The 72,089-nt window shown below is 46.9% G+C and overlaps 3 protein-coding genes across 6 annotated transcripts in view; all 3 read right to left on the bottom strand.

Moving 5' to 3' along the window:
* Nucleotides 1-6,342: 6,342 nt before the first annotated feature.
* On the bottom strand, nucleotides 6,343-13,305 carry STMN1 (stathmin 1). Of its 4 annotated transcripts, none has more exons than XM_075603980.1 (5): nucleotides 13,284-13,305; nucleotides 10,273-10,337; nucleotides 9,200-9,372; nucleotides 8,323-8,514; nucleotides 6,343-6,724 (listed from the first exon to the last, which is right to left on the bottom strand). In XM_075603980.1, exons 2-5 carry the CDS (start codon nucleotides 10,286-10,288, stop codon nucleotides 6,662-6,664), a joined length of 444 nt encoding a protein of 147 aa, XP_075460095.1. In that variant the 5' UTR covers nucleotides 10,289-10,337; nucleotides 13,284-13,305; the 3' UTR covers nucleotides 6,343-6,661. The 4 variants fall into 4 exon arrangements, with proteins under 4 accessions (XP_075460095.1, XP_075460094.1, XP_075460093.1 ...); XM_075603979.1 differs by lacking the exon at nucleotides 13,284-13,305 and adding an exon at nucleotides 13,238-13,259; XM_075603978.1 differs by lacking the exon at nucleotides 13,284-13,305 and adding an exon at nucleotides 13,163-13,207.
* Nucleotides 13,306-19,654: 6,349 nt separating this feature from the next.
* On the bottom strand, nucleotides 19,655-48,285 carry PAFAH2 (platelet activating factor acetylhydrolase 2). Its single transcript, XM_075603976.1, has 10 exons — nucleotides 48,010-48,285; nucleotides 45,331-45,481; nucleotides 45,102-45,198; nucleotides 44,396-44,464; nucleotides 25,474-25,609; nucleotides 23,935-24,048; nucleotides 23,312-23,403; nucleotides 22,139-22,309; nucleotides 21,300-21,448; nucleotides 19,655-19,952 (listed from the first exon to the last, which is right to left on the bottom strand). The coding sequence occupies exons 1-10, from the start codon at nucleotides 48,097-48,099 to the stop codon at nucleotides 19,855-19,857; spliced, it is 1,167 nt and encodes a 388-aa protein (XP_075460091.1). The 5' UTR covers nucleotides 48,100-48,285; the 3' UTR covers nucleotides 19,655-19,854.
* A 19,063-nt stretch (nucleotides 48,286-67,348) lies between these two features.
* Nucleotides 67,349-72,089, bottom strand: part of LOC142498033 (uncharacterized) — a 448,291-nt gene continuing 443,550 nt past the window's right edge. The window contains exon 17 of the mRNA XM_075606542.1: nucleotides 67,349-72,089. This exon is cut by the window's right edge and continues 495 nt beyond it. The gene's annotated coding sequence lies outside the window, so the exon portion shown is untranslated.

Here is a 72,089-nt window from a genome sequence, read left to right as displayed (position 1 = left end):
AAGAGCAAGAAAATACAATGCGTTCAAGGAGTTTAGAGGCAAAAGGCAGGAGGGAGACATGGCGATAATTAGACAGGTAGGGTCAATCTTGCTGTTTTTTTAAGTAAGGGTATAACTGTTGCGTGCTTGAAGGAGACGGGAAAGGTACCAGAGTAGAGGGAGGAGTTGAAAATGTGTGAGCTCAGGGATTAGAGTAGGCGCAAGAGGTTTGAGTTGAGAGGGAATGGGGGCAAGAGGGCAGGTGGTAGAGGAAGAAGAGAAGGTCAGTAGCGTCACATCCTCTGACACAGGAAAAGGAGCCAAGGAAGGCAGAAGGACAGTTAGGAAGAGGTGTAGAATGTGAGGAGGAAATAAAGGGGATGTCTTGCCAAATAGAATCCACCTTTGTCTTGAAATTGTCTGCATAGTCCTGAGGTGAAATGGAGAAAGAAAAACAGGTAACATACGGTGATTTGAGTAGAGAGTCAAAGACAGAGACGTGTCTGTTAGACTTCTGAGTCTCTGGTCTCTGCAGAAATGAAGGGTAGATGGAGGGGGAGAAGTGAGTGCGAGAGAAAATGAGATAAGATGATGGTCAGAGAAAGGAAAGGGGGAAATGGAGACTTCAGAAAGTGAAAAGTTTGTTGTGAAAACCAGGTCCAGGTAGTGGCTGTCCTCATGGGGCCTGACTGAAGTCCACCGTTGAAGGACAAAACAAGAGGTTAGAGAATGCAGGAAGCCCAAGGGAGAGAGGGGGTCACCAATATGACAGTCCCCAATGAGAAGAACAGGGGAGAAAGAAAGAGAGCCAGGATTCAAAGAAAGAAAGGCAGAAGGGGGATGAGTAGAGGTAGGTGGGCAATAGATGACCACCATGTGGTCAAAAAAGGAGAGTAAATCTGGACAGTGTGAGCTAAGCCAAGTTATAGCAAAGAGGAGCGGAGAGTGAGGAAAAAGTCATGCAGAGAGAGGAACTTGTTAGAGAGGGAGCGAGCATTCCAAAGGGCACAGGAGAAAGGGAGAGAGGAGGGAGAGGGGATGTATTTACCTGGTTTTGTTGACCCCTGCAACTAATTCCCCAAGTAAAATGAGGTTGTGGTGGATCTGTTCAAGAGCCAATAGTTTTGTTGTTTTTTTTTAATCTTTTAGTTTAATAATTCAACATGGTTATTAAATCTTCTATGTCAGGTTTCTTCAACCGGTTCTCCAAAGGCGACCGATCAGAAAACATTTAGGCGTAGAAGGGCCACAGTCTTATAAGCTCATTTTAGAAACATTAAGCTTGAAAATTATGTCATACTGCCATGATAGCATGACGTCATTTGTTGCCATGGTAATGAGACGCTGTGTCGCCTCACATTTGTGACGTCCATGGCGTCATTTGACGCTGCGATTAGGAAGGAGGGCGGCAGCAAGGAGACGGCCGTCAAATGTAAGTGTCTGCCGATAAGGCCCAAGAGTGGCAAATGTTTATGGTGGCGGACATTTTTGCCGCCCCAAAATGTTGCCGCACTAGGCCTGGGCCTAACGGGAAATCCAACAATGCTCCAACTAACAAGTAAGTTTTAGTGTGAAAAATCCCACTTTGCTCCTGCTAATTTCATACGAGTTGCTTAAGAGAAGCTGAGAGTTGGAGGGTTGCATTTGGCGAGCTCTGTTGTGTATCATTGTAATACGTTAGTTCTTAGTTTATTGAAAATACATTGTCATGATATCATGAGACATTATGCATTTTAATCAATCTGGTGCTTCAGGGGTTAATGTGGTTACTGTTTGTTTTATTTATTTTTTACAAATAAATGTTTTATGGTCGGTTAACCCTGGGCCGGGCCTAGTTTTAGGACTGGTAGAAGCTGGTGATAAGGGCATCTGTGGTGCCAGAGAGGGGATTCATTTACGGTCCCTCTGATATGCACAGAAAGAGGACACTTTTAGAGGTACTTTTAAAAGCGTTCAGGGGGCCACACATTTATTACAACTGTGGATATCCGGTGATAACCTCTACCCTAAAGTATAACGTCCAGATATATGCAATCGTTGCAAGGAGACGCATGCAATAAGACCACACGCTACATGGGTAAGAGGTGCCAAGGACCGATATCCATCCTCAAATTTAGGAGCAAGTCGGTCTAAGTGTCGATATATTGAGGCAAGAGATTTAAACGTCTTTTTTAGGAGTTTTCTTTTCCTGTCGTAAAACCGTCAACCTTGGAGGGGTGGGCTTATGTTGTTTCAATGAGGAACATTAGTACATAAGTCTGAGCAAGGTATCATGAAATCAGAATTCAATAGAGGTGTGTTTGGGATCAAATACGTGAATTTTAATATTTCCACGCCAGTGACCTCTCTGGGGGGAAAACTTGACATATGCTAATTTACTGTATAATGTATTAGGTAATGTACTATACTATGTTAACATTTATCATATTATTTTAAGAAACTGTTCTGCATTTATTGTAACTGTATATTCTTGTAATCTTTTTTTCTCCAGCCTTCCCCACTTTATTTTGATATATATTAAACTTCTTTAATTAAGAGGACAAAGGACTTTGAATTCACAGCTGCATTCAATCTCAACCCCTTCAATGTCATTCTGCGTCGCCTGATGTGATTCCCTAAGGCTAAGGCCCCGCTCCCTCAGTCAGCGCGCCCGCACTGCAGACAGGCGGGGCGCTGACAGACACAGACCGCGATATGCGGTCTGTAGGGAGCCGGGGCTGGAGTGGGAGGGAGGGGGGCGGGAGTGGGAGGCGGGAGTGGGACGGGATCTGATCGTGGTGCCGTCCACCCCCCCACACACATACATACACACACACACAAACTCACACACTTTAACCCGCAGCTCCTTCCCTGGTCCCCGCCCAAGGCACCTCCCATCTGGCTCCTTCCCTCCTCCCCATTGGCTGACTCGCGTACCACGTGACGCGTCAGCGCCGAAAATCACTAGGATCTTGCAGCATCGGCCGGCTGACGCGTCACAGTACGTAGTCAGCCCTGCCGGAAGGAGGCAGCGGGGGCAGGGACCATTCGGTCAAGGGTCTGGTGGTCCGCGGCCGCGCGCCCCGCCGGCCGCAGCTGGTTCACAGCCTAAGAGCTGCTCCCCTCTGCACCAGCATGCTAAGGCTTATAATTTGCTTGTACTATGTGGAATGGAACCCCACCCACTGGAATGTTAATGAGCCAATAGGAAAAAGGACTTTGTATTCACAGCTGCATTCAATCTAAACCCCTTCAGTTTTCATTTGCATCGCCCCAAAAGCGGACAGCCTTTGGGCAGATAAAGGGTGTGAGTCGTTTGCTGCCGTTCGCTGATGTCTGGTGATTAAGCTTGTTTCAATCTGAAACTCACCAGCCCTTTTATCCCGTGCCCAATTTTCCAGCTCTCTTCTGTCCATGAAATGTCGGTGAATTGACTGTATAACCCCTGTTCATTTACTATAACCATGTATCGTTAGAACTGTGCCCAGGACATACTTAACAATGAGAGGTAACTCTCAATGTATTACTTCCTGCTAAAACATTTTTATAAATAAATAAGTAATGCTTTGGGACTCTGGAGAGTATTTACATTTTCGGACACACTATGCTGCAACAGATTTTTGTGTGTTATGTGCAATTTTTTCTGTAATAAACCGGGACTGGAGACCCTGGCATATATATATATATCATATTTTTTGGGTTGTGGCAGTGAAATGAAATGATTAAGGGGGTTAACATAAACTAATTGAAAGTACCTTGTGCAGGAGAAAGGTGAATTGGCTAGAATAGCCGTGCATATTAAACCCGGCTGCATATTTAAGGCTGCGGCCAGGGTGACGCCGAGTGGGCGCTCGCACTCAGCACAATCAAACACATTGGTACAATGTGTTTGTGCAGCGTGAGCGCACGTGCACGGCCCTCAGCTGCTTGCAGAGACAAGTCAATTTGTTGCTGGCGCGTCACGTGAATGGTTCACCCAATGAGGGCAAACCAGCTCCATGACATCATGGCCGCAACCCCGAGCGCGCAACTGGCTGGCCACAAATCCCCCAAGCAAACACCCCAGCTTATTTCACGTGCTCACCTGTGTCCTGTTCGTCACAGATGGTATATGGGGACAGATTTGAGTGGAGATGTTAATTTGAGGGATCTTTACAAAGGTGAAAAGTGGGCCAGCTTGCGTACTGTGTATTAACCCGTCCTGTATGCAGGTCACGTGCTGCCAGATCTGCCGACCGAGGCACACATCCTAAAAGCCTTCGTATTGATGATCATTTTATGTTCATGTTTGGCCACGTTCCCAAGTTAATAAGACTCTGGAAACATCCAACTTCCTTTCTGAGCTGACAGTGTGCGTTGAGGCAGTCATAACCTCTACTTTCCCAGCTTACGCCAATTACATTAAAAAAAAAAAAAAAAAAAGAAGGATATCAAACCAAGTATAACTACTTCTTTATGGATGAACCATGAAAGTGTTAAATGTTTGGCAATTCATGCCATAACCCCACCCCTGTGCTCTATCATTACAAACCAAACACCAATTTCACATTATCCAATCACAAAGTCATGTCAGATAAGAGTGACAATTGCCCCATATTTCTAATCCAGCAAAAATAATGGTTTCCAGAGCAAACATTTGCTGAATATGATTTCATGCAAAAGGAAAAGTATTGTTGACCCGATTTATAATCAGTACAGAACTACTGTACAGACTGCCACTGAGCCCTATTTTGAGACAGATAATGCACACATCTAAATGTAGGAAATCTTTTGTGCGTGCCGCTTATTCAGTGTTCAAGCCAGCATCCTGATGGAAACACTACTAGAATGGAACAGGCCTAATGCACCATTTACCAACAAAAAAACCAAACAAAAAAAAACCTGATCCTTTAACAAATTGGTTCAGACTCCTAGGAACGGTGTCCAAGAAAAACACCTTTCGTGTGCAAAATTCTCTGCTGGCTGAATACCTCACCTAGTTGGTGCAAAGGCAAGTGACAAGCACCCCCTTATTTATGTAGCGTCTTAGCACATCAAAGGTATTTGGTCACAGCGAGCAGATGACCGCCAGCGCTTTGCTGTGCCAGGACCTGTCACTTCACTGCTAAGAAATGCCTAAATCCCCCACCCTAAAAACCTCTCAAATGATTCCCTCATACAAGTAATACTTACCTTAGAATCCGTGCCACCGGCTGCTTCTAGCAGCAGAGGTCCTTCTGCAGCTGGATGTCGGCAGTGATTTGGCCGTGGCAAACTGGCCATGCCCAAAAGTCCTATTCTACCTGGTTCAAAACTACATCTGCTCTGATCTTGGGCAAGTTATTCAAGCTCAGTGAGACACCAAAACAGATCGTAAATTCTACAGTGCAGTCTCATTGCGCCTGCAAACTGCTGCTATGTACATTACTAAAAGATGTATTTAGAGCAGGCCTGCACAACTCCAGTCCATGGGCCGCAAACAGGCTAGGTTATTAAGATATCCATACTTCAGCACAGCTCGCTCAATTAGTGGCTCAGTATGACTGAGCCACTTGTGCTGAATTAAGGATATCCTGAAAACCTGGCCTGTTTGCAGCCCTCGATGACTGGAGTTGTGCAGGCAGGATTGAGATATATAGTATTTTAATACAACAGCAAGATTTTATCCTCATCGGGTCACTGGTGTCAGCCTGCACCTGTGCCACTTTTACCAGACAAGCTTGTATACCTGGTCTGTACTGGTGCAAAGTGTATGTGTGTATGTGTGTATGTGTGTATGTGTGTATGTGTGTATGTGTGTATGTGTGTATGTGTGTATGTGTGTATGTGTGTATGTGTGTATGTGTGTATGTGTGTATGTGTGTATGTGTGTATGTGTGTATGTGTGTATGTGTGTATGTGTGTATGTGTGTATGTGTGTATGTGTGTATAAAATTCTCATGTAATCTGAAGAAAAATTATCCATTAAATAAAATTATACATAACACCGATTTGCATAGAAATACTATTGTTTCAAAGTATTGGTGCTTACATATTTCAAGATTGCAGCCCGAGCCAAATATAATGCAATTATTCTGCTGACCTCTACCTTTTGTCTGTTTTACATTTTACAGGGGCAGAAAAAAAAAAAAAAAAAGTTTAACAAAAAAATTTAAAATAAAATTATATTTAAATATTTATCTAGTGTAAAATAAGCACATCACACGAGTGCTTGAGATGTAGGTGGTGGCATTATGAATGAGGTGCGTTATTAGTTGCACTCTACATCTGTCCAGTGATGACTTGTCAAATGACAAAGCTTACAAAAAAAAAAAAAAAAAAAAAACAAAAAAAAAAAAACCCGTCCTGATAATTAGAGGGATGTGATTTAAAGTCGCTTCTCAAACAGGAAGGAGGCATGAAAACTTCTGGCAAATAAGTTTTATTAGGACAAACTATCACAGTAATGGATAAGCAACTGCAAACCATTGCGATTTAAGTGCAATATGTAACAGTCTGAACACTGGTATAACAGTACTAGAAAACCCAACACAAGATTGCAGTACGATCCAACAACCAACATATTAAGAGAACTAGAGAAGTGAAACACTGGAATTCTTCCCAAACAAGCACATTGTGTACAGTTTAAGCATCTACATCGTTACAGCTGCAAGACAACTAGAGGAGTGGGACACCGACAATATTAGCTTTGGGATTAAGGGGGCGTCTTCTCAGACCGCAGGATTCAGTCCTCAGAAGCCTCTTCTTTGGACTCTTTGGCCTTTCTGATCTCTTCCAATTTCCTGTCCTGGAGAAGGAAGGGGATTTAATGCACAGTCACCCACATTTCTCCACCATCAGCACCATTTTCCTGAGTCTATGGAATATAGTTTAAGACAACTAGATATATTGTAAAAGAGTGCAATATTATCCAAGTCGCAATGCACTAGTGTTAATAAAACAAGCACTAGACATTTAAAAAGTAGAGTCCTCGTTTTGATTGCCAGAACTACTGGTGCAGCCCATCACCTGCATCCAGGTGCACACAGAAAGGCCTGCAAATAATCAAATCGCTGTCCATTGTCACATGCCCAGCTGTCCAACCTTGCAGAGGCTCACCTGGATATTGCTACAATATCCAGAATAGAGGCAACAACAGGGCTGAAAATGATTACACCAACACTTTGTGGACCTGTCACTTCATCAGGGGAGAAGTGGAACAGAGCCACATAACTTATTGGTGCCTCCCCGGCCGGGAGATGCGGTCAGACCGCTGCAGCATGGATGCCATTTGGATGCTGGGAGTAGTGACCGTCTCTGCAGACGCCAGCCCCATGGTATGTACCTAGACGCTGGCATCAGGCAGTATGCTGGATTATGGCAACTGAATGGAAGATTAGCCCTAAAGTCGAGCAATTAGTGCAAATTTTATTGTATACAAGGCTACGCTTAGTGCCGGCGATGTCAGGCTGCAGTCGCTGGAAAAATCAAATTGAGATGACTTCCAGCAATTGCAACCAAGCCGTCGCGTCCACAACACTAAGCGCAGCCCAAGAAATTGTGACGGCATTACCTCATTAGTACTTACGTATACATCTGTACAATATTGTACTGGGAGGGTTTGCACATCAGTATATCCATATATCCATCTAAACCTGTGCTTCCCAGAGTGGGCAGTAACACCCCCAGGGGGCTGCGGGATTACCTAGGGGGTGCTAAAAGGCATGAGGCGCTGGAGGTGGGCCCCTCGGAGCATGTTCTTAGCTTATTTACAGTTTACCAGGCTAGAGCAAAACACCTCACTCACTTACAGTTTCTGCCTCTGCATGGTGCTGAAATCCGGTGGAAACCATCAGAATTTTTACTAAACCCTCCAGAGCTCAAGTCAGACCAGTATACCATAATTTGAGAAACGGTCACCAGGTGTTCTTTTGTCATTAAGTTTTTGCTGGTAAGCCTTGAAAATTGTTAGTTTTCAATTGTATTATATTCCTTAGTGGCTCATGCAAACCACTAATCTGAATAATGCTTTTTCGAGTTTAGGGGCACTGGGGATGAGTTTATGGAACCGAATGGAGCGGTGACCCGAAAAGGTTTGGGAACCGATGAAACCATGAAGCATTCACCAGGCTGGGACCATCACTGCACTCCATAAAAGGATTTGCAATAAAACCTTATCATTGTCTCCTCTGGGGTTTATTGAATGTTGTACTATAGTTTAAAAGGTGCGTTATGTATACATTATATGGTATATTTAGTTTCAGATTTCATTTAGTGTTTCATATGCTTTGGTTTGTGCACATTAAACATTAACATACTTTTTTGCAATACTTCAGCGTAATATTTAATTACATTTATTTTATGTAAAAGATCATGGTCAATAATGTACAGCTAGATATCACGTACCTTCTCTCGCAATCGCTCTAACTTGGCAGCCATTTGAGCCTCTCTGTTTTCTTTGTTGGCTTCCATTTTGTGAGATAATTTCTCTTCTGCCATTTTGCTGAAGTTATTGTTATCTGCAATCACTTTCTGCAGAACCACTTTCTCATGCTCTCGTTTCTCAGCAAGCTGCTTCAATACTTCAGCCTCGTGCAACTGTGGGGGAGGAATCGTGAAAAGTGTAACACCTCAAACAAAACATCCTGTCAGATTATATGTGCAGCCTCCAGTCAAGTAGGAAATGCCAGTTTAATACCATGACCAGTTCTGGGCGACCGTGGACATTACAGTTGTTGCTTACAGTGGGAGCCCACAGATAGTTAGCATAACATTAATGTGACTATATACCAGAGCTTGGCAGCCCCAATTCATTACCGTTTAATGCCCACGGGTCACTGAGCCCTCATCTGCTTTTTCCATCAATTACACACTAAATAGTATGCAAAATTAAAAAGCTCTAGGAGACAAAAATGATGTTTCTCTAGGACCGAGTCATGGGTTGCTGCAACCTTACTATATCAGATTTGTGGCCCATAAGTAAAGTCAGTTGACACTTAACACGTCACTTGCTAGTGGATTTAATGCCAATCTGACAGTTATGCATATATTCCTTGTGTAAATTATGTCCTGGGCCATTTTCTGCTTGCAACATGTTCTACTCGCTGTACCAGAACACCATGATTCTTTCATCTGGAATGTGCCCTAAAGGGGAAGGAGCGCCCCTCAATCACAGCATGGCAGTTATAATTCCCTAGTATAATTGATAGGCTTAAAATCTCCCCCCCCCCCCCCCCCCGGCTGCAGATTCCCATAGACGTGCTCGGAGGGGCCGGGGTCTCACCTTACGCCTTTCTTCTGCCGCTTCCAACTTCTTCTGAATTTCTTCAAGTGACAGCTCTTTCTTCTTGGGGGAGGAGATGGAAAGCTCTGGAACCGCATCAGAGGACGGAGGGCTCAGAATAAGTTCAAATGCCTGGCCAGAGGCCCGTTTTTCCAGTTCCTTTATCTTAATATCTGAAAGCGCAATTTTAAAGCTCAAAAATTTGAATCCATGCACCCTGTGCATTACGTGCTGCAAGTCCACAGAAAGTATTTCACAACCCACATGTTTACTGCTCCTCTAACTCAAACGGAGGCTGAAAACAGTCAGGTAACAACGTTGTCTGAACATGTAAACTTAGTCACCAGCATTGGCCCCTGATGTACCACCAAATCGATTGTTAATATTTTAGATTAGAGATTAATACTTTGTGGTGTACATGGCAGGTCTAGTGCTGCAATAGGAAGCAACATTGGCTGCCACTTCCTATTGGACAGGACAGCCATTTAAATACTGAAATATATTGGGAACAAAGAGATCGTCAAAGCTGAAAATAAAGCAATGCCCCTGCTACCAATGCTGTTAAAATATAAACAGAAAGGATTGCTGCTTTAAGCTATAAAACCACAAGTGGAAGGAAAGTGTTGAATAGGTTGAGAATTGTCAGGACTCAGGGTTATCCCCCTCCCCATATTTTGGATGGGATGCTCCATTAAATGACCCTGGACTAAATTTGTAGTGCAGTTACTCAGTGAGAAGACCAACCACGCTGCCTGAATCTTTAAAAAAAAAAAAAAAAAAAGCCCCAGATGAACTAATGGAAATCTAATATCCGATCACTGCACTCAACACCATTAAAGGCTACCAGTAATCAATATTTCCTATACCCCGAGATGCTGGAGCGACATCAGTAAATAGTAAAACGTAATAAGCTGAGTAGTTGGCAGCATTTTATGTTATTTTGTGGGAACAGTTACAAAGCACAATAACGGCCCTGCCTAATGTCATGCTATACTATATCAGGGAGCATGCAACACAAATCCTCAGTGATTTACCCACTGCCCACACACCGCAAAAAATGGGAAAACTCCTACCAGAGGCAGCAGCCATGACTGACACCGTAAACCTGCAGACTGGATCGTGAGATGCAAAAAACAAGCTGCAGGAACAAAAGGGTCAAATGTGAGCAGGGGACAGACAGTGCACGTCCCTGACCCATACAGTGCCGCATCTCCCACTTCAAAAGGGCAGAAACCCATTTCTTTGTCTACATACTACATGTGTGTTCTTTTGCACCATTTCCATGTTCAACGTTTAGATGCTTTTAATAAAACAACTTTGCCAAAGACCAGTGTTAAAACAGCAGAATTGATCATGGTACGATAGAAGGGATGCCATTAATGGAACCCCGTGGTTGAAAAGAGTGCAAGCTTCCAGGACCACAAAAGGTCTCCAGAAAGCATGCACCCTTTAACCACAGGGGAGCCATTAAAACGCCATCACTTGAGGTATGAAAAGTCCTTTTACAAGATGTATTGTCTTCATTGTGATCTTCCCTTTGTCAAGAAAAAAAAAAAAAAAAAAACCTGCATCACTTGGACCCTACTTTCATTTGCCTATGTATGTTTGTCATGCGCCTGGCTGACCCGATACACAGCACACGGTCAAAGAAAAACACTGTGTACACATACCACAAATAAAAATGCCACGTGAGCACATTCACGTGTCAGACAGGTCTGCCTCCCCCCTCCCCGTATCTCTTAGGCTGGGGCCATGGTACCGAAGAACGTGCGGAGGCGTACGCACGCTGAGTGATCAGACTGCTTTGTCAGTGTTCGCATCTATACGGCGTGCAGGCTGTGGCGCAAGAAATCAATTCAAACTAATTTCCTGGTGCAACAGGCCGGTCACGTGAGCAGTTCGCCGAATGAGGGCGAACCAGCTCTTATGCCCCCATGCACGCCCCCCACAATGGCCAGGTAAGCGCACGTTCACTGACCAGCTACAGACAAAGGCACCATGGCCCCAGCCTTAGACAGGTCTGCAACCCGGCCTTTCACCATTATCACCTAGCATACAGTGCTTCCACTGCAGCAAGGAATTCTGGGAAATGACATGCAAATGAGCACACAATGTGTCACCTTGCTGCATGGAAGCACTGTATGCTAGGTGATAATGGTTGAAAGGCAGGGTTGCTGACCTGTCAAAGGCTGGGGCCATGGTTCTGCAGACCGTGCAAAGGCTTCCGCACGCTGAGCGATCAGAATGCCTTAAGGCGGTGATCGTGTCCATGTGGGCGTGTCTGCACATGTTGCGTGAGAAATTGTATGTCTTTATTTATATAGCGCCATTAATGTACATAGCGCTTCACAGTAGTAATGCATGTGGTAATAAAATAAATAACAGATCATGGGAATAAGTGCTTTAGACATAAACATAACATTAAGGAAGAGGAGTCCCTGCCCCGAGGAGCTTACAATCTAATTGGTAGGTAGGGAGAACGTACAGAGACAGTAGGAGGGAGTTCTGGTAAGTGCGTCTGCAGGGGGCCAAGCTTATGTATCATGTGTCCAGTATTATCCACAGTGCTATTCATATGCTTCTTTAAGCAAGTGTGTCTTAAGGTGTGTCTTAAAGGTGGATAGAGAGGGTGCTAGTCGGGTACTGAGGGGAAGGGCATTCCAGAGGTGTGGGGCAGTCAGTGAGAAAGGTTTAAGGCGGGAGAGGGCTTTAGATACAAAGGGGGTTGAAACTGATTTCTCAACAAGACAGACAGGTCAAGTGAGCGGTTTGCTTAGCTCCGTGACGTCACGCCCCTAGACAGCACGCGTACCATGGCCAAAAACCACCGGCTCTAAGCGGGTGATGTCACAGCCATGCACGCCTCCGCACAGCCAAATGCACCATGGACCTGGCCTATACCATGAGCACACAGTGCTACGCAACCTGCGCACTTTCATCACTGTCCCCTGGCAGCCAATGGTAGTGTTCATTGTTAACTACCATTGGCTGCGAAGCTAGGCGTTGTTGCTGCTGTAGGCTACCGTCAGTTTCAGCAGCCAATCAATGCATTGGCTGCTGAAAGTGAACAGACTCGGCAGCTCCCTGCACACAATGATGCTTGTTTTATACCGCTCTCAAGGTAGGAGGCTGAGCGCGCCACGTGGGGGCATGGCGTGTCAGATCATTCCATCTACTGGGGATGTTCACACAATCGCCCAGCAGACAGAGGCGAACGCACACGCATGCAGCCACGCGACGCAGCACTGTGTGTGCTCCTGGCCTTAGCATACAATGCTTCCACTGCAGCATGTGACTCTGGGAGTTCTGTGTGCTCACATACACAGTGTGACCGTGCATACCCCCAGCACGCCGCACCCACAACAGGAATCACGTGACGCGGGCGCGGTCATCTGTCAGTCCCACGAGAGAACCACAACAAAGGAGCGCGTGTCACTGTCGCGAGGCCGCAGCAACAGCGCTAGCCACGCCCTGGGCCTCCCCGATTGGCTAACGGGGGTTTCACCTAGTGAAGGGAAAGCTGGCGGTTAGTAGCGCATTCAAACCAAGAGGGGCGGGGCCTGCCAGCCGCGGGAACCAACAGGAAGCGAAGGGGGGCGGGGCCAGACACGCACCTGGACAAAGCGGGGAGCCTGGGGCGCGCGCCTATTATATGCAACGGCGGTGTACCGGGGACCCCGTTATATGCACGCGCACCTGCAGGGAGCGGGGCACCCGGTCATGCACGCGCACAGTGGGCGGTGTATAGAGGGGACCGCACCCGAGAACCACCACCTACAGTGAGGGCTGTATAACGGGGGACCCCTTCCGCCAATATAAATATATAAATGAGCGCGCTATAACGGGGAGCCCATAAATACGCCATGTTTCTGTGTGGGGAGGGGGTATATACACAACGAGCGGTGTATAACGGGGATTATACATATTCCGAGACACACGGCGGTATAAAGGGCTGGGCATTACCAGCGCTACACCGGGGGGGCCTCGCGGGTCTCGGTCCCTCGGTATTAGCCCACCCTCCCTCCTTCCCCGTGTCACCTCGCGCTCTGTCTCTCCGCGCGGGGAGCACGCACCCTCCTCTCACCTGCTCGTCTCGCGCTGACTGTATCAAGCTCGCGCAGCACCAGCGAACAAAAGCGCTAGCGGTGGGCACGTGACCCGCTATGCACGCATCCTATTGGCAGGTACCAGCGGCACGCGACAGGCTATTCTCCCCCTCCCCCCAAGCCCCGCAGCATCATGGGACATGTAGTTCTCCAGCACAGGTGCGAGATATTCAGGAGACACGTGACCCTCTATGGAGGAGAGTACCTCTTGTACTGCAGGAGTTAGACGACCATGTAACGGGGCAGCTGTCATCCAATATAGCGTAACAGTACCACAGCATCTGTAGTCACTGTGGGATTGCACCCCAATAACAGAGACGCCCCCCCTACATATTACACTGTTCCCAGTGAGATTGCCCCCCAGTGAGTGAGACTGCCCCCCAGTGAGTGAGATTGCCCCCCAGTGAGTGAGACTACTCCACAATGAGTGAGACTGCCCCCCCAGTGAGTGAGACTGTCCATCAGTGAGTGAGACTGCCCCCTCAGTGAGTCAGACTGCCCCCCCAGTGAGTGAGACTGCCCCCTCAGTGAGTGAGACTGACCCCCCAGTGAGTGAGACTGACCCCCCAGTGAGTGAGACTGACCCCCCCAGTGAGTGAGACTGACCCCCCAGTGAGTGAGACTGACCCCTCAGTGAGTGAGACTGACCCCCCAGTGAGTGAGACTGACCCCCAGTGAGTGAGACTGAACCCCCCAGTGAGTGAGACTGCCCCCTCAGTGAGTGAGACTGACCCCCCCAGTGAGTTAGACAGGTCCCCAGTGAGTGAGACTACCCCCCCAGTGAGAGAGACTGCTCCCAGTGAGTGATATGCCCCAAAGTGAGTGAGACTGCCTTTCAGTGACTGAGACTGCCCCCTCCAGTGAGTGAGACTACCCTCCCCCAGTTAGTGAGACTACCTCCCCACTGAGTGAGACTGACCCCCAGTGAGTGATATGCCCCCCTGTGAGTGAGACTGCCCCTAGTGAGTGAGACTGACCCCCCCCCCGTGAGAGAGACTGCCACCTAGTGAAAGATATGCTCCCCAGTGAGTGAGACTAGCCCCCAGTGAGTGAGACTACCCTCCCACAGTTAGTGAGACTACCTCCCCACTGAGTGAGACTGACCCCCAGTGAGTGATATGCCCCCCCTGTGAGTGAGACTGCCCCTAGTGAGTGAGACTGACCCCCCCAGTGAGAGAGACTGCCACCTAGTGAAAGATATGCTCCCCAGTGAGTGAGACTACCCCCCAGTGAGCGAGACTGCCCCCTAGTGAGTGAGACTACCCCCCCAGTGAGTGAGACTGCCCCCCATTGAGTGAGACTGCCCCCCAGTGAGTGAGACTGCCCCCTAGTGAGTGAGACTTCCCCCCAGTGAGTGAGACTGCCCCCCAGTGAGTGAGACTGCCCCCTAGTGAGTGAGACTGCCCCCCAGTGAGTGATATGCCCTCCCAGTGAGTGAGACTGCCCCCAGTGAGTGAAACTGCCCTCCAGTGAATGATATGCCTTCCGTGAGTGAAATCGCCCCCAGTGAATGATATGCCCTCCATCTCAATGAGACTGCCCCCCCCCCCAGTGACTGATAGACTGACTCCCAATGAGTGAGACTTCATATAGAGTGGTCTCCCTTTATAGAGATTAATTGTACTGATATTCATAGGTTATTATATAACATGCAATTTCTTCACACTGTTGGTTCCTTCAGCACACAGAGGACTACGCAATTAGGTCCCTGTCTCTAAAAAATTGGCAACGCCAACACCCATCAAAGGCATCTGAGACAGAGACCGCTCTGCAGAGACATACAAGGCTGTGAGGATCTGCAGGGCACTACCAACAAGAAAGAAAGAGGGAGGGAGGGAGGGTGTGATCAGAGCTGTGTGCCACACACCACAGCATCTCTGTGTGTGTGTGTGTGATCAGAGCTGTGTGCCACACACCACAGCATCTGTGTGTGTGTGATCAGAGCTGTGTGCCACACACCACAGCGTCTGTGTGTGTGTGTGTGATCAGAGCTGTGTGCCACACACCACGGCATCTGTGTGATCAGAGCTGTGTGCCACACATCACGGCATCTGTGTGTGTTTGTGTGATCAGAGCTGTGTGCCACACACCATGGCATCTGTGTGTGTGTGTGTGTGATCGGAGCTGTGTGCCACACACCATGGTGTTTTTGTGTGTGTGAGTGATCAGAGCTGTGTGCCACACACCATGGCATGTGTGTGTGTGATCAGAGCTGTGTGCCACACACCATGGCATGTGTGTGTGTGTGATCAGAGCTGTGTGCCACACACCATGGCATGTGTGTGTGTGATCAGAGCCTTGTGCCACACACCATGGCATCTGTTCTCTTCCTCATTCTCGATCTCCCTCCTACTCCTGTCTCTCTGTGTTTGTCACACACTCACAGGGATAAGATACCACTTGTCCAAATGCTTCAGACAGGATATAAATCCTCCCTGTCCCCTAGCAGTGAAATCACCAGCATCTGAAAGAAAACCCTGGGATAGAACAGGAAAGGGTGTCGATAACTGGAGACCCCGACTCACAGCACAGACAGATGTGCAGAGGACAAGCTGGAACTAGCAGCGGGGAAGGTGTAATGTGGGAATCAAACTGAATGTGATCATTAAGCTAATAGAGATTATTTATACATGTGACAGCAGCATGTAACGTTCCCAGAGGGAGAGGCTGCACCCGTCGTTAGGAAACATTCTTGTTTCCTCCGGCACATCTGGGATAATGGGCCATTAACCATTATATTACGCTTTGAATTACAAGGCGCAGTTGTCCTGTAATAATTATAATATTTAAATTCCTGTTGCTGTCTCATGCTAGAGAAGATTTCACGCAGGCTGAGATACATTGTAATGGGACTTAAACGTATACGTACTAGTGTGTACACGCAAAGAAGAGACCTGTGAGGTTTGGGAAGCTCTGTACATGCAAAGAAGAGACCAGTGAGGTTTGGGAAGCTCTGTACGAATGAAGAAGAGACTTGTGAGGTTTGGGGAGCTCTGTACATGTGAAAAAGAGACCTGTGAGGGTTGGGAAGTTCTTTACACGTGAGGAGACCTGTGAGGTTTGGGAAGCTCTGTACGAATGAAGAAGAGACCTGTGAGGTTTGGGAAGCTCTGTACGAATGAAGAAGAGACTTGTGAGGTTTGGGGAGCTCTGTAAATGTGAAAAAGACATCTGTGAGGTTTGGGATGTTCTTTGCAAGTGAAGAAGAGACCTGTGAGGTTGGGAAGCTCTGTTCATGTGACGAAGAGACCTGTGAGGTTTGGGAAGTTCTTTACAAGTGAAGAAGAGACCTGTGAGGTTTGGGAAGTTCTTTACAAGTGAAGAAGATACCTGTGAGGTTGGAAAGCTCTGTACATGTGAAGAAAAGACTTGGGAAGCTCTGTATATCTGAAGAAGACACCTGTGAGGTCTGGAAAGCTATGTACACATGAAGAAGAGATCTGTGGGGGTTGGGAAGCTCTGTGCACACAACAAAGAGACCTGTGAGGTCTGGAAAGCTCGGTACCATATAATTGAATCTATAAAAATGTTAAATCACCAAAAGATATCACAACTCAAAATAAATCTGTCTCTCTTTTTACAACAAAACCTTGCATGGTGGAGGGTGGATTAGTGGTGAGGAGCAGAGAAGAATCATATGATCAGTTAGGGTCAGGAGGGCTGCTCTCCCTGACCCTCTCCCTTCTCAGGGATACCATGTCCTGCAGGTAATACAGGCACATTGCCTGGTGCTGCCAACACAGATCGAGCTGAGATGAGAGCCCGAGTCTTGTCCGGGTTCCTCTTCCTGCAGGACAGTCAGTTCCCTCACTGCAGGAGCTGCTCCTCCTGTATACTCTTGTCCGTTTGCACAGAGAACATTCCAGTCAGTTGCTTCCGACTCCGAGGCCCACATCCACAAAAGGGTGCTTGTGCTTTAGCACGCCTTTACACCCACTCATACAGGTATGAATGGGGCGTGAGGCGTTTGAAAGCTTAGCCCCTTTTCGTGAATCTGGGCCTGAGATCTGTGTGCAGAACTCAAGAGAGCTGCAGGTCACTGATCTCCACTTCTAGATCACTCAAATCTAGTTCCTGAATACTGTATACAGGTCACCCATCTCCATTTCTAGACGATATACTTTATGCATTTCCTGTTCCAGATTATGTAAGATCACTCTGCTCACTCAACGCGAGTTCTAGGGGAGCGCAAACTTTTTCTGCTCTTCCCTGTCTCGATGCTCGCGCCCCCCTCCCTACTTTAGACCTGCATCAAATGACGCTGCGGGGTCATGTCATGTCATATGACCCGCGGCGTAATTTGACATGTGTGATGTCACGTCTCATGACCCTGCGGAGTCACAGAGCGGCTGAACCTCGGTAAGTATAGCGTTGCAGAGGCCTCACGCGATCCTCCGCACGGGGCCTCTGCAACCGCCCGCATCTCCCAGAAAAATCTCCCGCCCCCCCAGTTTGCGCACCACTGTTCGAGGATATACCACTCACTCATCTCAAGGTCTAGGATATATCACTCACTCATCTCCAGTTCTAGAATATACCATTCACTCGTCTCCAGTTCTTGAATATACCACTCTTGTCTCCAGTTCTAGAATATACCACTCACTCATCTTCAGCCCTAGAATATACCACATGCTTATCTCCAGTTCTAGAATATACCACTCACTCATCTCGTTCTTGAATATACCACTCACTCATCTCCTAGAATATACCACTCACTCGTCTCCTTTCTAGAATATACCACTCGATCATCTCCAGTTCTAGAATATACCACTCTCTCCAGTTCTAGAATATACCACTCACTAATCTCCAATTCTAGATTATACCACTCACTCCCTCCAGTTGTAGAATATACAACTCACTCATCTCCAATTCTAGGAAAAAAAGAATGGTGTATATAGCGCTAAAAGGCTGTGAATATATAATAAACAGTGTATATAAACATATAAGGTGATGAAAAATGTGTGTGACCTTACACACTATACCTTAATGATGTAAGGCTAGGCTGCCGAGTGAAACTAACCCAAAACACAGTTAGTACAAAGCAAAAAACAACAATACAAACCGGCGCCTACAGAGTCCCATATAGGAAAAAAGTTCAGTCCAATGGTAAAGAAGTGTCCAGAAATGTCCAATCTTGCACTTCACGCTCCACAGCAAGATGTTACAAGAAGCATGTGATGCAAAGGGAGAGAAAAGAGAGAAAAATCATAGTGCAACAATGCTACAGTATAAACACATAAGACAAACAGGACAAGACAATACTAGACAAACACAAGCAAGGCTGACAAATAATACAAGAGTTAATTTAATACACAAAAAATAAAATGAACAAGGCAGATGACGGATCCGGTGGTAAAACCGGAATCCTACTTACAGGACGTCCTGTAAGTAGGATTCCGGTTTTACCACCGGATCCGTCATCTGCCTTGTTCATTTTATTTTTTGTGTATTAAATTAACTCTTGTATTATTTGTCAGCCTTGCTTGTGTTTGTCTAGTATTGTCTTGTCCTGTTTGTCTTATGTGTTTATACTGTAGCATTGTTGCACTATGATTTTTCTCTCTTTTCTCTCTCTTTGCATCACATGCTTCTTGTAACATCTTGCTGTGGAGCGTGAAGTGCAAGATTGGACATTTCTGGACACTTCTTTACCATTGGACTGAACTTTTTTCCTATATGGGACTCTGTAGGCGCTGGTTTGTATCTCCAATTCTAGGATATACCATTCACTCATCTCCAGTTCTAGATTATTCCACTAACTGATCTCCAGTTCTAGGTTACACCGCTCATTCCTCCCTAGTTTTAGAATACACAGCTCCCGTTTCTCCCGTTCCAGTCTCCCTTTGGCTCTGCCTTTCACCGCTATTTATCTGCGAGGTTGCGATGCTCCCACCCCCAGGTTGTGCAGTGGCTCTAAACTCATCCTCTGATCGGAGCCTAATAAACATTTATTATCTGCCAGCCTCGTCTTCCTCATGTGTAAAGGAGTTATAGGGCCGTCGCCGACATCCGCTTTTACCTAAACGCACATCGGCCTCAACTGGGCTCAGACTTATTTATATTCTGTTTAATAATCATCATCATCCCGCTGCTGTTTTCTAGAAACGGGGTCCTGCACTTTATATCCCCTTCCCTCCCCTAATCCTTATATAAGAGTCTTGCACAATTGATGATGCTTCTATGTCTGGTGTTGGCAGATCACATCACAGGCAGTGATTTCTCTGCAGGCCGTGTAGCTGTCAGAGCCAATGTCTGTATCGCGAGTGCACCCAGCAGCAGTTCTACAGCCTCCTCTGTAACAAAGACTAAAGGACATTGTACTCGTACAAAAACAGGGCCATTTATTTACCAACAATAGTCTTTGTTTCTGCTTACTGCATCTCACCGGCCCCAGTCCCACAGGGGCCTTTCAATGTGACAGCAGACAGGGACCGTCCTGTACTCTTCCTCTGCTAGTTCCAGGCTGCCGGCACGTGACTGCTTAGTGCCTGATCTGTGGCTGCTTAGGGCCCAGGCTCGTGGCTAGGTCCGTGGCTTCCTCCAGTGCTCTTACAGTTTGCTGGAGTGGATGAGGGGAGAGTCTGGAACGACGTGAGCTCTGATCTCCTCACTCAGATCATCCAACCGCGGGAAATCACCGGCCAGGTCTGGGGGAGACGCAAGAGCACTCAGCACAGGGGAGAGAGCACTCAGCACAGGAGAGAGCACTCAGCACAGGGGAGAGAGCACTCAGCACAGAAGAGAGAGTGCTCAGCACAGGAGAGAGACCATTCAGCACAGGGGAGAGAGTGCTAGGCACAGGGAAGTGAGAGAGCACTCAGCACAGGGGAGGGAGCACTCAGCACAGGGGAGTGAGCACTCAGCACAGGGGAGAGAGCACTCAGCACAGGGGAGAGCACTCAGCACAGGGGAGAGAGTGCTCAGCACAGGGGAGAGAGAGCACTCAGCACAGGGGAGAGAGCACTCAGCACAGGGGACAGAGAGAATACTCAGCACAGGGGAGAGAGTGCTCAGCACAGGAGAGAGAGCATACAGGACAAGGGGAGATAGAGAGAACTCAGAACAGGGGGAAATAGAGAGCACTCAATACAGGAGAGAGACAACATGGGAGAGAGAGAGCACTCAGCACAGGGGAGAGAGCACTCAATACGGGAGAGACAACATGGGAGAGAGCACTCAGCACAGGGGAGAGAGAACACTCAGCACAGGGGAGAGAGCACTCAGCACGGGAGAGTGCTCAGCACAGGGGAGAGTGCTCATCACTGGGGAGAGACCATTCAGCACAGGGGAGAGTGCTCAGCACAGGGGAGAGAGAGAGCACTCAGCACAGGGGAGAGAGAGCACTCAGCACAGGGGAGAGAGAGCACTCTGCACAGGGGAGAGCACTCAGCAAAGGGGAGAGAGCTCAGCACAGGGGAGAGAGCACTCAGCACAGGGGGAGATAGAGAGCACTAAATACGGGAGAGAGAGAGCACTCAGCACAGGGGGGAGAGAACACTCAGCACAGGGGAGAGAGAACACTCAGCACAGGGGAGAGAGAACACTCAGCACAGGGGGGAGAGAACACTCAGCACAGGGGGGAGAGAACACTCAGCACAGGGGAGAGAGAACACTCAGCACAGGGGGGAGAGAACACTCAGCACAGGGGAGAGAGAGCAGTCAGCACAGGGGAGAGAGAGCACTCAGCACAGGGTAGAGAGAGCACTCAGCACAGGGGAGAGAGAACACTCAGCACAGTGGTGAGAGAGAGAACTCAGCACAAGGGAGAGAGAGCACTCAGCACAGAGGAGAGAGAGAGCACTCAGCACAGGGGAGAGAGCACTCAGCACAGGGGAGAGAGCACTCAGCACAGGGGAGAGAGATGAATGTAGTTAAGAGCACATAGATTTGTTTAGTCAGATACACTTATTTAGTTTAATTTGGTGAGTTGTATTAATTTAGTCCGTTTAGTTACTAATATGGATAGTTTTATGCTGATCCCACAAGACTCTCACCCAGGTGCTGCTGCAGGAATGTCAGCGCTGACCTAACTGTAACCTCCAGACAATGCGATGGATCCATCGATCCACGAGGGCCAAGGATTCTGTTCACCAAAGGCCCTGTCAGGAAGGCGATATCCGTCTGACTCTGATGGACGGTGCCCCTAAAACCGGGAAACACCGGCAAGTCACCAGAGACCACGAGAATGTCCCCAGGTAATACCAGCCAGTCCCCAGGTAATACCAGCCAGTCACCCGGTTACACCGGCAAGTCACCAGGTAACACCGGCAAGTCGCCAAGAAACACCGGCAAGTCGCCAAGAAACACCGGCATGTCACCAGGAAACACCGGCAAGTCGCCAGGAAACACCAGCAAGTCACCAGGAAACACAGGCAAGTCACCAGGTAACACCGGCAAGTCACCAGGTAACACTGGCAAGTCACAAGGTATCACAAGCAAGTGACCAGAAAACACCGGCAAGTCGCCAGGAAACACCAGCACGTCACCAGGAATCACCGACAAGTCACCAGGTTACACCGGCAAGTCACCAGGTTACACCGGCAAGTCACCAGGTAACACCGGCAAATCACCAAGAAACACCGGCAAGTCACCAGGAAACACCGGCAAGTCGCCAGGAAACACCAGCAAGTCACCAGGAAACACAGGCAAGTCACCAGGTAACACCGTCAAGTCACCAGGTAACACCGGCAAGTCACCAGGAAACACAGGCAAGTCACCAGGTAACACCGGCAAGTCACCAGGTAACACCGGCAAGTCACCAGGTAACACCGGCAAGTCACCAGGAAACACCCAGTGACACACACAGCAGCATTAATAGTGATCTCCCACTCACAGCACAGTCAGCATTTTGCTCTCCATGTTCCCTGAACTCAGTCTCTTCATTTTCCGGACGCTCGAAGCTGTTTGGAAGTTTTCAGTGTTGATGAATAACGTCGGCTTCTGGATGTTTGGGTATAAAGCATCTTCCAAGGGGAACATCCAGGCATCGAGTGCAACCGCACACCTAGGCCAGAGAGAGAGGGAGGGGGGGAGAGAGATGAGAGTGAGGAAGAGAGAGATAGAGCGAAAGGGGGAGAAAGGCAAGGAGCGAGAGTGAGGGACGGAGAGAGGGGGAGAGGAAGATAGTGAAGGGCGAAAGAAAGAGAAACGGAGTGAGAGGGTGAGTGCGGAGAGAGGAAGCAGTGGGTGAGAGTGAGTGAGGAGAGAGGAAGCAGTGGGTGAGAGTGAGTGCGGAGAGAGGAAGCAGTGGGTGAGAGTGAGTGAGGAGAGCGGAAGCAGTGGGTGAGAGAGTGTGCGGAGAGAGGAAGCAGTGGGTGAGAGTGAGTGAGGAGAGAGGAAGCAGTGGGTGAGAGTGAGTGAGGAGAGAGGAAGCAGTGGGTGAGAGTGAGTGAGGAGAGAGGAAGCAGTGGGTGAGAGTGAGTGAGGAGAGAGGAAGCAGTGGGTGAGAGAGGAGAGGAAGCAGTGGGTGAGAGTGAGTGAGGAGAGAGGAAGCAGTGGGTGAGAGTTAGTGAGGAGAGAGAAAGCAGTGGGTGAGAGAGGAGAGGAAGCAGTGGGTGAGAGTGAGTGAGAAGAGAGGAAGCAGTGGGTGAGAGTGAGTGAGGAGAGAGGAAGCAGTGGTTGAGAGTGAGTGAGAAGAGAGGAAGCAGTGGGTGAGAGTGAGTGAGGAGAGAGGAAGCAGTGGGTGAGAGTGAGTGAGGAGAGAGGAAGCAGTGGGTGAGAGGAGAGGAAGCAGTGGGTGAGAGTGAGTGAGGACAGAGGAAGCAGTGGGTGAGAGTGATTGAGGAGAGAGGAAGCAGTGGGTGAGAGGAGAGGAAGCAGTGGGTGAGAGTGAGGACAGAGGAAGCAGTGGGTGAGAGTGAGTGAGGACAGAGGAAGCAGTGGGTGAGAGTGAGTGAGGAGAGAGGAAGCAGTGGGTGACAGCACTCTCCTCAGTTTTGTGCAGACGGGAGTGTTTGGAGGTGTGGAGGGGTGCTGCTTTTTATACAGATCTAATGGCAGCTCTCACCTGAACACATCATCCTTCACCAGACTCAGCAGAGCGGACACTCCCCCGAAGGAGTGACCCATCACAGCTACCCTGCTTAGGTCTATCCTGTCCTGAGAGAGAGGACAGGGGGGCGGGGGGCGGGGGGGAGCAGGGGGGGGGGGACAGGGGGGGCGACAGAGAAGGAGACAAAGTGGTGTAGAAATTATTTAAGAGGGTTTGTATTACAGCCTGGTACCCTCAGAGTTCTGTGTATTACAGCCTGGTACCCTCAGAGCTCTGTGTATTACAGCCTGGTACCCTCAGAGCTCTGTGTATTATTATAGCCTGGTACCCTCAGAGCTCTGTGTATTACAGCATGGTACCCTCAGAGCTCTGTGTATTACAGCCTGGTACCCTCAGAGCTCTGTGTATTACAGCCTGGTACCCTCAGAGCTCTGTGTATTACAGCTGGGTACTCTCAGAGTTCTGTGTATTGCAGCCTGGACCCCTGAGAGCTCTGTGTATTAGAGCCTGAACCCCTGAGAGCTCTGTGTATTAGAGCCTGGTACCCTCAGAGCTCTGTGTATTAGAGCCTGGACCCCTGAGAGCTCTGTGTATTAGAGCCTGGACCCCTGAGAGCTCTGTGTATTAGAGCCTGGCACCTTCAGAGTTTGCAGGTGGAAGTCGGAGTACAGGACATTAGACTCTGCTGTTCCTGCGTCGATGTCTCGTAGCAGCTGCACAGCTCTGACACACTCACTCGCTCTGTGATGGAGCTGAAGCAGATACAGAAGGGTGAGTGATGTAGCAGAGGGGTGAGTGATGTAATAGAGGGGTGAGTGATGTAGCAGAGAAGTGAGTGATGTAGGAGAGGGGTGAGTGATGTAGCAGAGCGTGAGTGATGTAGTACAGTGGTGAGTAATGCAGCAGAGGGGTTAGTGATGTAGCAGAGAAGTGAGTGATGTAGCAGAGAAGTGAGTGATGTAGTAGTGGGCTGAGTGATGTAGCAGAGGGCTGAGTGATGTAGCAGAGAGGTGAGTGATGTAGCAGATAGGTGAGTGATGTGGCAGAGAGGTGAGTGATGTAGCAGATGGGTGAGTGATGTAGCAGTGAGGTGAGTGATGTAGGAGAGAGGTGAGTGATGTAGCAGAGGGATGAGTGATGTAGCAGAGAGGTGAGTGATGTAGGAGAGCGGTGAGTGATGTAGCAGAACGCTGAGTGATGTAGCAGGGGGTGAGTGATGTAGCAGAGGGGTGAGTGATGTAGCAGAGGGGTGAGTGATGTAGCAGAGGGGTGAATGATGTAGCAGAGGGGTGAGTGATGTAGCAGATGGGTGAGTGATGTAGGAGAGGGTGAATGATGTAGCAGATGAGTGAGTGATGTAGCAGAGGAGTGAGTTATGTAGCAGAGGGGTGAATGATGTAGCAGATGGGTGAGTGATGTAGCAGATGGGTGAGTGATGTAGCAGAGGGGTGAGTGATGTAGCAGAGAGGTGAATGATGTAGCAGATGGGTGAGTGATGTAGCAGAGGGGTGAGTGATGTAGCAGAGAGGTGAGTGATGTAGCAGATGGGTGAGTGATGTAGCAGATGGGTGAGTGATGTAGCAGTGATGACATGGGTGAGTGATGTAGCAGATGGGTGAGCGATGTAGCATTGATGACATGGGTGAGTGATGTAGCAGATGGGTGAGTGATGTAGCAGTGATGACATGGGTGAGTGATGTAGCAGGTGGGTGAGCGATGTAGCAGTGATGACATGGGTGAGTGATGTAGCAGTGATGACATGGGTGAGTGATGTAGCAGTTGGGTGAGTGATGTAGCAGTGATGACATGGGTGAGTGATGTAGCAGATGGGTGAGTGATGTAGCAGTGATGACATGGGTGAGTGATGTAGCAGATGGGTGAGTGATGTAGCAGTGATGACATGGGTGAGTGATGTAGCAGTGATGACATGGGTGAGTGATGTAGCAGATGGGTGAGTGATGTAGCAGTGATGACATGGGTGAGTGATGTAGCAGTGATGACATGGGTGAGTGATGTAGCAGATGGGTGAGTGATGTAGCAGTGATGACATGGGTGAGTGATGTAGCAGATGGGTGAGTGATGTAGCAGTGATGACATGGGTGAGTGATGTAGCAGATGGGTGAGTGATGTAGCAGTGATGACATGGGTGAGTGATGTAGCAGTTGGGTGAGTGATACCTGGTAGTTTCTGAGGTAAAATTCTTTCATTCCTGGATCGACTTTTCTGAACGGGACCCAAACCTCCAATGTGGGCGCGAGGCCCGGGCCAGGAGCCACGTCTGAGAAATGGTACGTGGCACATGCTGAGCCATCCCTACGTGATATAATAAGAATATTATATGTGGCACATGCTGAGCCGTCCCTGTATTATACGTGGCACATGCTGAGCCATCCCTGTAAATAATATTATCTGTTGTGTCGCATACACTGAGCCATCACTGTAAATAATATTATACGTGGCACATGCTGAGCCGTCCCTGTAAATTATATTATCTGTTGTGTCGCATACACTGAGCCATCACTGTAAATAATATTATACGTGGCACATGCTGAGCCGTCCCTGTAAATTATATTATACGTGGCACATGCTGAGCCGTCCCTGTAAATTATATTAGACGTGGCACATGCTGAGCCGTCCCTGTAAATTATATTATACGTGGCACATGCTGAGCCGTCCCTGTAAATTATATTATACGTGGCACATGCTGAGCCGTCCCTGTAAATTATATTATACGTGGCACATGCTGAGCCGTCCCTGTAAATAATATTATACATGGCACATGCTGAGCCGTCCCTGTAAATTATATTATATGTGGCACATGCTGAGCCGTCCCTGTAAATTATATTATACGTGGCACATGCTGAGCCGTCCCTGTAAATTATATTATACGTGGCACATGCTGAGCCGTCCCTGTAAATTATATTATACGTGGCACATGCTGAGCCGTCCCTGTAAATTATATTATACGTGGCACATGCTGAGCCGTCCCTGTAAATAATATTATACGTGGCACATGCTGAGCCGTCCCTGTAAGTAATATTATCTGTTGTGTCGCATACACTGAGCCATCACTGTAAATAATATTATACGTGGCACATGCTGAGCCGTCCCTGTAAATTATATTATACGTGGCACATGCTGAGCCGTCCCTGTAAATAATATTATACATGGCACATGCTGAGCCGTCCCTGTAAATTATATTATACGTGGCACATGCTGAGCCGTCCCTGTAAATAATATTATACGTGGCACATGCTGAGCCGTCCCTGTAAATAATATTATACATGGCACATGCTGAGCCGTCCCTGTAAGTAATATTATATGTTGTGTGGCATACACTGAGCCATCCCTGTGTGATATTATAATAATAATAATAATAATAATAATGCTATACGTGGCGTGGTATACACTGAGCCATCCCTGTGTGATATGATAATAATAATAATAATAATAATAATAATAATACTATATGTGGCGTGGTATACACTGAGCCATCTGAAGATTTGCTCATTAGATGGATGCAAATGAACGTCCCACATTTCAATATATATACAGTTAGGTCCGGAAATAATTAGACACTGACACAATTTTCATCATTTTGGCTCTGTACGCCACCACAATGGATTTGAAATGAAACAACCGAGAGGCAATAGAAGTGCAGACTTTCAGCTTTAATTCAAGGGGTTGAACAAAAATATTGTATGAAACGTTTAGGAATTGAACCATTTTCATACACAGTCCCCATATTTCAGGGGCTCAAATGTAATTGGACAAATTAACACAATCATAAATAAAATGTTAATTTTTAATACTTTGCCGAGAATCCTTTGCAGGCAATGACTGGAACACATGGACATCACCAAACGCTGGGTTTCCTCCTTTGTGATGCTTTGCCAGGCCTTTACTGCAGCTGTCTCCAGTTGTTGTTTGTTTGTGGGTCTTTCTGCCTTAAGTTTTGTCTTCAGCAAGTGAAATGCATGCTCGATCGGGTTGAGATCAGGAGATTGACTCGGCCATTGCTGAATATTCCACTTCTTTGCCTTAAAAAACTCCTGGTTAACACAGATACCCAGCAAGCTCAAACTCCCACACCCACCACAAAGTGAATATATATTTATGTCAACCAGAGAGCTACTGAGCGTGGCAATTGTATATAACAAGAGACAGGGGATGCAGCATTGGGCACCCCCTGTCTCTTGTTAAAAAACTCCTGGGTTGCTTTCGCAGTATGTTTTGGGTCATTGTCCATCTGTAAAGTGAAGCGCCGTCCAATCAACTTCGCTGAATTTGGCTGAATCTGAGCAGACAATATATCCCTATACACTTCAGAATTCATCCGGCTGCTTCTGTCTTCTGTCACATCATCAATAAACACTAGTGACCCAGTGCCATTGTAAGCCTTTCATGCCCATGCCATCACACTGCCTCCACCGTGTTTTACAGATGATGTGGTATGCTTCGGATCATGAGCCGTTCCAAGCCTTCTCCATACGTTTTTCTTCCCATCATTCTGGTAGAGGTTGATCTTGGTTTCATCTGTCCAAAGAATGCTGTTCCAGAACTGGGCTGGCTTTTTTAGATATTGTTTAGCAAAGTCTAATCTGGCCTTTCTATTCTTGAGGTTTATGAATGGTTTGCACCCTGTGGTGAACCCTCTGTATTTGCTCTCGTGAAGTCTTCTCTTTATGGTAGACTTGGATAATGATATGCCTACCTCCTGGAGAGTGTTCTTCACTTGGCTGGATGTTGTGAAGCGGTTTTTCTTTACCATGGAAGGATCCTACGATCATCCACCACTGTTGTCTTCCGTTGATGTCCAGTCCTTTTTGTGTTGCAGAGCTCACCAGTGCATTCTATTTTTTCCACAATGTACCAAACTGTTGATTTGGCCACTCCTAATGTTTCTGCTATCTCTCTGATGGATTTTCTTTTTTTTGCAACCTAAGGATGTCCTGTTTCACTTGCATTGAGAGCTCCTTTGACCGCATGTTGTGGGTTCACAGCAACAGCTTCCAAATGCGAATGCCACACCTGGAATCAACTCCAGACCTCTTACCTGCTTAATATATGATGAAATATCGAAGGAATAGCCCACACCTGTCCATGAAACAGCTTTTGAGTCAATTGTCCAATTACTTTTGGTCCCTTGAAAAAGAGGGGGCTACATATTAAAGAGATGTAATTCCTAAACCCTTCCTCCAATTTGGATGTGAATACCCTCAAATTAAAGCTGCACTTTAACCCCATATTCATTATTTAACTGTAACTTGAATTTATTTTGGTACACAGCCAAAATAACAAAACTTTTATCAGTGTCCAACTATTTCCGGACCTAACTGTATATATCAAATAGTCCACAGCCCGGTTCTTTTCGCAATTTATTCAGAGACAATAGAAAACATCTCTTACAGCATAATTTCAGTCAGTTACATCATTCAGGCATATAGAATATAGTTATAGAGTGGAGAATCGTTAGCTTGCTTGTTCTTAGCTTTGTGGTAAAGGATTCTAAATCTATATACTGTAGTACATTCAAATGCAATATTTATACATTTCTCTTAGCCAGTCTAAACATAACAATCACTTGTTTTTTCACTGTAAGCTCAAAATGTTCTTAGTTAATTATCAATATTTAAACCAATGTTTCTTAATTTAGCAATATTTACTTTGATTTAAAAGAACCTCTGTTCTGTCACTAAATAACTATAGTTAATCATATGTTCCTTATCTTTTAAGACCTCTCTCTATTGTATTGTCTTTCTAAGTATTAAACTAACCTTTGAATCCAAACTCTTGACCATATACTATTCAACTCAGCAGACATTAAAAACGTACCACGTTTCTTAAATCACATAAAGCATATCTACATCTGCCTGTCTTCAGACTGATTTAACTTCTTATCTTTCTAGAGGCAGCTTATTTTCCAATATAATTTCTAACTTAATACTAAATTACTTATTGTAAGTGGTTACATGCTGGATATATCTATATAGAGAATATAGCATAATTGATTATTTAGGCTTGAAATCATCCTTTCTTCACCATCCCTGTTTGATATAATAATAATATTATACGTGGGACATGCTGAGCCGTCCTTGGGTGATATAATAATAATAATATTATACGTGGGACATGCTGAGCCATCCTTTGGTGATATAATAATATTATACGTGGGACATGCTGAGCCATCCTTTGGTGATATAATAATAATATTATACGTGGGACATGCTGAGCCGTCCTTGGGTGATATAATAATAATAATATTATACGTGGGACATGCTGGGCAAACCTTTGGTGATATAATAATATTATACGTGGGACATGCTGAGCCATCCTTTGGTGATATAATAATATTATACGTGGGACATGCTGAGCCATCCTTTGGTGATATAATAATATTATACGTGGGACATGCTGAGCCATCCTTTGGTGATATAATAATAATATTATACGTGGGACATGCTGAGCCATCCTTTGGTGATATAATAATATTATACGTGGGACATGCTGAGCCATCCTTTGGTGATATAATAATAATATTATAAGTGGGACATGCTGAGCCATCCTTTGGTGATATAATAATAATATTATACGTGGGACATGCTGAGCCATCCTTTGGTGATATAATAATAATATTATACGTGGGACATGCTGAGCCATCCTTTGGTGATATAATAATAATATTATACGTGGGACATGCTGAGCCATCCTTTGGTGATATAATAATATTATATGTGGGACATGCTGAGCCATCCTTTGGTGATATAATAATAATATTATAAGTGGGACATGCTGAACCGTCCTTGGGTGATATAATAATAATAATATTATACGTGGGACATGCTGGGCCAACCTTTGGTGATATAATAATATTATACGTGGGACATGCTGAGCCATCCTTTGGTGATATAATAATAATATTATACGTGGGACATGCTGAGCCATCCTTTGGTGATATAATAATAATATTATACGTGGGACATGCTGAGCCATCCTTTGGTGATATAATAATAATATTATACGTGGGACATGCTGAGCCATCCTTTGGTGATATAATAATATTATACGTGGGACATGCTGAGCCATCCTTTGGTGATATAATAATAATAATATTATACGTGGGACATGCTGAGCCCTCCTTTGGTGATATAATAATAATATTATACGTGGGACATGCTGAGCCGTCCTTGGGTGATATAATAATAATAATATTATACGTGGGACATGCTGGGCAAACCTTTGGTGATATAATAATATTATACGTGGGACATGCTGAGCCATCCTTTGGTGATATAATAATATTATACGTGGGACATGCTGAGCCATCCTTTGGTGATATAATAATATTATACGTGGGACATGCTGAGCCATCCTTTGGTGATATAATAATAATATTATACGTGGGACATGCTGAGCCATCCTTTGGTGATATAATAATATTATACGTGGGACATGCTGAGCCATCCTTTGGTGATATAATAATAATATTATAAGTGGGACATGCTGAGCCATCCTTTGGTGATATAATAATAATATTATACGTGGGACATGCTGAGCCATCCTTTGGTGATATAATAATAATATTATACGTGGGACATGCTGAGCCATCCTTTGGTGATATAATAATAATATTATACGTGGGACATGCTGAGCCATCCTTTGGTGATATAATAATATTATATGTGGGACATGCTGAGCCATCCTTTGGTGATATAATAATAATATTATAAGTGGGACATGCTGAACCGTCCTTGGGTGATATAATAATAATAATATTATACGTGGGACATGCTGGGCCAACCTTTGGTGATATAATAATATTATACGTGGGACATGCTGAGCCATCCTTTGGTGATATAATAATAATATTATACGTGGGACATGCTGAGCCATCCTTTGGTGATATAATAATAATATTATACGTGGGACATGCTGAGCCATCCTTTGGTGATATAATAATAATATTATACGTGGGACATGCTGAGCCATCCTTTGGTGATATAATAATATTATACGTGGGACATGCTGAGCCATCCTTTGGTGATATAATAATAATAATATTATACGTGGGACATGCTGAGCCATCCTTTGGTGATATAATAATAATAATATTATACGTGGGACATGCTGAGCCATCCTTTGGTGATATCATAATATTATATGTGGGACATGCTGAGCCATTCTTTGGTGATATAATAATAATATTATACGTTGCTCATACTCAGTTGCCCCTTTGATGTTTAATATTATATGTGGTACATGCTGAGCTGTCCTTGTGTAATTTAATAATAATAATAATATACGTGGCACGTGATGAGCGGTTCCTGTGTTATATATAATATTATTACTACATGGCACACGCTGAGCTGTCCCTGTGTGATGTAATAATATTAGTGTAAACCTCCCTTTGGGATTACTAGGGCCATAGAGGGATAACCGTTCATGCCCACACAGACATAACGCCCCTTTCCCATCACATGGTGCTGCTGGGTGACTATATGTAGAAAACACTAGGGGAGCAATAATACCTTAAAAAAGAAAAAACACTACATAGTGCAAGTATTTTATGTACAACAAACGTGAAAAATGTAGGAGCTCCCAAATGCACACTCACAACAGAGTAGGTATATAAGAGCAGAAATTCCAGCCATGGAAAGGGATGATTCCAGGCCAGTGTGGTAGGAGGAACACCAAACCTCAAAAAGAGAAAAATACCATAGTAATAAAATATATTTATGCCAAAGGATAAAAATGGAGGCTTACAGTGTGGATGAGATAATACAGCAGGGTATACACAGTGCAGGAGGGATATTCTGCCGAGTCGCGACCTCAGGACTGCTCCTCACCGACACCTCGGTGGATCTCTTCCGCATCCTCAACCGCGCTATGGCCGATATGTCACTTCCGGTCTTTCACTCCACCGGCACTGACGTCTGCGGGTATTCCGAAGCTGCCTCTCTCTCCCGGTCTGATCTGTGAGCCACGCACTATGCGTTTCGCCGTTCTAGGTGACGGCTTTGTCTTAGAACGTGGTTTTACTGAGCTACGGTGGTGGACTAGCTCATACTCCAATTGCCAGGAAGGGGAAGACATTCCCTGAGCCGCACGCAATACGTAATACAACAACAAAAAAACTTGCCAGGAACTACAGGCTGTTCATTTGAGTTGCCGGAGGGACAATCTACCATGATACACCGGCAGCAGTGAGGTTTGATGTAAGGCTGCGGTCCCAGTCACTGCCACAGCGCACGGCTCGGCGTGCGCTGTGCGTGTAAGCACCGCCCCTCAATGGGGAAGGGCCCAGTACTCACCTTCCCGCTGAAGGTGCAGCCGCGCCGTGCGGCAAGATTTTTTAAACTCAATGAAATTGAGTTTAAAACTTGTGACGGAGGCGTGGCCACGCCCCCACCGGCGGTTCACCCAATGAGGGCGAACCAGCCGCGTGACATTATGGCCACGCCTCCGCAAATTCCCGACCACGCCCCCTCCCATCTCAAGCTCCCTCTCTCCCCTCAGACCGCAGATCGCGGCTAGCGCTGTGCATGCGCCGCCCCCCCCCCCCGCCGGGCGCGCGTGTCACAGACATTACTGGGACCGCAGCCTAACGGAGCAAGCGGTCGGCGAGCAGGCTATACGTTGGCGCATGGGTTTACCCATACAATGCTTTATTTGCATTGACAAATTGTGAGTGTGCATTTGTCTTGTCATTTATATTAAAACTTTGTATTTGGATTTTACACATGGATCGGGCGCTTTTCCTCTTCCCTTTTTTTTCCAATAGAATCTGCTGGGAGGTTGTTGACCCCAAGGAAGAAGCAGCCTGAACTTTCTAAAATTCCTACAAAGAATACCCATCATCAAGTGAAAGAATATTTTTATTTAAATATTTTTTTAATAATTTTTTCATTGGTTTTTCATATTTTTATATTTGTGGTTTTTACAATTTTTATATATTTTTTCATACTTTTTACTCACAACTTACATTCAATCACCATCAGAGTTCACATATTTTGTTTAATAGTACCTAATATAGGTCATCTGTGTTGACCATTTTGGTGATTTGTTTGTCATTGGGAGTCTGCTGTGAGGCTGGTACTTATCTAGGCGCTGTCTAATTTTACATTTAATATATATATATATATATATATATAAATATATATATATTTTAGGAAGGTTCTAGAAGGTCAGGACCCAGGAGGAGTCACAGGTGGGGGACCTCACTGTAGTGTATATAGGTTTATAATATAAATGAGTATAGGGTAAGGATCCCCTTTATTTGTGTTATAGTTAGGGACATTGCCCTACATAGATTGCGTCCCCAGGAATGGCTCCACACAACTCTTATGAGTCGCACAGAGGCAGCCTATGCCCAGAGGGGGCTCCCCAAGCCGCAGCCCTGGGGCACAGCTGGACCAGCCCCATTGGAGGTTCCATAGCTGTTTCTCACCCAGAAGGATATGAGATGGCATTCAGTACCTGAGAGGGGGATACTGACAACAGAGAGTAGTACAAAGCTCGGTTGGGGCCCACAGGAGATGGAGCATTACCAACGCTACACAGCAGAGGGATCACTTAGATAACAAGGATTAGTCATGCAGTACCTCCCTTGTGGGCCGAGATAGAGGATGACTAGGGAAGAGGATACAGACAGCACATACAAAGAACAGTGCTATGCACAAAGTGATGCGTACAATGTAAAGCAGACTGTATCAACTGTGATTAATAACGCTGGTGTTTGTATGAATAAAGTTCCCTGTGCCCATCATTGCATAACCAACGGCCATCCTGCACAGATCCAGCACCCGGACAAATTAACCAACACCCATCCTGCACAGATCCAGCACCCGGACAAGGTAACCAACGCCCATCCTGCACGGATCCAGCACCCGGACACGGTAACCAACGCCCATCCTGCACGGATCCAGCACCCGGACAAGGTAACCAACGCCCATCCTGCACAGATCCAGCACCCGGACAAGGTAACCAACGCCCATCCTGCGCGGATCCAGCACCCGGACAAGGTAACCAAAGCCCATCCTGCACAGATCCAGCACCCGGACAAGGTAACCAACACCCATCCTGCACAGATCCAGCACCCGGACAGGGTAACCAATGCCCATCCTGCACAGATCCAGCACCCGGACACGGTAACCAACACCCATCCTGCACGGATCCAGCACCCGGACAAGGTAACCAACGCCCATCCTGCACGGATCCAGCACTCGGACACGGTAACCAACACCCTTCCTGCACGGATTCAGCACCCTACACAGTAACCAACACCCATCCTGCAGGAATCCAGCACCCTGACACGGTAACCAACGCCCATCCTGCACGGATCCAGCACCCAGACACGGTAACCAACGCCCATCCTGCACGGATCCAGCACCCTGACACAATAACCAACACCCATCCTGCACGGATCCAACACCCGGACAAGATAACCAACACCCAGCCTGCACGAATCCAACACCCTGACACAATAACCAACACCCAGCCTGCACGAATCCAACACCCTGACACAATAACCAACACCCATCCTGCACGGATCCAACACCCGGACAAGGTAACCAACACCCAGCCTGCACGAATCCAACACCCTGAAACAATAACCAACACCCATCCTGCACGGATCCAGCACCCGGACAAGGTAACCAACATCCAGCCTGCACGGATCCAGCACCCGGACAGGGTAACCAACACCCATCCTGCACGGATCCAGCACCAAACAAGGTAACCAACATCCAGCCTGCACGGATCGAGCACCCTGACAAGGCAACCAACACCCGACCTGCACGGATCCAGCACCCGGACAGGGTGGAGGGGGGAGGGGAATGAAACAGATAATGAACTAAATGGAATAGATGAGGTTTCAAGGTGGTATGGAGGTAGAATGGGGGCAAGTGCAAGTTTGACAAGCAGTGAGATACCCATAATAAATGGAAATAATACTAGAAAACTTCTAAAGACTAAACCAAGTGGGAGCAGAAAGGAAGGAGCAGATAAGATAATAGTACAGGCTGAAAAAAAACTTAAATGCATGCTTGCTAATGCAAGAAGCCTGACAGATAAAATGGGGGAGCTTGAATTAATAGCTACAAGGGAGCAGTATGATATCATAGGCATTACTGAAACATGGTGGGATGAAACTCATGACTGGACAGTTAATTTAAAGGGGTATTCTCTTTTTCGGAAGGATCGAACAAATAGAAGGGGAGGTGGAGTATGTCTATATGTTAAACCAGATCTAAAACCTATTATAAGGGATGATATCTATGAAGGGAATGATGAAAACGTAGAGACCTTGGGGATAGAAATTAGCAGTGGAGGTAAAAGTATAAAGAAAATGTTTGTGGGAATATGCTATAAACCACCAAATATCTGCGAGATTGAGGAAGCTAAAATACTTTTGCAAATGGAGAAGGCATCAAAACTGGGTCATGTTTGCATAATGGGGGATTTTAATTATCCAGACATAGACTGGGGCAATGAGATTAGCGTTACAACAAAAGGAAACAGGTTTTTGGGGGTGCTTAAAGATAATTATATGACCCAAATTATTGAGGAACCAACCAGGAGAGGGGCAGTTCTGGATTTGGTCATATCAAACAATGTAGAAGTAATAACAAATATTCAAGTCCTGGAACATTTGGGTAACAGTGATCATAACATGGTCTCATTTGAAATAAATTATCAAAAAACAGATTACTTGGGTTCAACAAAGACCTTCAACTTTGGAAAGGCAGATTTTATTAAACTGAGTTCTAATCTAGTAGAAATACAATGGGATGATGTTTTTGCAGGGAAAAATGTAGAAGATAAATGGGCAGACTTTAAAACATTGTTAGAAAAGCACACTTATCAGTGTATATCCTTGGGTAATAAGTATAAAAGAAATAAGTCAAAACCAATGTGGCTAAATAAACAGGTAGGGGAGGAAATGAACAAGAAGAGGAAGGCGTTTAGATTCTTTAAGTCAGAAGGGACAGAGACATCATATCAGAATTATAAGGAATGTAACAAAAATTGCAAAAGGGCAATTAAATTAGCAAAAATGGATAATGAAAAAAAAATTGCAATAGAAAGTAAGGTCAACCCTAAAAAGTTCTTTAAGTACCTTAATAACAAAAAAATGAGAAAAGAAAATATAGGACCCTTTCAGTGTGAGATGGGTAGGCAGATTATTGGAGATAAGGAAAAAGCAGAGGTATTAAACAAATTCTTTGCCTCTGTGTTTAGCAGGGAAGAATCAAGTTCAATAGTAGCGCCACAGGAGGAAGCCACAACCTCCATATTAATGACCAATTGGTTAACTGAGGAAGAAGTTCATAAGCGACTTGAAAAAATTAAAGTAAATAAGGCACCTGGCCCCGATGGCATACATCCAAGAGTTCTCAAGGAGTTAAGCTCAGTAATAGCAAAACCATTATATTTAATATTCAAGTACTCCATTTCCACAGGCTCAGTACCACAAGATTGGCGTAAAGCAGATGTGGTGCCTATATTTAAAAAGGGAGCTAGATCACACCCGGGGAATTACAGACCTGTAAGCCTGACTTCAATAGTAGGGAAACTACTTGAAGGTTTAATACGGGATAATATTCAGGAATACCTAATGGAAAACAAAATTATTGGTAATAGTCAGCATGGATTTATGAAGGATAGATCTTGCCAAACTAACCTTATTTGTTTCTTTGAGGAGGTAAGTAGGAATTTAGACAAGGGTAATGCAGTTGATGTGGTCTACTTAGATTTTGCAAAGGCTTTTGATACGGTTTCACACAAGAGGTTGGTGTACAAAATAAAGAAAATAATATAATAATATATGCACCTGGATTGAAAACTAGTTAAAGGACAGACAACAGAGGGTTGTCATAAATGGAACTTTTTCAGGTTGGGCTAAAGTAGTGAGTGGAGTAACTCAAGGATCGGTACTGGGACCCCTGCTTTTTAACTTGTTTATTAATGACCTTGAGGTTGGGATCGAGAGCAAAGTCTCCATCTTTGCTGATGATACTAAATTGTGTAAGGTAATAGAATCAGAGCAGGATGTAATTTCTCTTCAGAAGGACTTGGAGAGACTGGAAACGTGGGCAGGTAAATGGCAAATGAAGTTTAATACAGATAAATGTAAGGTTATGCATTTGGGATGCAAGAATGAAAAGGCGACTTACAAATTAAATGGAGATATATTGGGGGAATCCTTGATGGAGAAGGATTTAGGAGTGCTTGTAGACAGCAGGCTTAGCAATAGTGCCCAGTGTCATGCAGTAGCTGCAAAGGCAAACAAGATCTTATCTTGCATCAAACGGGCAATGGATGGAAGGGAAGTAAACATAATTATGCCCCTTTACAAAGCATTAGTAAGACCACACCTTGAATATGGAGTACAATTTTGGGCACCAATCCTAAGAAAAGACATTATGGAACTAGAGAGAGTGCAGAGAAGAGCCACCAAATTAATAAAGGGGATGGACATTCTAACTTATGAGGAGAGGCTAGCTAAATTAGATTTATTTACATTAGAAAAGAGGCGTCTAAGAGGGGATATGATAACTATATACAAATATATTCAGGGACAATACAAGGAGCTTTCAAAAGAACTATTCATCCCACGGGCAGTACAAAGGACTTGGGGCCATCCCTTAAGGTTGGAGGAAAGGAAATTTCACCAGCAACAAAGGAAAGGGTTCTTTACAGTAAGGTGAGTTACAATGTGGGATTCATTACCCATGGAGACTGTGATAGCAGATACAATAGATTTGTTCAAAAAAAGGTTGGACATCTTTTTAGATGGGAAAGGTACACAGGGATATACCAAATAAGTATACATGGGAAGGATGTTGATCCAGGGATTAATCCGATTGCCAATTCTTGGAGTCAGGAAGGAATTAATTTTTCCCCTTAATGGGGTTTTGTGTTTGCCTTCCTCTGGATCAATAAGTAAGTATAGATATAGGATAAAGTATCTGTTGTCTAAATTTAGCATAGGTTGAACTTGATGGACGTACGTCTTTTTTCAACCTCATCTACTATGTAACTATGTAATCAAAACCCAGCGTGCATGGATCCAGACCCGGACAAGGTAACACACACCCATCCTGCACGGATCTAACACCCTGACACACACCCATCCTGCACGAATCCAGCACCCTGACAAGGTAACCAACACCCGACCTGCATGGATCCAACACCCGGACAAGGTAACCAACACCCATCCTGCACGGATCCAACACCCGGACAAGGTAACCAACACCCATCCTGCACGGATCCAGCACCCTAACACACACCCATCCTGCACGGATCCAGCACCCTGACACAGTCACCAACACCCGACCTGCACGGATCCAGCACCCGGACAAGGTAACCAACACCCAGCGTGCACGGATCCAACACCCTGACAGGGTAACCAACACCCATCCTGCACGGATCCAGCACCCTGACACGGTCACCAACACCCGACCTGCACGGATCCAGCACCCGGACAAGGTAACCAACACCCAGCGTGCACGGATCCAACACCCTGACGGGGTAACCAAACACCCATCCTGCACGGATCCAACACCCTGACAGGGTAACCAACACCCATCCTGCACGGATCCAACACCCTGACAGGGTAACCAACACCGAGCCTGCACGGATCCAGCACCCTAACACACACCCATCCAGCACGGATCCAGCACCCTGACACGGTAACCAAACACGGATCCAGCACCCGGACAGGGTAACCAACACCCAGCATGCATGGATCCAGCTCCCTGACAAGGTAACCAACACCCTTCCTGCACGGATCCAGGACCCTGACACAGTAACCAATGCCCGACCTACAAGGATCCAGCACCCAGACATGGTAACCAACATCCAGCATGCACGGATCCAGCACCCTGACAGGGTAACCAACACCCAGCATGCACGGATCCAGCACCCTGACAGGGTAACCAACACCCAGTCTGCACGGATCCAGCACCCTGACAGGGTAACCAACACCCAACCTGCACGGATCCAGCACCCTGACAGGGTAACCAACACCGAGCCTGCACGGATCCAGCACCCTGACAGGGTAACCAACACCCAGCCTGCACGGATCTAGCACCCTACACAGTAACCAACACCCAGCCTGCACGGATCCAGCACCCTGACAGGGTAACCAACACCCAGCCTGCACGGATCCAGCACCCAGGACAAGGTAACCAACGCCCATCCTGCACGGATCCAGCACCCTGACACGGTAACCAACGCCCATCCTGGACAGATCCAGCACCTGAAAGGGTAATCAATACTGCATGAGCCACGATAAGAGATAATTTCATATAAACTCCCCAGGAGCTGAGCAGGGGGGTTACATTATTATACGTGGCTCTCACTGAGCCATGCCTGTGTAATGTAATATTATATGTGGCACACGCAGAGCTGTCCCTGTGTAATATATATTATACGTTGCACATGGTGAGCCGTGCCTGTGTAATATAATATTATACGTGGCACACACTGAGCTGTCCGTGTGATATTATTGTACATGTACACGCTGAGCCGTGCCTGTTAGAATATTATTGTATGTTGCACACGCTGAGCTGTGCCTGGGCTATAATATTATTATCCGTGGCACTCGCTGAACCTTGCCTGTGTTATAATATTATTGTACGTGGCACACGCTGAGCCCTGCCTGTGTTATAATATTATTGTATGGGGCACATGCTGAGCAGTGTCTGTGTGATATACTGTTGTACGTGACACACGCTGAGCTGTGCCTCTTATAATAGTATTGAACGTGGCACACGCTGAGCCCTGCCTGTGTGATATAATATTATTATTTTACGTGACACACGCTGAGCCGTGCGTGTGATATAATATTATTATTTTACGTGACACACGCTGAGCCGTGCGTGTGATATAATATTATTGTACGTGACACATGCTGAGCCGTGCGTGTGATATAATATTATTATTTTACGTGACACACGCTGAGCCGTGCGTGTGATATAATATTATTGTACGTGACACACGCTGAGCCGTGCGTGTGATATAATATTATTATTTTACGTGACACATGCTGAGCCGTGCGTGTGATATAATATTATTATTTTACGAGACACACGCTGAGCAGTGTCTGTGATATATTATTGTACGTGGCACATGCTGAGCCCTGCCTGTGTGATATAATATTATTATTTTACGTGACACATGCTGAGCCGTGCGTCTGATATAATATTATTATTTTACGTGACACATGCTGAGCCGTGCCTGTGTGATATAATATTATTTTACGTGGCACTCGCTGAGCCGTGCGTGTGATATAATATTATTGTACGTGACACATGCTGAGCAGTGTCTGTGATATATTATTTTACGTGACACATGCTGAGCCCTGCCTGTGTGATATATTATTATTTTACGTGGCACTCGCTGAGCCCTGCCTGTGTGATATATTATTATTTTACGCGACACACGCTGAGCAGTGTCTGATATATATTATTGTACGTGGCACATGCTGAGCCCTGCCTGTGTGATATAATATTATTATTTTACGTGACACATGCTGAGCCGTGCGTGTGATATAATATTATTATTTTACGTGACACACACTGAGCCCTGCCTGTGTGATATATTATTATTTTACATGGCACACGCTGAGCCGTGCCTGTGATATAATATTATTGTACTTGGCACATGCTGAGCCGTGCCTGTGATATAATATTATTGTACTTGGCACATGCTGAGCCCTGCCTGTGATATAATATTATTGTACGTGGCACACGCTGAGCCCTGCCTGTGTGATATATTATTATTTTACATGGCACTCGCTGCGCCCTGCCTGTGTGATATATTATTATTTTACGTGGCACACACTGAGCCGTGCCTGTGATATAATATTATTGTACTTGGCACATGCTGAGCCCTGCCTGTGATATAATATTATTGTACGTGGCACACGCTGAGCCCTGCCTGTGTGATATATTATTATTTTACGTGGCACTCGCTGAGCCCTGCCTGTGTGATATATTATTATTTTACGTGGCACACGCTGAGCCGTGCCTGTGATATAATATTATTGTACGTGGCACATGCTGAGCCCTGCCTGTGATATAATATTATTGTACGTGGCACACGCTGAGCCCTGCCTGTGATATATTATTATTTTACGTGGCACACACTGAGCCGTGCCTGTGATATAATATTATTGTACTTGGCACATGCTGAGCCCTGCCTGTGATATAATATTATTGTACGTGGCACACGCTGAGCCCTGCCTGTGTGATATATTATTATTTTACGTGGCACTCGCTGAGCCCTGCCTGTGTGATATATTATTATTTTACGTGGCACACGCTGAGCCCTGCCTGTGATATAATATTATTGTACGTGGCACATGCTGAGCCCTGCCTGTGATATAATATTATTGTACGTGGCACATGCTGAGCCCTGCCTGTGATATAATATTATTGTACGTGGCACACGCTGAGCCCTGCCTGTGTGATATAATATTATTACCGTATTTCCTCGATTCTAAGACGCCATCGATTGTAAGACGCACCATCGATTTGTCCCTTACAATCGAGGAAAATTACTTTTTCACCTACCATGTTTCAGGAGAGGTCCCATGTCAGCGGAGGATGAAGTGGGTGGTGGCGGCAGGAGAGGAGCCACGTCTGCAGATGGTTGAAGATGGACAGCGGGGGGTGTGCGGCGGGAGGACAGCTCCCAAGTCTGCAGGTGAATGAAGATAAGAAGACAGCGGGTGGTGGTGGCAGCGGCAGGAGATCATAATAGCAAGAGAACTGAGCAGGAGCAGAGCGGCGTAGGGGAACGGCTGGGAAGGAGCACACTGTAACACCGGAAGTTGACCGGTGTCTGACTACCGGTTACAGCGTGCTCCTTCCCAGCCATTCCCATATGCTGCTCTGCTCCTGCTCAGCTCTCCTGCTGTTATGATCTCCTGCCGCCCCCACCGCACGCCCACCCGCTGTCTTATTATCTTCATTCACCTGCAGACTTGGAACCTGTCCTGCCGCCGCAGTCCCGCTCGCTGTCCATCTTCAACCATCTGCAGACGTGGCACATCTCCTGCCGCCACCACCCACTTCATCCTCTGTTGACATGGGACCTCTCCTGAAACATGGTAAGTGAAAAGACGGGGTTAGTACTGTGGACACTTTAAAAAAAATAAAATAATTTATACATCGATTCTAAGACGCACCCCGATTTCAGACATGTGAAAATAGGAAAAAAGGTGCGTCTTAGAATCGAGGAAATAGGGTATTTTACGTGGCACACGCTGAGCAATGTCTGTGATATAATATTATTGTACGTGACACACGCTGAGCCGTGCGTGTGATATAATATTATTGTACGTGGCACATGCTGAGCCCTGCCTGTGATATAATATTATTGTACGTGACACATGCTGAGCCGTGCCTGTGTGATATAATATTATTATTTTACGCGACACACGCTGAGCAGTGTCTGTGATATATTATTGTACGTGGCACATGCTGAGCCCTGCCTGTGTGATATAATATTATTATTTTACGTGACACACGATGAGCAGTGTCTGTGATATAATATTATTGTACGTGGCACACGCTGAGCCCTGCCTGTGTGATATATTATTATTTTACGTGGCACTCGCTGAGCCCTGCCTGTGTGATATATTATTATTTTACGTGGCACACGCTGAGCCGTGCCTGTGTGATATATTATTATTTTACGAGGCACTCGCTGAGCCGTGCCTGTGATATAATATTATTGTACATGGCACATGCTGAGCCCTGCCTGTGTGATATAATATTATTATTTTACGTGACACACGATGAGCAGTGCCTGTGATATAATATTATTGTACGTGGCACACGCTGAGCCCTGCCTGTGTGATATATTATTATTTTACGTGGCACTCGCTGAGCCCTGCCTGTGTGATATATTATTATTTTACGTGGCACACGCTGAGCCGTGCCTGTGATATAATATTATTGTACGTGGCACATGCTGAGCCCTGCCTGTGATATAATATTATTGTACGTGGCACACGCTGAGCCCTGCCTGTGTGATATAATATTATTACCGTATTTCCTCGATTCTAAGACGCCATCGATTGTAAGACGCACCACCGATTTGGCCCTTACAATCGAGGAAAATTACTTTTTCACCTACCATGTTTCAGGAGAGGTCCCATGTCAGCGGAGGATGAAGTGGGTGGTGGCGGCAGGAGAGGTGCCACGTCTGCAGATGGTTGAAGATGGACAGCGGGCGGGTGTGCAGCGGGAGGACAGCTCCCAAGTCTGCAGGTGAATGAAGATAAGACAGCGGGTGGGTGGTGGCAGCGGCAGGAGATCATAATAGCAAGAGAGCTGAGCAGGAGCAGAGCGGCATAGGGGAACGGCTGGGAAGGAGCACACTGTGACACCGGAAGTTGACCGGTGTCTGACTACCGGTTACAGCGTGCTCCTTCCCAGCCATTCCCCTATGCTGCTCTGCTCCTGCTCAGCTCTGCTGCTGTTATGATCTCCTGCCGCCCCCACTGCACGCCCACCCGCTGTCTTATTATCTTCATTCACCTGCAGACTTGGAACCTGTCCTACCGCCGCAGTCTCGCTCGCTGTCCATCTTCAACCATCTGCAGACGTGGCACCTCTCCTGCCGCAACCACCCTCTTCATCCTCTGTTGACATGGGACCCCTCCTGAAACATTGTAAGTGAAAAGACGGGGTTAGTACTGTGGACACTTTAAAAAAAATAAAATAATTTATACATCGATTCTAAGACGCACCCCGATTTCAGACATGTGAAAATAGGAAAAAAGGTGCGTCTTAGAATCGAGGAAATAGGGTATTTTACGTGGCACACGCTGAGCAATGTCTGTGATATAATATTATTGTACTTGGCACTCGCTGAGCCCTGCCTTGTGATATAATATTATTGCACGTGGCACTCACTGAGCCCTGCCTGTGTGATATAATATTATCTGGGGCACACACTGAGCCACTCCTGAGTTATATAATATTATTATACGTGGCACACGCTAAGCCGTGCATGTGTGATATAATATTATCTGTGGCACACGCTGAGCCACTCCTGTTACATTCTTGTGTTACTGTTACACACCTGTGCTCTATGGCAGCCACCAGAAAGCCTTGTGATGCCAGCTCAGTGCATAGTGCTGAGTACATTGTCCTAAAAGAGATCAGAGGTCAGACCAAGAGGTTCACACGTATGTAACACGTGCACATACAGGAGCTCCACACGACTGCATAACATTTTTGGGAGTCTATATATTAGCTTTGGGGGTCTCGGCTTACAGGTATTACATTATTGGGGGCCATGTTCCTGGAGTCCCATCAGTTTGGGGGGTACAGTGTTCTTGGGAAGTCCTTAATTTGAGGGGAGCTTTGTTCTCGGGGTCCTCTCCTCAGTTTGGGGAGGGCTGTGTTTTCTGGGGTACACAGTTTGGAGGGGGGGGGTGGTGTTGGGCTCTTTTTTTGAGGGCTCCTTAGTTTTTGGGGGGGGCTGTGCTCCTGGCGTACTCTCCAGTTTGGGGGGGAGGGTGTTGGGCTGTTTTTTTAGGGCCCCTTAGTTTTTTGGGGGGCTGTTCTCCTGGGGTCCTCTCCACAGTTTTTGTTGGGTTGTTGGGCTCTGGTTCTTTGAGGGCCCCTTAGTTTTTGGGGGGCGGGGCTGTGTACCTGGGGTCCTCTCCACAGTTTGGGGGGGGGGGAGAGGTGTCTGTGCACTCAGGGTCCCCTCCACAGGTTGTGGAGGGGTGGGCTTTAATGTTCTTGCGGGTCCCTGGAAGTTTTTGGGGGCCCTCCCTCACCTGAAGGCTCCGTGCCCATGAGAGAAGATGATGAGTGGCTTCCTGTCCTCACCGGCCACAAAGGGACCGTTCCAGGTGATGGGGAGTCGAGGACTTCCTGCAGACACACAGACAAAGGTCAGAGGTCCCAAGATGGGTGACTGGCAGACATACAGATATAGATACACACCGACAGACACACGGATACACACTGATACAGTTACACACACTGATACACACACAGAGTTACCCAGTAGTAGTGAGGCGCCATATTGTGCAATGCTGCTGTCCCAGCCCACGGACCCGGTGAGGCCCCTGAGATACTCTGCACGCGGAGCCCACAAGGGGCGCTGCAGAGCATCAGTGGAGCTGCAGGGGTAAAACAGCCGGAAGAAAGTGCCCTGCACACACGGGGACACAACGCAGAGCTGCAGATCAGTGCTCCGTCTTATCATATCACTGCAGAGCATCGCACCGCAATATCACATTACTGCAGAGCATCGCACCTATATATATCATATCACTGCAGAGCATCGCACCTCTAAATCACATCACTGCAGAGCATCGCACCTCTACAGAGCATCACTGCAGAGCATTGCACCTCTATATCGCATCACTGCAGAGCATCTCACCTCTATATCGCACCTCTATATCACATCACAGCAGAGCATCGCACCGCCATATCACATCACTGCAGAGCATCGCACCTCTATATCGCATCACTGCAGAGCATTGCACCTCTATAGCGCATCACTGCAAAGCATCGCACCTCTATATCACTGCAGAGCATCGCACTTCTATATCACTGCAGAGCATCGCACCTCTATATCACTGCAGAGCATCGCACCTCTATATCACTGCAGAGCATCGTACCTCTATATCACTGCAGAGCATCGCACCTCTATATCACTGCAGAGCATCGCACCTCTATATCACTGCAGAGCATCGTACCTCTATATCACTGCAGAGCATCGCACCTCTATATCACTGCAGAGCATCGCACTTCTATCACTGCAGAGCATCGCACCACTATATCACTGCAGAGCATCGCACCTCTATATCACTGCAGAGCATCGCATCTCTATATCACTGCAGAGCATCGCACCTCTATATCACTGCAGAGCATCGCATCTCTATATCACTGCAGAGCATCGCACCTCTATATCACTGCAGAGCATCGCATCTCTATATCACTGCAGAGCATCGCATCTCTATATCACTGCAGAGCATCGCACCTCTATATCACTGCAGAGCATCGCACCTCTATATCACTGCAGAGCATCGCATCTCTATATCACTGCAGAGCATCGCATCTCTATATCACTGCAGAGCATCGCCCCTCTATATCACTGCAGAGCATCGCATCTCTATATCACTGCAGAGCATCACACCTCTATATCACTGCAGAGCATCGCACCTCTATATCACTGCAGAGCATCACACCTCTATATCACTGCAGAGCATCGTACCTCTATATAACTGCAGAGCATCGCACCTCTATATCACTGCAGAGCATCGCACCTCTATATCACTGCAGAGCATCGCACCTCTATATCACTGCAGAGCATCGCACCTCTATATCACTGCAGAGCATCGCACCTCTATATCACTGCAGAGCATCGCACCTCTATATCACTGCAGAGCATCGCACTTCTATATCACTGCAGAGCATCGCACCTCTATATCATTGCAGAGCATCGCACCTCTATATCACTGCAGAGCATCGCACTTCTATATCACTGCAGAGCATCGCACCTCTATATCATTGCAGAGCATCACACCTCTATATCACTGCAGAGCATCGCACTTCTATATCACTGCAGAGCATCGCACCTCTATATCACTGCAGAGCATCGCACCTCTATATCACTGCAGAGCATCGCACTTCTATATCACTGCAGAGCATCGCACCTCTATATCACTGCAGAGCATCGCATCTCTATATCACTGCAGAGCATCGCACCTCTATATCACTGCAGAGCATCGCACCTCTATATCACTGCAGAGCATCGCACCTCTATATCACTGCAGAGCATCGCATCTCTATATCACTGCAGAGCATCGCACCTCTATATCACTGCAGAGCATCGCATCTCTATATCACTGCAGAGCATCGTACCTCTATATAACTGCAGAGCATCGCATCTCTATATCACTGCAGAGCATCGCACCTCTATATCACTGCAGAGCATCGCATCTCTATATCACTGCAGAGCATCGCACCTCTATATCACTGCAGAGCATCGCACCTCTATATCACTGCAGAGCATCGCACCTCTATATCACTGCAGAGCATCGCACCTCTATATCACTGCAGAGCATCGCATCTCTATATCACTGCAGAGCATCGCATCTCTATATCACTGCAGAGCAGGGGTTCCCAACCTTTTTTTTACATTGTGCAGCTCTTGCTAGAAAATGTTTGTTCTGTGCCCCCCTGCAGGACACTGCCCCCTCCCTTCTGCAGAGCATTGTGTGCCCCCCTGCAGGACACTGCCCCCCTCCCTTCTGCAGAGCCATGTGTCCCCCCCTGCAGGACACTGCCCCCCCCTCCTGCAGGAGCATTGTGTCCCCCCTGCAGGACACTGCCCCCCCCCCCTCCTGCAGAGCATTGTGTCCCCCCTGCAGGACACTGCCCCCCCCCCTCCGGCAGAGCATTGTGTCCCCCCTGCAGGACACTACCCCCCCTCCGGCAGAGCATTGTGTCCCCCCTGCAGGACACTGCCCCCCCCCCTCCGGCAGAGCATTGTGTCCCCCCTGCAGGACACTGCCCCCCCCCTCCGGCAGAGCATTGTGTCCCCCCTGCAGGACACTGCCCCCCCCTCCGGCAGAGCATTGTGTCCCCCCCTGCAGGACACTGCCCCCTCCCTCCTGCAGAGCATTGTGTCCACCCCTGCAGGACACTACCCCCTCCCCCCCGCAGAGTCACCTCCTTGCCAGGTCCCAGAATGATGTCTGCACAGCTCACAGGGTGCGGGCCGGACGCAGGGGGCAACTTCAGGGACATTGCAACCCCCATAGTGTGACAGAGAACAACTTCACCACACAGGGAGGCAACTACACAATGCAGCTTCTCCTGCAGCACAGATCAGCGCAGCTCTCCCCACCCGGAGCAAAGTCCGGGGAAACTTCCTGTGTCAGGAGGTGAAGTGTGTGTGTGTGTATGTGTGTGTGTGTGACAGAGAGGTGTGTGTGTGTGTGTGTGTGTGTGTGTGTGTGTGTGTGTGTGTGTGTGTGTGTGTGTGTGTGTGTGTGTGTGTGTGTGTGTGTGACAGAGAGCTGTGTGTGTGTGTGTGTGTGTGTGTGTGTGTGTGTGTGTGTGTGTGTGTGTGTGTGTGTGTGTGTGTGTGTGTGTGTGTGTGACAGAGAGCTATGTGTGTGTTTGTGTGTCAGAGAGCTGAGTAGTGTGTGTGTGTGTGAGATAGAGAGCAGAGCAATGTGTGTGACAGAGAGCAGAGCTGTGTGTGTATGTTTGTGTGACAGAACAGAGCCTAGCACGTTTGTATGACAGTGAAGTGTGTGTTAAAAAGTGCAGTGAAAATCTGTGTGTGTATGTCTGTGTGTGAGAGTGCAGAGCAGTGTGTGTGTAAACAGAGAGCAGAGCAGTGAGTGTTTATGACAGAGCGCTGAGCAGTGTGTGTGACAAAGGGCAGGGCTGTGTGCATGTGTGTGACAGAGGGCAACGCAGTATGTGAAAAAGTGCAAGTCAGTGTGTGTGTGTGTGTGTGTGAGAGAGAGCGCAGAGCAGTGTGTGTGTGAGAGCGCAGAGCAGTGTGTTTGTGTGTGTGTGTGTGTGTGAGAGCGCAGAGCAGTGTGTGTGTGTGTGTGAGAGCGCAGAGCAGTGTGTGGGTATATTTTCAGTATTACCTACATATTACCAATGTATTAGGAAGAACGTGACAGTAGTATTTAATGTACAACTATTGGCATTTTGAATATCAACACCTGCCCTGGGTACAAATGACCCAAGTATTGCCTGAGTATTATCTGAGTATTGTCGGCAATACACCAGAAACGTTGCTTCCGTTGTGATGCGATGCTTTGGGATTCTGCACTTTTTACCCCTTCCTGACCGGCCACGGATATTTTTATCTGATGGTCTCCACTTCCAGCAGAACTCGTGAATCAGAACAATCATATATATATATACACACACATTAGACATTGGGGAGACAGATTTAAACACGACTAGATCCCCAGGACGGGGGTGACACATGGACGCAACAGTTACAATATCCATAAGGCATAAAAGTGAACAGCTGCTAAGTACTCTACCGATGTACCTGACCCCTGACAGGCTCAACATGATGTACAATCCAACTTCACCCCAGATGGTTTTGGAGATGTGACCACATATGGTGGAACTGCCCCGTTGTCTCCAGTTGATGGCAGGAGGTCTCCCAGCTGGTTGGCAGGGCTTTGGGCCGGTCGGTAGGGATCAGCCCATGCACCCCGCTGTTCAGTAGACCGATCCAGAATACATCATGCGAGGAACGCAAGTTGATCTCCCACATGTTGATGACGGTTCATTGGTACCGTTGCGGCCTTATGGAAAGAACCGATCCCGGACATTACTAGAATGATCAATAAAGTCTGGCAAGGGCTGTATTATGAAAGAATAACGGCTTACCTCGCCGACACCAGTTAGCAACACATGGGAGCCGTGGTTAAGTAACGTGGGAAGCACAGGGCAAAACAGATTAACAAGCTGTCTGTGCAAAGGGTTACTGGCTGTGCACTTCTTTAACCCACGCTGTGCTGCACAAGCTGTGTACTATGGCAGGCATAAGCTTAATGGAACCCATGTTATATTGGATAAGAATCAAAGAGGGACACACTGAGTGCTCATTTGCATGTCATTACCCAGAGTCCTTGGCTGCAGTGTAAGCATTGTATGCTAAGAGATGTTGGGGAAAGGCAGGTTTGTGGCCCTGTCTGGGATGTGAATGTGCTCACAAGTATTTCTTTATCTTTGCTGTATGCTGCATGGTGGAGGGTTTTTGTCACACAGACGTACTTGCATTTGGGGGGCGGTGCTGTTACACTCACAGGTCGCTCTCCCCACCCCCACCCCTTCCCACATCCTGACAAAGCTCTTCTGTGATACAGCGGGGTGCACACACCACCACACCAAGAAGAGATCAGTGAGCTCATTTCTATTATCTTTCAGTTATTGATCAGCAAACTCCTACATAACAGTTATTGATCAGTGCCAATTCTCACCTATCTGTTGTTGACCAGTGTCAATTCTTATCCATTTGTTTTGGATCAGTGATGTCTTATCACTTATTGATCAGTCACTCTTATCTAACAGTTGTTGATCAGCCAGTTCCTATATATCAGGTATTCATCGGTGAGCTATTCTCTATCATTTGTTGATTAGTGTCAGCACTTATCTTTTAAGTCCAGTGGCGGTACTGCCATTTGTGCAGCTGGTTCGGCAGCACCAGGGCCCACCACCTTTAGGGGTCCATCCTCAAGGCGCCAGAACAAGGTTCGGCTCTTGTTGTAGCATCCGGAACAGTGTTCCAACATTTCTAAAGGCCCCACTCTCTGCACAGCCCGTCCCGGGCCCTACCTGTGGTGTTCGGGCTTTACCCGGTGGCGGGATCCCACCCAGAAGTTAGGCCCCACCGGAAATCGGGCCCACCTTCCACAATCACCACCTCGGTGGGCACCCTCTGTCGTCACTCAGCGTAAGGACCCACACAATAGGTAGGGCCCCGACGGGAGACTTTATTTTCTATTTACACCGGAGCCCACCGGTGACTAGTTCCGCCTCTGCTATTAGTTATTGATTAGTTAGGTCAAATCTATCAATTAGTGATCACTGAGCTCTATCTATCAGTTATCAATCAATTAGTTCCCAGCTGTCATTTATTGATCAGTGAGCTCTTATTTATTAGTTATTGATCAGTCAGCTCATATGTATTAGTTATTGATAATTGACTGCTCTTATCTATTACTCATTGATCCGTCAATTGTAATCTATCAGATATTGGTCAAAGATCTTCTAAATATCAGTTATTGATCAGACTCCGACATGTATAAAACGCTACAGTCTCACCTGAGCAGAAGGATCTAGACGGGTCCCAGTATATTCCAGCAGGGCAGTATTGAGAGGAGTTCATTGCACACTCAGTGGTGGGGATGCAGACTCTCCCTTCATCATTACACAAGTATCCGTTTTCTGCTGTACAGGACCCACCGCAGGAGCTGCACAGAGGGGGACAGTGCCGGGTGCAGAGAGAGAAGCACAGGATGCTACAACATGTCACTGCACAGAGGGGGACAGTGCCGGGTGCAGAGAGAGAAGCACAGGATGCTACAACATGTCACTGCACAGAGGGGGTCAGTGCCGGCTGCAGAGAGAGAAGCACAGGATGCTACAACATGTCACTGCACAGAGGGGGGTCAGTGCCGGCTGCAGAGAGAGAAGCACAGGATACTACAACATGTCACTACACAGAGGGGGGTCAGTGCCGGCTGTAGAGAGAAGCACAGGATGCTACAACATGTCACTGCACAGAGGGGGTCAGTGCCGGCTGCAGAGAGAAGCACAGGATGCTACAACATGTCACTGCACAGAGGGGGGTCAGTGCCGGCTGTAGAGAGAAGCACAGGATGCTACAACATGTCACTGCACAGAGGGGGGTCAGTGCCGGCTGCAGAGAGAAGCACAGGATGCTACAACATGTCACTGCACAGAGGGGGTCAGTGCCGGCTACAGAGAGAGAAGCACAGGATGCTACAACATGTCACTGCACAGACGGGGTCAGTGCCGGCTGCAGAGAGAGAAGCACAGGATGCTACAACATGTCACTGCACAGAGGTGGCCAGTGCCGGCTGCAGAGAGAGAAGCACAGGATGCTACAACATGTTACTGCACAGAGAGGGTCAGTGCCGGCTGCAGAGAGAGAAGCACAGGATGCTACAACATGTCACTGCACAGAGGGGGGGGTCAGTGCCGGCTGCAGAGAGAGAAGCACAGGATGCTACAACATGTCACTGCACAGAGGGGGTCAGTGCCGGCTGCAGAGAGAGAAGCACAGGATGCTACAACATGTCACTGCACAGAGGAGGGTCAGTGCCGGCTGCAGAGAGAAGCACAGGATGCTACAACATGTCACTGCACAGAGGGGGGTCAGTGCCGGCTGCAGAGAGAGAAGCACATTATGCTACAACATGTCACTGCACAGAGGGGGGTCAGTGCCGGCTGCAGAGAGAGAAGCACAGGATGCTACAACATGTCACTGCACAGAGGGGGTCAGTGCCGGCTGCAGAGAGAGAAGAACAGGATGCTACAACATGTCACTGCACAGAGGGGGTCAGTGCCGGCTGCAGAGAGAAGCACAGGATGCTACAACATGTCACTGCACAGAGGGGGTCAGTGCCGGCTGCAGAGAGAAGCACAGGATGCTACAACGTGTCACTGCACAGAGGGGGTGAGAAGCACATTATACTGCAGTGTCTCTGTATCCTCCTCATGTGGAGTTAGTGGAGTTAGTAGCTAATATCTCGTGTCCCTCTGTTTCTTAGCATAAAGGAGGTAGTAGTAGTATACAGACTATATTACTGTGACATGCACCTGGAGTGGTGAGTAGAGGAGAGGGGACATTACAAGGTGACATTAGGATGGAGCCCTGCTCCCCACAAACCCTGAGGACAGTTTTCCCAAGCAAAGTCTGCGTGACACATCACAGGACTCATGTCATATGGCCACTGGGATGTGTGTGACATGAAGTCTGTGTCCTGAGGTTCTCTCATACAGTATGTAATTACATGTCACGTGTGACTTTTTAGACTGTGCCCTGCCCTGATGTGTGAGGGCGAGGGAACAGAATCTGTGAGTCACATAGTGAGTGTCACACACACGGCTGGTCAGTTAATTACCTATGTGAGGGGTCTCCTCCAATCCCAAATTCCTCCTTTCCATGGTCCCATCTGACACTCCGCGCCCCCTTCACTAATAGGCATGGGGAGTACTTGACTTATTACGTGTCGTAAGGGTTAAACTTGCCGTCTCTTGCATAGAGTCAGTGATCACACACATTAAATGAACCGCCATGGAATACGCTCCGGCCTCTGGGATTTATATCCCGCTATGATGTACCGCATACTTCTTCCACACCTATCTGTTTGTGCTTCCACTGCAGCAAGGGATTCTGGGAAATGACATGCAAATGAGCACACAGTGCCACCTTTTTGTCTTAAATCCATTATTACATGGAACCGTTTAGCCAATGCTTGCTGTTTTAAACACAGCTTTTAAACATAGCCTGGGATTAGATGCAAAGACAATGAACCCACTCGCAGACAGACTGTTTCAATCTTGTGGGTCTTATCAGTGTGAGGTTGGTTGTACTGGCTTTGCAATTTAAGACTTGGGTAGGTCTTCACCACACAAGGTCGAAACAGTCTGTCTGTGAGTGGGTTCACTGGCTTTGCATCTCATCCCAGGCTATGTTTAAAAGCTGTGTTTAAAACAACAAGCATTGGCTTAAAGATTCCATGTAATAATGGATTTAAGACAAAGGTGGCACTGTGTGCTCATTTGTATGTCATTTCCCAGAATCCCTTGCTGCAGTGGAAGCACTGTATGCTAGGTGATAATGGCAAAAGCAGAGTTGCAGACCTGTCTAAGACATGTGAATGTGCTCACAAGTAATGTATATAAATATATAAATCATTGACATTTTATATCTTAGGCAGTACATTTTACAGATTATTTCCAACTAACAAGAATAGATGTGTCACACATTTTTAATCATGGATGCATTCTGAATATCTGGACTAACATTCTGACTTATTTCTTTAAACAGGTATGTGTGAGCTGGATTCTACTATCAATTTGAAAGATCCTAAAATTTAATTAACAATTTGGTGTGTCTGAGTTAATTAGGCAGGCCCCTCCTTTAATTGTTAGTCAATGTGACTGTGTTTTAGAATACTTAAGGCAGGATACCTTGGCTGTGAGCCATATGCCTATGTAACATCAACGTGTAACATTTAAGTGTGTGGCAGAGTTAATCTTGGAGTTATAATTGGAGGTGAAGATTTGAGGAAGCTCTGGACTGTGAGAACTTTACTTTCTAAAAGCTGTGATTATTTGTACTGTTACTATCCTCCAATAACTGGGATGTCTCTCCTCCTGTAGCTCACTATGCCCTCCCTATTGCTTTTTCGGGTTATTGTTTCCTCACTCCTTGGTGAATGTCCCTGTTCTCTCCAACTTCCCCAATCCCCACTGCACCATTATTTATATACCTCTCTCCCAACCCTCAATAAAAACATCCACACAAATCCTCTATTCACACCCGCTATCTACTCCTTCCTGCTGCTGGGGATCTCCCCTAAGCCTGAAGCCAGACATACACACTTGATCTTACCGATGCCTCCCTGCCATCTCTTCCCCTGTAAATGGTGTTAACCATTTTATTTAACACTGACTAACCTTAAAACTTGACCCACAAATCAAGCATCCCAATAGCCTGCACTCATGGCTATTGTCCCACAGTCACTTATACCACTCATTGTGGCCAAGCACACCCATCTACTGGACCTATTCCCTCACCTGCTGTCTCTGTAAGTTTCCCCTCAAACCTCTTAGTTTGTAAGCTCTTCGGGGCAGGGATTTCCTTTCTCATTGTCTGTTTTTTGCTGCACTTATTGCATTTTTAAAATTCCCTGTACTGTATTCTTTGTGAAGCGCTGAGTACACTTTTGGCGCTATATAAATAAAGACATACAATTCAATTAATGAGTCAGGCGATTTCATGTTTACATGATCTATTATATGCTGCTATATTATAGTGAACTTGTACTTATCTGCTTCTGTATTAGCCCGCAACGATTAGTGGTGGGCTAAGAATACAGATAGCATGCGAATCTCTATGTCTGCCCTCCCATTGCCTGCCGAGTGCTCTATCAGCTGATATATACCACTTACACTCATCACCAAATCGGCCATTTCAATTCTTTGCAGCTTGCATCTCATTGGCCTGGCGTCACGGAGGAGGCGGTATTTATACCTTCAGATGCCATCTTCCCTTTAAGCCCCCCGAGGAAGCGTTTACAGCGAAACGTACGTCGGGAGCTGTCCTCATGTCTATGTCCTCTTTCTGAACCTCTCCACTCCTGGCATGCTGACCGGGCCGCTATTGGACACTCGCTCTCACTTACAACTGATCTACGATCCTACCACGCTGATATCGGCTAAGCATTTTACAGCCGCGAGTTTGCGAGCCTGCATGACTTGGGACTCTGACTGCCTGTTTACTCACCAGCTGTGCGACTGTGATTATCATTCATTTACCAGGCATCTGCAGGGAATATACCTGTACTAGTGTATTGCATGTGATCCCCATTGTTCATGTATGTATGTGTGGTCATGTCAAATGTTATTAGTTGTCATCTTGCTCTGTGCTGCTGCTTAGGTGAGGGGTGGTTAGTTGCACTAACTCGGTGATCATTTGACCGGCCGGTCCAGGTGGTGGGAGGCTTATTTCTTCCTCACACCTCCCTCGCTTTAGACACAGGTCACACCATATCGCTAAGCTATTTTTGTGGAACCCATACCTTATTATCTTTCGGTTAGGGTCATCATTCGCACGGCCAGGCTATCTGTTTGAGTGGTTCGGAGAGACTGTTTTAGAATGAGTGTTTTAGTGATGTTATAATAAATTTGTATATTTTTTTTGTACACCAGAGTGCTCTTTTGTGGGATACTTTTCTTTTGTGCTAAAAATACACACACACACACACACACACACACACACACACACACACACACACACACACACACACACACACACACACACACACACACACACACACACACACACACACGCACGCGTTATAATGAGCTGTATGAAGGTCTTTTCTCCCCCTGTACACAACAAGATGTAAGATTTGCAGGAGACATAAGGGGCCAGCTTTATTATAACCAGACACCCAGTCCCAAGGGGCATAAAAGGGATTAACAGGAGCCAGACAGACTTCCCTGCACACAGGGACACTCAGAGCGGAGTCTCTGTTACCTCCCGGTTTAAGGAAACACAAAAGTCTGAAACAGATGTGCCATCAGAACACAGGAGTTGGGTTATTTTTGGATCTGTGACCTTTACAAAAACATCACCGGGCCTGAAATATATCATTCTAACCTCAAATACAGTGTGGCCCTCCCTCTGCATCAGTCACTCACACCCCTCCCCAACCACAGGGGACACAACCCTGCCTGAAATGACACGTTCCGTCACCCCCACTCTCACCCAGTAACACATGGTCTCAGCCATACAACACATGGTGCAGGGCCACACAGCAGCTAACTGGTTAAAGACACTCATTGAACACTAAAATAAGCCATTGATCTGAGAGGGGGAGTCTGGGGGACTGAGGATTGGAGGGAGGGGTGAGAAGTGGGAAGCAAGGAGAGATGGGGGGGAGTGGGAGGGGGTGAGACGGGGTGGGGGTGAAAAGGGGGAAACAATGAGAGATGGGGGGAGGGGAAGTGGGAGTGAGGGATGACTGGGGGAAGACATGAGGTGACTGATACCGGGAGTGAGGGGGGACTGAGGGGGGACTGAGGGTGGGAAGGAGGGGGTGAGAAGGGGGAAGCAAGGAGAGACGGGGGGAAGTGGGAGTGAGGGATGACTGGGGGGAAGACATGAGGTGACTGATACCGGGAGTGAGGGGGGACTGATGGTGGGAGGGACGGGGTGAGAAGGGGGAAGCAAGGAGAGACGGGGGGAAGTGGGAGTGAGGGATGACTGGGGGAAGACATGAGGTGACTGATACTGGGAGTGAGGGGAGACTGGCAGCCTGAGAGGGGGGCTGAGGAGAGACTGGGACTGAGACTGGAGATAAGGTGCGACTGATACTGAAAGTGAGGATAGGGGGCAGTGAGTGAGGAGAAAAGGGGGGACCGAGAGGGGGGTTATGAAAGATATGTGGGGTCTAGGAGGGGAGTGATGGGAAATGGAGGGGAGGTGGAGTTGTTAATAGAGAGAGATTATGGGCAATAGAAAGGGGGAGTAAGGGGAGACAGAGAAGGGCAGTGAGGGGTTACAGATGGTGACTAAAGGGGGAATTGAGAGGATCAGTGACAATGGGGGAGGTTATATAAATCATTGAATGTACCAGGAGATTTGGGGTCTGTGTATGAAGCTCCTGAAAAGTGAGTCCAGTCTCAGAGGCTGAAAGGAAATGATTCTGTAACATATGGAGACCTTGATAATCAGTGTAATAACCTGGGCTGCATGTCAAGCACTCCCTATTGCCATGTGTGTGTATTCACCAGCACGATGCAGGCAGCATCGGTGCTTCCAAGTAAACCTGTAATAAATCTGACCTGGGAGACGGTGATAATGCTCCCCATCTCCTGTATATACCCGTAATAAAAAGGCATCCACAAAAGGTCTGGAGGTTCAAAGGCTGCAGCTTTAATTAAATACAAGGGAACATGATCACCCACGGGTAAGGCCAATGGTACTGAAACCCTGCCAGAGTGCTCCCCCCACGGGTAAGGCCAACGGTACTGAAACCCTGCCAGAGTGCTCCCCCCACGGGTAAGGCCAATGGTACTGAAAAGTTAAATCAGGTAAACAGAGTTAACCCATCAGGTGCATCAGAAAATGGCATAGCAGCCGCTGCGTATGTATAATTGCTGTCATGAGGTAAGTAAGAACATAGTGTCAAATGGTATATGTACTCTCTCTTTGCAACTGGCCCAGCCTTGGGCACCAAATGTATTGCTCTGGTACAACTCACTGTTATGCAGACTGTGTCTCCAAATGAACCGCGTTGCACCGCCAACCCTCCCGCAACTGCACCGTCGCGGAGGGCGGTCACATGACCGGCGGTGATGTCATCCAAGAACGCTGCAGCCGCCCGGCGTGCTATCCGGCAATGAAGTACAGGAAATCTCTCCAACAGGAGACAGGAGCGGAGCACAGCCGTAAAGCAAAAGAGGACAGCTAAGGTGGTGACTAAAAAAGTTTATTGAACAACAGTATGCTGCTGATGGATCCTCTAACGTTTCAGCCCTCAGGCCTTTGTCAAAGAGTGATCCATCAGTAGTGAAAGTAACATACATATAGGCAGTGTAAACACAAACACCTGTACAAGACACTAATGAGCATCAGGTGAGGTGGGTAACAAGCCTATCCAGTCTTAAGCAAACCAGTTAAAATCAATATCAACTAGCGAGACATATATAAACTATATACAGTCCTAAGACATAGTATGAATAAACATAAAAATATAGATGAAGAACTGGTCCATATTAAAAACAATAAATGTAGCAGATATACTGATATCATGTATAAATGACTGATTGAATGGGACATCCACATGGAGGATAAAGTATCAATAAGCAACAACATGCACTTGATTGGTGGCATTAAGGTTAATGGCAATAAACCCTGAATGAAGTGGGAAACGGGGAAGGGGAAATGGGAGGAAGAGAAGGGGGGGGGGGGGGAAGGGGAAGGTATGGGGGGGGAGGGAAAGGGGGAATGGGTGGGGGGTGTCGGAAAAGGATAAGCAAGTGGGGGGGGAGGGGGGGCTGAAAACATATTAATCAAAAAGAAAATGCTTTAATTCCCACTCCACATTTAACCCATTGGGTTGTAAGGTGTTCAGGGAGAAAATTCACTGCATCTCCATTTTATTTAGACTATTTAATCTGTTGCCCCCTCTAATATATGGAGGAATATGCACAATACCATGGAATCTAAAATTCTGTAACCCACCAGAAGAACCAGAGTAAAATGTTTGGATACAGGATGTAAAAGATCCTTCTTATTAATTAATCTGATATGCTCTGATATCCTCACATGTAGAGGTCTGATGGTCCTACCCACATATTTGGCATTGCATCCACACAGGATAACATATACAACATAGCGCGTATGACAATTAATAAAAGTTGTAATTCTATATTTATTATTAGGAGATATGGTGTGTATTCTTTTTGTGGGCAGTGCATATTGGCAATATTTGCAGAAGCCACACTTAAAGAATCCTTTAGGAATGTTTTTGACCTTCTTATGTGAATCTGATTGAAAAAGGCTTTTGGATAAAGATGTGGCCAAAGTGTTTGCTTTCTTAAACGCAAATTTTGGTCTGTGTTGAATAATATGTCCCAGATCTGGATCTAGCTTTAATAGATTCCAATATTTAGATACATTAAACATTAAACTTCTAGCTAAAGGTTTTTCTTTTCCAGGGTCCTTTCCTAAACCTGATAATCTTACACAACAAGATAAAATAGATCTAGATCTATTAAAGAGTGACAAGTCAATTGTTATCAAAAACGCCGACAAGGGTGGGGCTATCATAGTGCAGTCATCCAAAACATACAGAGAAGAAGCTATCAGACTTTTAAGTGACACACATTTTTACACTAGATTGAGAACAGACCCTACTAAAAGATTCCTTGTTGAACTAGAGACACTGTTGGAGCTTGGTGATGCTCTATATGTTTTATCAACTAAAGAAAGACAATATCTCATGTGTGAGTCCCCTGTGATATCGGTGTTCCACCATCTCCCAAAGATCCATAAGTCATTTTAGAGCCCTCCGGGGCGACCCATTGTCTCTAGTATTGGGTCTTTGGGAGATGGTGTGTCCCGCTATGTGGATCACTTTTTGCAGCCTATTGTACGCTCTCTCCCATCTTTCATACAAGATACAACAGCTTTACTTATTGCCATAGAGAACATTATATGGAAAAAGGGATACAGATGGGTCACCATGGATGTCACATCATTGTACACAATCATAGAACACCGACACGGCCTCAAAGCCATTTATCATTATCTTGAATTATCTTCACTCTCCACAGCACAGATCACCTTTATTAATGATTCTATTTTGTTTTTATTGACACACAATTATTTTCTTTTTGATTCACTTTTCTATCTTCAAACACAGGGCACGGCTATGGGGACCTCCTTTGCACCCTCATATGCCAACCTCTTCATGGGCTTGTGGGAATCTGTTCACATCTTTGGTAGCACTAATAATTTTCGTTCTAATATAATTTTTTATAAAAGATATATTGACGATTTGATTTTCATATGGGATGGTGATTTAATTAGTGTACACACTTTCATTAACACTTTAAATGTCAATGATATTAATTTAAATTTCACATATAATACTGACACATGTAACATTAACTATTTGGATGTGACACTCCATGGTGAGCCCAATACACCCATTCAAACTGACATCTTTTGTAAACCTGATTCCAAAAACTCATATTTATATGCAAAAAGTTGTCATCCTAGATCCCTTATCAAAGGGATTCCAAAAGGTCAATTTCTGCGCTATAAAAGACTCTGTTCTGACCAGGACAAATTTCTCCAACACTCACAAAATCTGAGTTCTAAATTTATTGATAGAGGATACTCTAAACAAGATATTGATTTAGCTTTCACGAATGCTGATCTCTCTGATAGGAAAATGTTAACAAATTGTAACAAAAATCAAAAAGTAAAAAAGAACCAATTTTCTGAGAATCCTTTATTCATCACCAAGTTCAGCAGACAGGCTTCACAGATTCAACACATTGTATCTAAACATTGGAATGTATTAAAGCAATAGATCTGGGACATATTATTCAACACAGACCAAAATTTGCGTTTAAGAAAGCAAACACTTTGGCCACATCTTTATCCAAAAGCCTTTTTCAATCAGATTCACATAAGAAGGTCAAAAACATTCCTAAAGGATTCTTTAAGTGTGGCTTCTGCAAATATTGCCAATATGCACTGCCCACAAAAAGAATACACACCATATCTCCTAATAATAAATATAGAATTACAACTTTTATTAATTGTCATACGAGCTATGTTGTATATGTTATCCTGTGTGGATGCAATGCCAAATATGTGGGTAGGATCATCAGACCTCTACATGTGAGGATATTAGAGCATATCAGATTAATTAATAAGAATGATCTTTTACATCCTGTATCCAAACATTTTACTCTCTGTTCTTCTGGTGGGTTACAGAATTTTAGATTCCATGGTATTGTGCATATTCCTCCATATATTAGAGGGGGCAACAGATTAAATAGTCTAAATAAAATGGAGATGCAGTGAATTTTCTCCCTGAACACCTTACAACCCAATGGGTTAAATGTGGAGTGGGAATTAAAGCATTTTCTTTTTTATTAATATGTTTTCAGGCCCCTCCCCTCCCTCCCCCCCCCACTTGCTTATCCTTTTCCGACACCCCACATCCATTCCCCCTTTCCCTTCCCTCCCCCAATAGCTTCCCCTTCCCCCCCCCTTCTCTTCCTCCCATTTCCCCTTCCCCGTTTCCCACTTCATTCAGGGTTTATTGCCATTAACCTTAATGCCACCAATCAAGTGCATGTTGTTGCTTATTGATACTTTATCCTCCATGTGGATGTCCCATTCAATCAGTCATTTATACATGATATCAGTATATCTGCTACATTTATTGTTTTTAATATGGACCAGTTCTTCATCTATATTTTTATGTTTATTCATACTATGTCTTAGGACTGTATATAGTTTATATATGTCTCGCTAGTTGATATTGATTTTAACTGGTTTGCTTAAGACTGGATAGGCTTGTTACCCACCTCACCTGATGCTCATTAGTGTCTTGTACAGGTGTTTGTGTTTACACTGCCTATATGTATGTTACTTTCACTACTGATGGATCACTCTTTGACAAAGGCCTGAGGGCTGAAACGTTAGAGGATCCATCAGCAGCATACTGTTGTTCAATAAACTTTTTTAGTCACCACCTTAGCTGTCCTCTTTTGCTTTACGGCTGTGCTCCGCTCCTGTCTCCTGTTGGAGAGATTTCCTCCAATGGTACTGAAACCCTGCCAGAGTGCTCCTCCCACGGGTAAGGCCAATGGTACTGAAACCCTGCCAGAGTGCTCCCCCCACGGGTAAGGCCAGTGGTACTCAAACGCTGCCAGAGTGCTCCACCAAAGGGTAAGGCCAGTGGTACTCAAACGCTGCCAGAGTGCTCCTCCCACGGGTAAGGCCAATGGTACTGAAACCCTGCCAGAGTGCTCCACCCAAAGGGTAAGGCCAATGGTACTGAAACCCTGCCAGAGTGCTCCTCCCATGGGTAAGGCCAATGGTACTCAAACCCTGCCAGAGTGCTCCTCCCACGGGTAAGGCCAATGGTACTGAAACCCTGCCAGAGTGCTCCTCCCACGGGTAAGGCCAATGGTACTCAAACCCTGCCAGAGTGCTCCCCTCACGGGTAAGGCCAATGGTACTGAAACCCTGCCAGAGTGCTCCTCCCACGGGTAAGGCCAATGGTACTGAAACCCTGCCAGAGTGCTCCACCCAAAGGGTAAGGCCAATGGTACTGAAACCCTGCCAGAGTGCTCCTCCCATGGGTAAGGCCAATGGTACTCAAACCCTGCCAGAGTGCTCCTCCCACGGGTAAGGCCAATGGTACTGAAACCCTGCCAGAGTGCTCCTCCCACGGGTAAGGCCAATGGTACTCAAACCCTGCCAGAGTGCTCCCCTCACGGGTAAGGCCAATGGTACTGAAACCCTGCCAGAGTGCTCCTCCCACGGGTAAGGCCAATGGTACTGAAACCCTGCCAGAGTGCTCCACCCAAAGGGTAAGGCCAATGGTACTGAAACCCTGCCAGAGTGCTCCTCCCATGGGTAAGGCCAATGGTACTCAAACCCTGCCAGAGTGCTCCTCCCACGGGTAAGGCCAATGGTACTGAAACTCTGCCAGAGTGCTCCTCCCACGGGTAAGGCCAATGGTACTCAAACCCTGCCAGAGTGCTCCCCTCACGGGTAAGGCCAATGGTAGTGAAACCCTGCCAGAGTGCTCCTCCCACGGGTAAGGCCAATGGTACTGAAACCTTGCCAGAGTGCTCCTCCCACGGGTAAGGCCAATGGTACTGAAACCCTGCCAGAGTGCTCCACCCACGGGTAAGGCCAATGGTACTGAAACCCTGCCAGAGTGCTCCCCCCATGGGTAAGGCCAATGGTACTGAAACCCTGCCAGAGTGCTCCTTGCACGGTTAAGGCCAATGGTACTGAAATCCTGCCAGAGTGCTCCACCCACGGGTAAGGCCAATGGTACTGAAACCCTGCCAGAGTGCTCCCCCCACGGGTAAGGCCGATGGTACTGAAACCCTGCCAGAGTGCTCCTCCCACGGGTAAGGCCGATGGTACTGAAACCCTGCCAGAGTGCTCCACCCACGGGTAAGGCCGATGGTACTGAAACCCTGCCAGAGTGCTCCTTACACCGTTAAGGCCAATGGTACTGAAACCCTGCCAGAGTGCTCCCCCCACGGGTAAGGCCGATGGTACTGAAACCCTGCCAGAGTGCTCCTCCCACGCGTAAGGCCAATGGTACTGAAACCCTGCCAGATTGCTCCACCCACAGGTAAGGCCAATGGTACTGAAACCCTACCAGTGTGCTCCACCCACAGGTAAGGCCAATGGTACTCAAACCCTGCCAGAGTGCTCCACCCACGGGTAAAGCCAATGGTACTCAAACCCTGCCAGAGTGCTCCTCCTACGGGTAAGGCCAATGGTACTGAAATCTTGCCAGAGTGCTCCTCCCACGGGTAAGGCCAATGGTACTGAAACCCTGCCAGAGTGCTCCTCCCATGGGTAAGGCCAATGGTACTGAAACCCTGCCAGAGTGCTCCTCCCATGGGTTAGGCCAATGGTACTGAAACCCTGCCAGAGTGCTCCCCCCACGGGTAAGGCCAATGGTACTGAAACCCTGCCAGAGTGCTCCTCCCACGGGTAAGGCCAACGGTACTGAAACCTTGCCAGAGTGCTCCACCCACGGGTAAGGCCAATGCTACTGAAACCCTGCCAGAGTGCTCCACCCATGGGTAAGGCCAATGGTACTGAAACCCTGCCAGAGTGCTCCACCCACGGTTAAGGCCAATGGTACTGAAACCCTGCCAGAGTGCTCCACCCACGGGTAAGGCCAATGGTACTCAAATCCTGCCAGATTGCTCCACCCACAGGTAAGGCCAATGGTACTGAAACCCTACCAGTGTGCTCCACCCACAGGTAAGGCCAATGGTACTCAAACCCTGCCAGAGTGCTCCACCCACGGGTAAGGCCGATGGTACTGAAACCCTGCCAGAGTGCTCCCCCCACGGGTAAGGCCAATGGTACTGAAACCCTGCCAGAGTGCTCCTCCCATGGGTAAGGCCAATGGTACTGAAACCCTGCTAGAGTGCTCCTCCCATGGGTAAGGCCAATGGTACTGAAACCCTGCCAGAGTGCTCCTCTCACGGGTAAGGCCAATGGTACTGAAACCCTGCCAGAGTGCTCCCCCGACGGGTAAGGCCGATGGTACTGAAACCCTGCCAGAGTGCTCCCCCCACGGGTAAGGCCGATGGTACTCAAACCCTGCCAGAGTGCTCCGGGTACTCAAACCCTGCCAGAGTGCTCCTCCCACGGGTAAGGCCAACGGTACTGAAACCCTGCCAGAGTGCTCCTCCCATGGGTAAGGCCAATGGTACTGAAACCCTGCCAGAGTGCTCCTCCCATGGGTTAGGCCAATGGTACTGAAACCCTACCAGTGTGCTCCACCCACAGGTAAGGCCAATGGTACTCAAACCCTGCCAGAGTGCTCCACCCACGGGTAAGGCCGATGGTACTGAAACCCTGCCAGAGTGCTCCCCCCACGGGTAAGGCCAATGGTACTGAAACCCTGCCAGAGTGCTCCTCCCATGGGTAAGGCCAATGGTACTGAAACCCTGCTAGAGTGCTCCTCCCACGGGTAAGGCCAATGGTACTGAAACCCTGCCAGAGTGCTCCTCTCACGGGTAAGGCCAATGGTACTGAAACCCTGCCAGAGTGCTCCCCCGACGGGTAAGGCCGATGGTACTGAAACCCTGCCAGAGTGCTCCCCCCACGGGTAAGGCCGATGGTACTGAAACCCTGCCAGAGTGCTCCGGGTACTCAAACCCTGCCAGAGTGCTCCTTCCACGGGTAAGGCCAACGGTACTGAAACCCTGCCAGAGTGCTCCACCCACGGGTAAGGCCAATGGTACTCAAATCCTGCCAGATTGCTCCACCCACAGGTAAGGCCAATGGTACTGAAACCCTACCAGTGTGCTCCACCCACAGGTAAGGCCAATGGTACTCAAACTCTGCCAGAGTGCTCCACCCACGGGTAAGGCCGATGGTACTGAAACCCTGCCAGAGTGCTCCCCCCACGGGTAAGGCCAATGGTACTGAAACCCTGCCAGAGTGCTCCTCCCATGGGTAAGGCCAATGGTACTGAAACCCTGCTAGAGTGCTCCTCCCACGGGTAAGGCCAATGGTACTGAAACCCTGCCAGAGTGCTCCTCTCACGGGTAAGGCCAATGGTACTGAAACCCTGCCAGAGTGCTCCCCCGACGGGTAAGGCCGATGGTACTGAAACCCTGCCAGAGTGCTCCCCCCACGGGTAAGGCCGATGGTACTCAAACCCTGCCAGAGTGCTCCGGGTACTCAAACCCTGCCAGAGTGCTCCTCCCACGGGTAAGGCCAACGGTACTGAAACCCTGCCAGAGTGCTCCTCCCATGGGTAAGGCCAATGGTACTGAAACCCTGCCAGAGTGCTCCTCCCATGGGTTAGGCCAATGGTACTGAAACCCTGCCAGAGTGCTCCCCCCACGGGTAAGGCCAATGGTACTGAAACCCTGCCAGAGTGCTCCTCCCACGGGTAAGGCCAACGGTACTGAAACCTTGCCAGAGTGCTCCACCCACGGGTAAGGCCAATGCTACTGAAACCCTGCCAGAGTGCTCCACCCATGGGTAAGGCCAATGGTACTGAAACCCTGCCAGAGTGCTCCACCCACGGTTAAGGCCAATGGTACTCAAACCCTGCCAGAGTGCTCCACCCACGGGTAAGGCCGATGGTACTGAAACCCTGCCAGAGTGCTCCCCCCACGGGTAAGGCCAATGGTACTGAAACCCTGCCAGAGTGCTCCTCCCACGGGTAAGGCCAATGGTACTGAAACCCTGCCAGAGTGCTCCTCCCATGGGTAAGGCCAATGGTACTGAAACCCTGCCAGAGTGCTCCTCTCACGGGTAAGGCCAATGGTACTGAAACCCTGCCAGAGTACTCCCCCGACGGGTAAGGCCGATGGTACTGAAACCCTGCCAGAGTGCTCCCCCCATGGGTAAGGCCGATGGTACTCAAACCCTGCCAGAGTGCTCCGGGTACTCAAACCCTGCCAGAGTGCTCCTCCCACGGGTAAGGCCAACAGTACTGAAACCTTGCCAGAGTGCTCCACCCACGGGTAAGGCCAATGGTACTGAAACCCTGCCAGAGTGCTCCACCCATGGGTAAGTCCAATGGTACTGAAACCCTGCCAGAGTGCTCCACCCACGGTTAAGGCCAATGGTACTGAAATCCTGCCAGAGTGCTCCACCCACGGGTAAGGCCAATGGTACTCAAATCCTGCCAGAGTGCTCCACCCACGGGTAAGGCCAATGGTACTGATACCCTGCCAGAGTGCTCCTCCCATGGGTAAGGCCAATGGTACTGAAACCCTGCCAGAGTGCTCCTCCCATGGGTAAGGCCAATGGTACTGAAACCCTGCCAGAGTGCTCCTCTCACGGGTAAGGCCAATGGTACTCAAACCATGGGCCGCAAAAAAAAAAGCCAGTCACCACACAGGTCCGGCCGCTAAACCGACTCATCGTCGGCTGCGAGAATGGGTCCCAGGAATCCATTGTATCATGAGCCCTGCCCACTCGCCAATAACAGCCCCTACCAGGCTTTACCGTACCAAGGAGCCCCATAGGGAAAGGTTAACCCATACTTTCTCCCCAACAACTGCCGCTACAGAGGCAACAACAAACCCCCAAATGCCCACCTCATATTCTGAATAATTCAAATATATCAGTTTCTCTTATTTTTATATAACAAATACTACAAGCATCAAAACAACAGTAACATCATACAAAAAGGGAAGCGTGAGCGCGAATAACCTGGGTGGGCGCGAGGTGATTTCTCGTCCGGTACATCGATTACTGTATACCCTCTACAGGGACCACCCCCAATTTCACCAGCACGTCATGGCTTAGCCGGGTGGGAGGGGGGTGGGAGGGAGGGGAGAAGGGGAGAAGGGGGTAAGGGTAGGGAGAGCCTAGCCCTGGTGGTAATGCTGCCCTGTCGCCTAGGCAGGCATTATGTCCATCAGTAAAAAATTAAGTCTAAAGTGTCGTAGTAATCTTTCTCATTAAGTAATAACAAATGTAATAACACATATGTTTGCATTTCTTTATTCCAAATGGTAGAAAAATATATATAAATATTTCATACATCAGATTATACAATACAAAAATTCTGTTACCAATAACACAAATTACAAATTCAGTTCCAAAGTGCAGGGAAACAGTCTATGGCAAGGAGAATCCGGCTTGTGCAGCCAACACAACATACGGTAGACAAACAAATTCTTCAAAGTGTAGGTCCCACTGGGCAGAGATACAAAGTGCAGGTCTCCTCTGGGACAGTACCTGTACTTTGTATCTCTGTCCCAGAGGAGACCTGTACTTTGTATCTCTGTCCCAGAGGAGACCTGTACTTTGTATCTCTGTCCCAGAGGAGACCTGTACTTTGTGTCTCTGTCCCAGAGGAGACCTGTACTTTGTGTCTCTGTCCTAGAGGAGACCTGCACTTTGTACCTGTGTCCTAGAGGAGATATGTACCTTGTATCTGTCCTAGAGGAGATATGTACTATGTATCTCTGTCCTAGAGGAGATATGTACCTTGTATCTCTGTCCTAGAGGAGATCTGCACTTTGAAGAAATTGTTCCAAAACATACTGTGTGCTTTAATTGCTAATTTTATTGTTAGCTGGATTCACATTTCCGTGGGTTCTTCATTCAGTAACAACATAAAACATTCGCTCTTATACTCCATTTCCTTGGTCAACAAATCGGGATAAGTATTGGGTCTCTAGAAGCATAAACAAGTTCACTTTCAATCAAGTAGAAGATACTGTAGTTCTTGAGTGTTTGCAACACGCTGTCATCCCATATCAGACACACTTGCTTAGTATCCCATGAGTGTACTTGCATGACTTTTTAGTTGCTTGGAATTTATTCTTTGGGTGGTAGGTCTCAGCCCTTTGGCTGCATTCACTCTGTTTGCCAATGTCTGCTGGACTTGTCTAGTGTCAATGGAGCTCTTCCGTGACGATTATCAAGCCTCTCCAATAGTATTCTGATTTTATTTTTAAAGAAAGTCATAATTTACAGCTTTTAACTTTTGATAACACACAGTAGTTATTTCCTCAAAACAAAATGCCTCCTTTCTATTACACATGCTCGATGTGCAATAGGAAGGAGGCAAACAAAAAATCAGCGTCCCAATTCCACACAAACTAGACCAACCCGCTTTTCACCACTGAAACACGTGGCTTATTCTAGGTTTCTATGTTCTGCTGTCAACTCCTTGGGTTATGCTTGAATAACATAAAGCTGGAAGTATTGTACAAATAATAACAACAACAACTATTTTATAAATTATTACAAAAACATTGAAAAACACACTTTTATTCTATTTGTACCAAGATTTTGTCTACATCCCTTTCCTTATTCCTAATTTAAATTGTTCAATCCCTATACACTGTAAACAGTGCCTCATTGAAATGTTTTACCACTGATCTCTTATCTGAATTGTTTTTAATATCATTGATATGTATTAACAACCTATTTCGTAGCTCACATTTAATTTTAAAATATAAAATACATTTTTAGGGCAAAAATATTTCAATGCATATACAGTATGACTTCTATTAATTTAGTTCATGAAGGCGTTAATATTGAACAAATATGTTTTGAATCTCAAAAACTAGCCCCTGGGGCTAGCCCTGATGACTAAAGGCACAGGATGGCTTTGATCATGCATGATGCTATTACCTGCTGTATCTGTTCAGTAAATATCAGTTACATTATTACCATCCTGAATAGTAATCTTAAAATCCAGAAAATAAACATATTATAAATCACAATTGCAGCTACGTGTTAGATTATTTACATTTAGATTTCCCACAACGGATTAACATTTCTCCAAAGGCTCTTCCAAGAGCAAAATAATATCATCTATATATCGAGCCACGTGTGCCCAAAAATCCTTCCACTCAGGTGAGAAGAACACACTATGCTTCCACCACTCTAAGTAAAGGCTAGCATAGGTGGGGGCATACGTAGTGCCCATGGCTGCACCTTGTAGTTGTAGATAAAAAGACTAATAAAAAAAAATAGCTGTAAGTATATATAAAAGTAGATTTTAAGTCTCTGCTATTGGTGGCCCTGGGTAGAAAGAAACCACGTCACTGTTTGAATTCCTATACAATGATATAAGGCCTCCACATAGGTTACCAAAACGCCTTCTTGATTAACATGGATATAATCCAACCGCTAGAGAACATCTGTGGTGTCTTTAACATATATGAACATATGATAGCAATAGCTAGCACAGCAGTAAACACAGGAACCTTGCAGAAGCTAAGGAACCATTATAAACAGCCAAGGGAGGAACAGGAAAGGGAGGTTTAGGCTAAGGCCCCGCTCCCTCAGTCAGCACGCCCGCACTGCAGACAGGCGGGGAGCTGACAGACACAGACCGCGATATGCGGTCTGTAGGGAGTGGGAGCCGGGGCTGGAGTGGGAGCCGGGGCTGGAGTGGGAGGGAGGGGCGTGGTCTAAGCAGAGGGGGGCATGGTTTAAGCGGAGGGGGCGTGGTTTAAGTGGAGGGACCCGCTACCCTCCCCTCCACGGGCTCCTGGGCTACAGGAGGGAGCTGCTGCGGGCTGCCCTACTCACACGCTGACACTCAGGCACACACACACACACACACTCAGGTACACACAGACACACAGACAGGCACTTATGCACACACACACACACAGAGGCAGGCACTCACGCACTCAGACACACACATACACACACACAGACAGGCACTCACGCTGCTTTCCCTCCACACTCTCCTCCCCGCTCCCCGAAGCCTCCCCTCCTCCCGAAGCCTCCCCTCCTCATTGGCTCACAGCCACACCACGTGACGCGTCGACGCTTGGGATTACAATTTTCTTGAATCCCCTAGCGGCCGACGCATCACAGCGTGTAGTGAGCTGTGCCGTGAGGGGGGACTGGGACCAGCTCGGGAGGATTCCCCTGCTGGTAGGGAACGCTCGTGCGGCCGCCCGCGCTGCCGGGCGCAGCGGGTCCCAGGCCTTATATAGGCAGGCTGAGAGGTGAAGCACAGGTGCAGAGGTGTCAGGTATCAGAGTCTGGAATGTTCCTTAGTTTAGCAGCAGCAATCCCGATGGAGAAGTATAGGTACTGCAGGCTAGAACAAGACATTGAGAGTGGCAGCAGTCCCGGTGGCCAAGCATGGGTACAGCAGGCTAGAGAATATGACAATCATGTTTTTTATGTGATATGAAAGAAGCTTGATTGGGATTTGACCTCAGTGATCTTGCTATTCTGTAAGTCACAGATTCCCTCAGGGTCTTTCACTCTTCCACAACTAATCTATATATATGCCAGGTGCAAGGGGGGATAAACGGAATGCAGAACCAGTTTGAGATAGGAATAGCTTCTTATGTAAACCTCCAAATTGTGTGGGGAAATGTGTCTGCAAAATAATTGGAAGTTAGGAACAGAAGAGATAAAAACCTGCTTCTCCTGCTCCTCCTTATTTTCCAATAACAGCCCTAAATTTAGGAATGTGATAATTATATGGTCACTACGGTCACAGGAAACCTCACCCCAGAGGTGGAATAAGGTGTAAGAGTTATATAGTAAAAACCTGTATTTTCTGGTATTGATCAGGTATCTGTATCAATAAAAGGTCAACACCTCCTGGAGGGGCGTATTATTATAATTTTCTGTAAGCCAGCCCACCTAGGGGCATGTATAATACCTCAGGAGGGTATAAAGATTATGTGTTTCTCACTGTATGGCAGAGAAAGCTCTGCATTGTGCTTCTTCTCCTTGTATACTCGTAATTAAATAAACTCTTACTTGATTCAACTCTGAAAAATATTGAACCCGTAACCATTGTATTTTTTCTCGCATTCACAGTTTGGGGGCTTTGTCTCGGATATTCAGAACTCCCGGAACCAGAACATCTCAGCAGGACTGGACTTCTCAGTCACTCAAACCTGAGCTCACACGACAGGTAAGGGCTTGTTCCTTTTTAACAAAAAAAGCCTGTAGTTTTAACTGTTTGAGTGGTTAGAGGACTGTCTTGACTGGATGTTCCTCTGGGGTAATGAGTATCTTTTTCAGTAATCAAGTAAGTTTTTATATCTATATATCGATATATATACTAGTTGCTGTCACCATATAAAGGTTTAAGGAGATATATGTTCACTTCCGGTGTATAAATTGGTGAGAGAAATATAAATTAAGGTACGGTCCTGTATTTCAGTAAAGGATACTCCGTCAGGAGTGACCTTTTGGTTCTGAGCGGGACATGCCCTTGGTTGTATTTCTTATTCATTTTTATACCAACATGTATTCCAGAACCTGGATGGTACATAATCAATTTAATTTGGTAATTGTAAACAACGGTTTTAAGTAGTCAGCTTACGCTGGTTACTGTAAAACAGGAATTGTACGTAGTCAGCTTGCACTGGTTACTGTAAAAGTTAGATAATGGGGAACCAGAATTCTCATCCGGCCAAAGGGTCACCTTTAGAAAGTTATGCGCAGAATATATGGGACAGCACTAGAAACGCATAATGAAAATGCAATAGACAGGGAAAATGACTATTGTTGGCCACAAGATGACAGTTTTTGACATACGAGAAAATTCACTGACCAACATGCAGACAGATAAGGAAAAAGAGTGTACATTTGTGAAAAAGGAAATACAAGCTTTAAATTCACACACCTAGTACACGTATGACACCTAGAAATCAATTTCCACGACCAAAAGATGATATAGGGAGTTTTTGTGACCGAATGAAAACTCTAATGACTGCATGCGACCCCACTTGCGAACATA

This window comes from Ascaphus truei, chromosome 6 (genome assembly GCF_040206685.1).
Source record: "Ascaphus truei isolate aAscTru1 chromosome 6, aAscTru1.hap1, whole genome shotgun sequence".
Taxonomy (NCBI): Eukaryota; Metazoa; Chordata; class Amphibia; order Anura; family Ascaphidae; genus Ascaphus; species Ascaphus truei.
Note: the sequence above shows the minus strand (reverse complement) of the source record. Positions and strands in the feature narration are given on the sequence as shown.

What these genes read in the sequence shown, in the direction of transcription:
- PAFAH2 (XM_075603976.1), bottom strand. Translation starts at nt 48,099, where the DNA reads ATGGGGGTTGCAATGTCCCTGAAGTTGCCCCCTGCGTCCGGCCCGCAC. An exon ending in TTCTGGGACCTGGCAAGGAG is followed by an intron (nt 45,482 to 48,009) that starts GTGACTCTGCGG and finishes CCGTGTGTGCAG; the next exon opens with GGCACTTTCTTCCGGCTGTT. An exon ending in GTGGCTGCCATAGAGCACAG is followed by an intron (nt 25,610 to 44,395) that starts GTGTGTAACAGT and finishes TATATCACGTAG; the next exon opens with GGATGGCTCAGCATGTGCCA.
- STMN1 (XM_075603977.1), bottom strand. An exon ending in AGTCATGGCTGCTGCCTCTG is followed by an intron (nt 9,373 to 10,272) that starts GTAGGAGTTTTC and finishes TTGCGCTTTCAG; the next exon opens with ATATTAAGATAAAGGAACTG. An exon ending in TAGAGCGATTGCGAGAGAAG is followed by an intron (nt 6,725 to 8,322) that starts GTACGTGATATC and finishes TTCCTTCTCCAG; the next exon opens with GACAGGAAATTGGAAGAGAT.